Genomic DNA, 60,948 nt, shown 5'->3' with positions numbered 1-60,948 from the left:
TTGGCGATGCCCTTGGTCCCTACCTGCTCCGTTTCTGTGGCATGTCTGGCAGCTCTTAGTCTTTAAATGGGATAGCAGGTTGCTATGAGAGGCTGTGGTGCCGGGCAATGACTAGGGGTGTGTGGACTTTCCAACTCAACATCTCTTGCCTTGTTGCCTGAAATTGCAGAGGATTGAGCCTGATGATCCACTCAGCTATGTCTGGATCTGTGCCAGGGTCCTTTTGCCAGTTACAGTTCTAAAGTACAGTGTTGCACTGAACATTTTCATCACATGGCACAGTCCCTATGAAATGCTTTAAAGCAACATTTTTTGGTGACTGTTGATGGACCTACAAACTTGGTTATTTACACACAGTAACTGTATGTGTTTTTTTTCCTTCGAATTGCTTTGCAGACATTTTACTATGGGCCTGTCCACCCTGAAACATACAGCCCTGGCATAAGAAAGGCTCTGGTTGAACAGGTCCAGATGAATAAGAGTCAGTCCTTTCCACCCACTGAGCTGCAGCAGACTCTGGTTAGGAAACAGCTGTGCTGTAAATGGACTGTCTAATATGTTTGAAGTGTAAGTAATTAATTTATTAGACACCTTTGAGACAGGAGGCAAATATTCTCTTCATTTTACAGATGGTGGAATTAAGACAGAGCTCTGGGTTCACAACTGTAGCTGAAATTCAGGTTACACATTATTTTGCATTAAATTCAGACCAATTACTTTTTTGAATTAGAAATCATCCAGAAGAGCACTGCACCTAAAAACTGGAAAAAATCATTTGATTTATTCGTTGTATTTACACATTTGTCTTTAAGCTAAAATTTGAACTTTTTGGAATGTTTGTGTGCAATCAACTCTAGTTTTAGCCCTTCGCACCTTTTTGCTATTTAGCAAGTATTTTAATAAAAGTAATTTTTTCCCTTAGCCCAGTAAGTGTATCAGTGTTAAATGTTCAACTATCTATACAAAGTGCCTAGAAAAGCATTCAGCTCAGTAACTGGTCATTTCATATTTCTTTCAAATCTTTCTTAATCAAGTTTTGTAATAAATAAAGACTAATACCAACATGACAATGCTGTTTTTTCAAATTGTTCATTTGCCAGTTTTAACAAGAGAAAAGAAATTAATACTTAATGTGGACATTGTTTTACCCAAAAAAAAAAAAAAAAAAAAAACCAAACCCCCGAAACAAAAATGAACACCCCAAAACAAATTTGACAAAAAGGAGGACACAAAGGAACACACATGGAATGATGAAAAGGAACAATGATATTGCACAACTTCAGGTCTCTCTTCCCAGATTTTGAGCCATGTGATTAGGTATGTATGAATTCAGAAAAAAATTGGGTCCAGATAAATGTGTAGCAATGCGAGTGAATCTAGAACTGTAGACTGCTTTCAATTCCTTCTGCCTGCTACTAAGAGTTCTCTTAAGAAAGCAGGTTGCTGTCAGCCGCAGGAATAATAAATAAATCAACATGTTGATTCTACATTTTGCTGACCAAACCCTTCAAAAATTATCCGTAACATGCACAATTCTTCTATATTATGAATACACTAAGCCTTCAAAGTATTTGAGTCTTTAAACACAACTTGTATCAAGTACTGAAACTACAGATGACAAACAATAGAAAATGTACATTCCCTGATTTGTTGTGGTTACCTTGGGATTGCATCTCATTTTGCAAGACGAGGACTTCTCAATGTATCAGCATTGCGTTGAACGTATAAAAGTCACTGTAGGGTACATTAAGCGGAAAAAAAAAACCCAAGAAAAAAAAAAAACATGCTAAGTGGATAAAAGGTCTTTACAGCTACAATCTTTGCTAGACCATCTCTTAACAAGCACATACTGTTTGCTACAGAAATTAGCTAATTGTGTCATTCTGGCTATAGCAGTACTGTTTTACCCCCCTCAACTGCTAGCATGACAGTCTGTGTTTATATAAACTTCACATTTACGTGCAGAACAAAATAAGTTTTTCTCATACCTGATTTCTTATCTGTTTGGTGGACTGATGTGTCAGCCAGCAGGGCTTAACAGATACATTTAATACAGGAGACTGAGATACAGTATGTTTATTCTTAACTTCTGATAACCTAAGAACTACAAGAACGAGAGATGCAGTATCCGTTTGCTATGATCCAAGACAACCATTTTTAGGTAGAAAGCGGTAGAGTAAGTGATCAACACTAACACTACATCAGTTCCAAATATTTTTTTCAGTCATGGTAGTTTAACTATTTATTGTCCATCTGGCCCACTTTTAACCTGATCAAGTTAAAGGTGACATATTAAAGTTTAAGGACTGTTGTTTCATCAAAACCGAAGCAAGTTATAAAAAACATGAAACCATAATTTCACTGTAGGACTTGTCTCATATCTTCATATTCTGCATCACTTGTAGAAAAGGGATAATGCATCTCAGTTTGCTTACAAGCTAGGAGATCACTTTGAAGTCTGCATATTCCTAACTGCAAACAAAATATAGCACTTTTAACAGGTTATAAATAAACTGGTTTTCAAGCATAGAGCCAGCCCAACAATAACAATACACTATTAAAAAGACCTAAGGCAATGAATTCCATCTCCAATGGAAAAAAAAAAAAAAAAAAAAGAAAAAGAACTGTGCAAACAAGCTTAAAACTATTTCTTTGTGCCAGTGTTATAAAATGTAGATTTCAATAAAGCCTTGACCCAAATGCCAGGACTTGTGAAAAGAATCAGAACAAAACTGGTTACTTTATTTAGGAAAAAAAATACTCTTATCTTGCTGCTAATAAAATTGGATACACGCAGTTTAAACATTTACAGTTGCTGTAACACTTTACACAATTCCTATATATGGGTGTAAGAACAGACATTAAAAGACAATGGTGGGTCAAGGCTTTACATTAAAAATAACAACCTACTTTTCTATAGTCTCTAAAATACTATGCTTTTTCCAATATTTGCAGCCATTCAGGAATATTCTTTTATTTATTTATTAGGAAATGTATACTTTGTGCATGATCTTAATTCCTAATTCCTGGCTCTTTGGGCTGAATGACAAAAGGATCAAACCCATTAAAGTGGATGGTCTCCTTGACGGTTCAGTGGAGAAACCCTGGCTCAGTTAGTCTCATATGATGAAAGCAGTGCTGCATCCACTGGCTCCATGCAGGATGGACAGGTAAAGGATCTCATCAACCAGTCGTCTATACAGTCCAGGTGGTAAATGTGCATGCACGGCAGAAATCGGATAGGGTCCCCATAAACAAAGTCCATCATACAAATGACACACCTGGGGGGCGAAAAAATAATAAAAATATTTAAGCTGCTGTTACCACCCTGGAAATGAAAACTAGTGTAATATCTACTCCTGGATATGTTTGAGTCAAACCAACCTTCAGCACTTACAGCTGAGAACTCCTCACAGTATCTGCATCAGTGCTGGCTCCACCAAGCACTAGCTTTTTTGGGGGCTTCCTCCCTGTTACGTGCCCATGGTTACCATGTTAGCAAGGGCAGGAAGCCTTCTGTAGGCGTGGTGGGGGCAGCTCAGCAGACTGCTTAAAATTAGAAATGGTAAAAGGGAGCCATAAAGGCGAGGAAGTAACATGGAATTATTTCCCCGTGAAAAGAGGATAAAGAGGAAAAAACCTATCAGGGCATGAATTACATGAGTCGGGAAAGTAAGTTTCACCTGTAACAGAAAACAAGTGAGGATAAAGGAAAGAGCCTTCTGCATGGTCTTTTTTTTTTTTTTTTCAGAAAGCTACGTTAAATTACAGTCCCTGAAAATACAGGAAAAACAGGAGGACAAGATCAGGTTTCCCAGGGCAATATCATAAACCAATGCAACAGCCACATCAGTTCAGTTAGGTTTCTGTAACTTACTCTCTGATCTTCTTCTCGGAGCCGTCTCTTCCAGGATCATAGACTCCTTTAGGTAGATGCTGAATAAGGCCTATCCTCTGCGCTATTCTGATTTGCTCCTCTTCTGTCAGCTGTGTTGCTAGCCGAGTCTGGCTAGGAGTCGGGTGATAAACAGGAACAGGGACCTGCTCCTAAAATTAAAATATTTCAGTTAAAAAACCCACAGAGGCTTTCCTAGCATTTCGTAGCACAGTACAGGCAACGTATTTAATTTTTCCTCTCTTGGACCTACAAGTGTTAGTAGGATCTCCCACTCCTACTTTGCAATTTTGGGGCTATAATTATATTGAGAATGGGATAAAGAATTGAGGCCAGAATCTTGAGCAAGGAGCTGCTTGTGGTTTCCTCTGCAAAAGCTTTTTATCTCCAGGAATCGTTCACACATGAAATACACGCACAACAAACTCCACGTGACAGCAGGCAAATAAACCTTGCAGGCACCTGGTGAACTGCTAAGACACTGAACTGAACAATGTAATGGCTGAGGAAGAGCCCCCAGTGTTGGCAATAAAAAGCAGATTTTTTTTTACATTTAGGAAGAATTATTTGCAAAGATGAGGACAGCGCCTATTCTTAAGGGTTTTAGAGAGGAAGGTTTTACTGGTTCTGTAAGAACCAGAATTTATGTGAACTGTTCTGGGCCACACAAGCTCCAATCCAGAACTATAGATTTAATTCTTGCGTGTTCAAAAAATGTCACTTGGACAATAAAAAGAATAGCTTAAGTGTGTAATCCAAGTTTTACATTTGTTCTCATCATCAGTATGATTTTACACGTTCTCCCAAGCTGGACTTCAACTGCTGTATGTTTAAAGTACATATTTCCCAAACAAAAAATAGGCAACACATAGGGATTATGCAGTCCTTCCTCTGCCATGTTCTCAGAAGCTTCTTCTGAATATTAACAAACTTTAGATCAGATATTTTCACTAACATTTATATTAACATGGTACTTATCTTACTTGCTCTTAAAGCACTTTCTTGGACATAAATACGAATTTTGAACAGGAGATAGTATTAGGACAGTATTGGCCAGTAGCCATAAATCTACTGTTAACAGGGAGATGATTTCTTGCAATAGGCCTATTTTAATGGTACTTCTTAAACAGCAGAAGAAAATTCAACTTATAGATGTGTTCTGAAAATAAACCTGGTGCATCAGAGACACAATAGCATCGATTCATCTGTTTTGAAAAATGCAAAAGTTGATGTTTCAGAGGACACTGCTGCAGAACAAGCAGACTGCAGGAGTGTGTGCAGCTGCACCGCAGAAGCGCTGATGCAGCACACATCACCTCCGGCAAAGTTCCCATTGCCAAACTGCCCCTCTCTCATCACCGACATGGGGAATATCTGGGTTTTCACCATCTGTGACAGAGCAACCACCTTCGGAAATGTGTGTGTCCTTACAGAGCATGGACCGCTGCGGGCATCTCCAGGTACTCCTAGCAGCAGGAACACAGCTGCGTTCCCCTCTCCTGTTCCCTCTTTGCCTTTTGGCCTGCTCTGGCAATGGTCTAGTGCGGTGTTCAACTGACACCAACACCTGGCCAAGGCCCAGTTACGGGGTTTAACGCATGTAACACTGTGCTTGTAAAACCTGATAAAGTGATTCCTCTTTCACTGCTAGGAAGCACGGCAAGCAGAAAGACAGGACTCCCGGGAGGCTGGGGGAAAGCAGCCCGAGGGGGCACGCAGCCTCTTGCTGGCCAGTGCCAGGAATACCCAGCAGCAGGAGTCCTTGCTTACGAGAAATGCTAATCAAAAATACAAGTCTGCCTGGCAAGTCGTCTTTTAACACAGTGCCTACCACTTGCAATTCAGCTGTGGGGTGAAATTCAGTGTCTTAATTTAGCTACACTAGGTCTTCCCCCTCTGATTTCCTAGCAGAACTCAGAGGAATTATGAGAAGGTTCACAAGACACAATGCCAGTGGTTCTGCAAGTTTGGTTAATTTCCTGAGTACACTAAACTGTATTTCACAGAATCACAGATTTCTTCTAGATCAGCTGCCTTTTAATGGTTTAACTTGTGTAAAGTATTCTCTTATCATTGTTCAGGTAGGGAAAAGCACCAGCTGAAGCCAGAGATGACCTGTCAGATATAACAGTATTCATGAAGTGGCCCTGCAACCTGCGGTGCCAGCAAAATAAAGCATTTTTCCCCTCCCAAATGCCACAGACCCTCTGCACTGAACACATCAGCTCAAGGCAGAGCCCAGTCCCAGTTTTATGTCTCAAAAACTTAACACCACAAACTATCAGTAACTTTTTTTTTCCCCCAAGGCTTTGCTATACTACTTTGGACAGATTATTAAAATCAATAGCAGAAGACATGACTGCTAGCTCCTTTATTTGTTACTAAGGCGTACAAAACACTTAGCGTTTCGAGAGAGATGCACCCTCCTGCCTGTCTTAGAAAAAAAAAAAAGGAACAGCGTAACTAACTGCATGCACGGCACAGGCTGGTGCTAATGACTGCAGAATGAGGGGAGGCCACTACATTTCATACAACCCCCCTTGGCAAAACCATGACTGCAAGTGGTAATGCAGAAATAAGAGGAAAGGCAAAACAGGAGGAAAACAGATCCAAGAAACCCAAAATGTCTGCAAGTAGCACTGACAACTGACAGTGAATGCCTATAGCAGGAGAACAGCAAACTGATCATCTCAGCAGAAATTACACAGTAAAAGGAAACTATAGTTAAGTAAGAATGTGTTGTGAGTTAAAACTATCATATTTGGACAACTCTGAAATGAGAAATCAGTCACGCTATCCAACCCATGACTGCTTCAGTTAAGTTTTGGACAGTGAATTAACACAACTTTTAAGCCTGTAATAGGCCAAACAAGAACGAAACCTCATTCCCTTGTTCTAGCCTTTTACAGGCGCTTGCTGCTAGCGACCACCAAAGGACTACGTACTTGGGGAACCCATTTCTGCATTATTGCAGTACCCCTCTCCCGTGGGTGTCATCTTCCCCACAGAGACTTGAAGAGGGGCCTGATGGACCCCCAGGCCTCCTTCCCATGCCAAATACACAAATGCTTTCCCCAACCGCCAGCGCTACGGAAACACTCCTCCTTTTGGCATCCTGTCTCAGGTTCCCTCCCTGCAGAGCCACCACCCTGTGCTACATGTCTGACATACCCAATTGAGGCAGGAATTTATAGTTGCCAGCTGTGGGCTTCTACAATTTCACATACTAGACAAGAAGCTCTTGTCAGATGAGTAACTCCGGGTGAAAATGGTGCTGTCTTTCACCGTGATGTCTTCATACTTGTGAATATTAAAAAAAATGGGGTTGGTGTGGCTGCCAAGCTGTTGTGAAAAATGCAGAAATTGTACTACTGTAAATAAAAAAAAGAGTGTTCGCTCAATATCCATGATCCGGTGCACCACCTCAACACACTGTCTGGTGGCACTTTAATCTCGCCTCCTGATTACTATTAAAAGCCTGCCCAAACAGAGGTAGCAGTCCACTGGATACAAACATACCAGTAAAATGGAAGAACATAGCCACACACATTGCAGAGAGTCAAATTATAGAGTACACCAACAATGACCTTTTCAAACCAGTTGTCTCCCCTCCAACAGATAAAAAGAAAAGGTGTGTTTATACCTGTATGATTCTAAAAATACTTTAAACTATTTATTCATGAGAATATGACAGTCCAGATTTCTCTGACTCAGTTCAGTGAAGTGACATTCAGTATCCCCAGACAGGTCAAAGTAGGAGATGGAGCAGACTGCACGCACTGCTCCCTCAACTAGACCCTGGCCACCACCCATCAGTCGAGCTGGGCTCCCTCAGCCCCCAGTAGCCCCACTGGCACGTGCCCAGGCCGGCCCCGCATGCAGCCACATCACTGGCAGCTGCATCCTCTGGTTTCTCCACTACCAAATCTCTGAAGCATTTTTGGAAGTTAAGCTCATCCGACAATAATTTCAAGACGCCTGTAAGGACAGAGTGCAGCCCTGCCTGCGTGGGTTTATCACCCCTTTGCAAATCTTTCACAGTTTATAATGGCTACTTTTATTAACCCATGTTAAGGCAAGGTCCTGCTCACTCCAGCGTTCAAGGGTAATGATGTGAGGATTTGAGACTTCAGTCAACTTACATTTGTAGCTAGAGGCCCGCTGGCATGTATATATATAAAAAAAGATTGTATTACCCAAGTAATTATTATTTTACTCCAAAGACAAGCATGAATTTATTGCTCTGGTGTCTCACTTTTCCCTTATCTACCATGGAAAATGTTTTTGCAGACAAAATTACGAAATACGAACTTCTAGCCAAAGTCCAGGTTATTTATCATCTGATAAAGATGTCAGGCGTTTCCAACTAAGATGCAATTTCATGTTAACTCTATTCCTCCATGCAAAAAATCTAAAAAAGGCCAAAACAAATAATCAAAACCATGTATTAGTGTCAGGCAATTAAATAAAAATCACTTTCTGGCACTGAATTTGCTTTAATCATTTTTTTCCCATATGAATTTAGTAATGATGAAACATCTCAGATGGCCACAGTCCTGGAGATACACAACTTTGTTCTTGTTCACAAAGCAGGTGGTGTCAGCATAAGTTTCCCTGGGTTTCTGTGCACAGAAATCATTTGTTCCTAATGTTTATTCAGCCCTTAAATAACAGCATTAATTTAGACTCGAGGACTACAGCATGTTTTGTGTCTCCATCTCACCCTGCCTCCTCCTCCTTTGGGGGGGGAAAAAATATCATAGAGGGCATCTGGAGGTCTGCATTTTTCACTTCCAATGAAAATAAATGTTTTCACACATGGCTTAAAAGGACCAGATACTATGTTTCTGCACGCAGATTCCCAAGCATGCTTTGGGTTCTCGCCTAGAAAAAGGTTTCATCAAGCACGATTTTTAGTTTGACTTTTTCTCATCAATGCCACTTACCTTGGTTACTTATGCTACTGTAAATCTGCTTTTCTCTTGTTTCACAGCATTTTCATCTTGGTTTTGCAAGTGCAATGAATTTGTAATACTCTGAAAACAGGTCAGTGGTAGATCAGAAACTCTTAATCCCTGGATAAAGATTATTTTAAGATCCCTCTACACCACATATCAGCAGTATGTTATCAGGGCTTTTGTTTGTTTGTTGTTTTTAATAATTGCACCAACATGCACAAATTATCCTTTCAGAAAGGTCAAAGGTGAGATGAATAATTCATTACATCTAATAGTTCCAGAGGTTAAAGCTTCCTTCACTGCTGTCCCTGAGATCCTGTCTACAGCCACCTGCTTTCCACTATTGACTGCTTTGCTCGGTTTCCATCTCTACATTTTCTTCCTCATCCAATCCAGTGCTCTCCGTGTGTCTCACCCTGGGATATCTATTTGCACTTTAACACTAGAGATCAACAGCATATCTGTTAATTCAGTCTGACAAAAAAGACAAACGTCTTCCTAGCTATGTTTATCCTAAATCTTTTTTACATTTTTTTAAATACCAGTAGGTACAGTGCTTATGCTCCTTGCGGTTGCTGCTTAATTAATTAATGCAAATATAACAGTTCAATTTGAATTTCCCCAGCCATTCCCACAGCTCTTTTTTTTTTTTTTTTTAAATCCCTTCAATATGCAAATGTCTTTCTTGAAACGTGTTGTCTGAAAGCAGCTGCACTGGTTCACATCCAGCTGCATCAGGGCCACATACGCTTCACTGCTCACCAGCCCTCAAACACTGATCTGAGAAGTGGCCTGGCCTTTCTGCAGCAACATCGCTGCTTATTACACTGCTCATCGTCACTATACAAATCTTTCAGCCTTACTGCTTCCCAGTTTTCTCACCTCTAAGGTGAGATGCTTAGCAAGAAGCCTAAATAAGTAGTCTAGACAAGAACAACTTCAGTTTATAGATGTAAAGTCAGGAGTTGAGTTGACTTCTTCTTTTTTTCAAAATCCCCACTCAATTTTATGGAATTTTCTCGCTACTTTGTTACTCCTAAGGAACTCGCTGGGATGACGGTCCAGGGGCCTCTTCTGTAAATGCCCATCTGATCTGTGTGAAAAGACTCAAAACCCCATCCATACGTGAATATGCATTTTGAAGTAACATCCTCCCCCAAGACATATTACTGTAAAAACATTTACCATTATGATGTGCATTATATGACAACTACAGCTTACTTTAATAATCCGCCTGCCAACTATAAACCCCTTTTTCTGCCATACAGAAGAGAACAGTTCATTTATAAAGCTGAATACCAGTTGCTATAAAATACCATGTAATGAAATCGTTACCCGATCTTTTAGATTCCTGTTTCCAGGTAGCAAGTCACTACAGATAACTGCAATAGCTGAACACTTACGCTAAAAAGTTCTTTTGAAAGAAAAATCCCCTCCTCTCACCTCTCCCACTTGGAGGGGACACCCAGGACAGACAACCAGATCAGACACACACACGTGCGCAAGAGGAACTGTTCTGGCACAGGCTGGAATCTAAAGCACAGGATTGTCTAGCAGACCGCACTCACTTAAACAGTAATGCAGTCAGAAAAGAGAATAAACGTTGAATTAGCACTGTATTAACCAAAACTGTAACTGATCCTTTACCAAATTTTCAAACATGCCAAAGACTGGTTCCCTTTGTTTATGTGAGAAGCATGAAGATCCAAGCAGTTATCTCCCAACAAATAATAATACATTTCAAAACAGATTCATCGCACTGCTCTACTAAATACACGCTCTCCTTTAAAATACGGTTCAGAGTCCTTGCATTTCGCAGGATTCCCACATTCCTCCCTAATGAGACTAATCACACAATTTAAATTTTGAAGGTATACTTGATTCATCTGGAGCTTTAAGGTAAATAAATGTATACTTCATTTTTAATATTTATTAAGGGATTTTTCTATTAACACTGCTTGCTGGAGAGAGCTTACTTTAACTGTTTGTGACCATTTTAAACAAAACTTTACTTTAACTTTCCTTTGTTTGATATATTCCTTGCTAAGTTTGACAGCGCTGAAGGACATTAAGAAACCACCCCACAACATAAAAAAATTTCACATCTCAGGTTTTCCTTTAAAGTTTTATTAGTATCACAATTATCATTTAAATAAACGTGTGCACTAGCATCTTACTGGTCCATAGCGACTGGGAGAGCAACGCTCCAAAACCCAGCAAGGGCCCCTCTGCCCCTGGGATGTGTTCACGTTCGTACACCCCTCCCACCAGGGTGCTCTTAAGGGAAGATCAGTAAGAATTCTAGCGTTGTAGGAATTGGGCATTGTAGATATAGTCAGTAATTAATACAACAACAGACTAAGGAAACAGTCTGCAACAGAGGAGAGGAACCTGCAGAATCTGCACGGCGTTTCTCCAGCTGCTAACACCAATTAAGAAGCAACATCCGTTTTGAGTCATGTATCATTTCAGAGGGAGGTGGGTTTTGGTGAAAGCCATGGTGGTTCTGCAGTGATGGCACAGCCTCGTTTAAGCTATTACTAAAACTGTAAAATTGTCCTTTGCATTTTTCACAATTATTTCATTGAAATTACTGAAAAATAAATGTATCTGAAGAGTTGGAAAAGATAAGCAACCATGAAAGAAAGCGAGTCCTGGCTGCCAACTCTTAAAATACCACCTGTCCCCTGAGCTCAGTTTTGCTACCAAAACCAGGGCTGGGGCAGAGAAAGAAGAGGTACAAACTAGATGCATGCTGCTTGCTGCTTTCCTAGACAGTGACAAGGGCTATTAAAGAAAGGGACTTCGTTTTCAAGTGACCTGTACTGTCACACAAAACCAAAAAGGCTACCTACTGCCAAGACATACAGTTGGCGGTGCCCTTCTCAGCTTGGCCAGTGCAAACCCAGCCTTACCTGGCAGATGGAAATCATCTGCTGCTCTGTAGAGTGACCTGCTCTGAAATTTGATTAACCATCAATGCAAACCTAAATACGAAAGATTACCAAGGAGTTGTAGGGGAAAAGCAGTAATTAAAAAGCAGTAATTAATCCCTGCAAGCACAATCTCCTGATACAACCAGACAGTTTTTACATTTCCAGGCTGCACAGCAGGTTTCTCTGGCTCAAGAGCCATATCCTTGGGTACGGTTCCACTAACTGAATTCTTGTTCACCAGCTTCATGTCGGTTTTAGCTGTCCTTCTTACTTTCTCCAGTGATCCCATCAAACATCAGGCTGTGAATTTCTTCAGGAAAGCAGGTAACATACACACCAACACATCCCAGACCATCAAATTGCTCACCAGAGAACTGTCTCCATCTCTCCAGACAGCCCCACTGACAGCTCCACTTACAGAATCAGGCCACAACTTCTCAGAGGTAACAAAGTCCTCTTATTACAGCTCCTAGAATGTTTATTTTAATAGGGATTTTTTTATATAGGGAGGGAAAAAGATTCGTAAACAATTTACAAAAATCCATGCTTTTCTGTCAAGTTGCTGCAGTGAGCAAAGCCAGGAACAGTTGGCCCTAAACATTAAATTAAGGACACTCAGGCACAAAATGCAGCCTCCTGAGACCTGTACACCTCAAGGACTACAAAGCCAAGCAGCTAGGTAAGGAGAAAATCTAGCAGAAAGGGCCAGCAGTCATTTCTCCAGCTGGTGGAACAGCACGTGCATGCGGATCATCCTACCCCCTAAGCAAACCACAACATCTGCATTATTGGTACATGTTCTCTCCTACTTACACCAAGTGTTTATCTTTGCAGAAACCCCTTCTTATGCCTGGCAAGTGCAGACAGTTATTACAGTGCTATGGCTATGTTAAACACAGCACTTACGGTTCAAGCAAGACGGTTGCTGGAGAAATTACGAGCAGATTTAACAACAAATAAAACCCTGAAGTTTTGGGAAGAAGAAAATGGTCCTGTAGTGGAAGAGGTTGAAAACAAATAAATCTCTCAGACTGTCTCCTCTGCTGAAAGGTACAGACTGAACCTACTGTGTCCCAATCACTTACTGCTGTGGAACTGCTGGCTAGCAGGAAGCAAAAATAAAAAAGAACACCCCAAACAAACAAATCCAGTTAACATGTTTTTCGGAGCTTGCATTCAAGCGTGAGAGATGGGGGAAGCACTCTGGAGCTACGATGGAAAAGCTGACAGAACGCTAACAGTCCATGCAGAAATAGGAGAACCGTTCACACTTCCTTCATACACATATTTACTTTCTGGAAAGGGTAACTTGCTTATAGTATAAATCAAAGGGATAACAGCTAGAAATGCTAGTATTGATCATCCTGGGTAGCATGTAAAGTCCAGCCTGGACTCTCGCTATGCCAGGTCCTGTACACAGTGCAGCAAACAGGTTTGCTCACAACCTGCCCCGCTCGTCCCGTGATCTCAGACACGTGTGGTTTGTCCCAGACACCGTCCCCAATGCACACCCACCCAAACCACTTACTCAGAGGCTTTGAGTCACCTCAAGGTAGAGCAGACAAAAAAAGCTTAAGCTCACATGCACTCCTGCTTCCTCAGACACGAGCTTGGCCCAAATCTACCATCCCATAACCCCCAAAGCATTGCATCGCTCGGCCAAGTTCATGCAAGTCCCTTACACGAAGGGCTCGATATGGATTACTGGACAGGCAGGCACCCTAGGAAGAGTGGAGGCATACAGGTGACTTCAGGTGGACAATGCAATACACTAAGTCACAGTGTGCATTATTACACTTTGAACTAGCTACTGAGTCCCCAGACTCAGCGTAGCTGAGCTAAGCACACGCAGCCCCTGCTTACCTCCTGGTGCCGTTTCGGGGAGCTTGGGGATTGGGGCGCAGCTGACTCAAACTGCTCTAAAACAGTGCTGGCTCTGCAACACGGGTCCTGCCACACCTCCCTTGCACTGGCTGTAGTCGCTGGCTGTGAGGACACTGATCCGACTGACTCTTCACCTCATGAAAAGCAAACAAGCCATTACCATCGACTGTGCGATCGCTATAACCACTGAAAAAGTTGGGAACAGGGAGCCAAGAGGAAAATGGAGGAGTGCCACTGTCAGGGACTTAAGCCAATTGTGAAATCCTGACTCCAAACACTTAAAAAATAGCGAGAGTGCTAAAATTTATCTTTTGGCAAGAATTAGGTCAGCTTGAAGGCAATTCTAAGAACAAAACAGCCCTTCCGAGTACTTCAGGAACAAGGTAGCAAAATCACAGAGATAGGCCCTAACTAGCCAAGAGGAAAGGCTGGGGACAAAAAACCAAAACAGGGAGTAAACATGAAAATGCACATAAAGACACAAGCAATCCATCAGGGGAAGACTGCTGAAGTATAAATACAGGCAGTACTTCGTGTGTAAATAGATGTGTGTATGTGTATTTGAATGTGCTAGTTTGAACTAATAACACAATAACACATAGCAGAGAAATATTATGCACAACTAGGATGGATTTTAGAAAAAGTATATAGTAAGTCAGCTATCAAAGGATCAGTGAAATCAAGTGACGAATGATCTCATCTCTAGGCTCATAGTGCATGGTTTATCTGGGCATTATCATTCAATGACACAGCAGGTATCCTCCTTGGGCAAAGAGGGCTATCCCAAACGCAATTTAACAGCCTTGCCTAAAGCAAGTTTCAACACACATCCAAAACCATCCTATCAAATGCAAGTCCTCATACACCAAGGTCCTAAACCAGAACTTAAATAGACACAACAGCCCCAGCTGGAATGAGAACATCACCCCTGTGTCTTCTGGGAGGTGTCAATTTAGCCCCAGATAAGAGGTAACAGAGATAATGAAAACAAACAGGCAGATCAACAGCAGCTATCTCAGATCATCTACCCCCCCTCCTACCCTACACCACAACACAAAATACTTCTCGGTAGCCACCCAGTTGTAAGCAAGCACCAAAAAGGAGGTTTGAAAAGGGACATAGTAGTTCTTTTCACAGGGATACAGTCTGTTACCCATCCAAAATACACAGAAGAGGCCCCATAGGAGAGGGCTTCTGCAAACATTGACAGGGACCTTCCCCTTGACCAGGGAGCAGGTAAAGAATGGCTGATGAGGCAGAGCACTGCAGCCAAGCTGCGCCAGGCCTGGAAGGTGGGCTAGCAACAGGCTCCCCCCAGCAAGGTAAGCCAAGTAGAAACCTGATGGAGAATTTTCTATCAGGCCTTGCAGCAAACAGGGACTCAGCAGAATGGGACTCTCACACAGTGCAAACCTCTGCCAAACCACAGAGAAAGGAGAGAAAACAGATTGCTCTACTAAGGATAAACGACTTGGGAGAGAAAAGTGGTAACAGTCCACGTCCCATTGCAGAAGAGCTTCAAGAAGCAGACAGGGCTGATGCTGAGCTGGATCCGTGTAACCACAAAGCAAAAAAACCTGAAGCAGAGACTGCTGGCGTGAAGCATCTGCTTTGAGACCGTGTCAGTGAAGCAGCCCAAGACAGCAGGGTTTGTTTCAAAACTTGGGAATCTGTGTTATACTTCACTTGATCGTAACTTTGTACTCAATTTGAAATATTTTAATTGCCTTTTTAACGAAGCATCTTCAATTACGAATGCTTGCTCAAGCAGGAAGCTGCCACACCTTGGCAGTTTGATGGTACACCCAGATCCACAGGCCTTTTTATTTTCTTAATGGCATCTGAATTTCTATCACAGAGTGGATGTCCCTGAGATCCCAGTATGTGACTTGAAGCCTCAGCCTAGGCAGTGCAGAGGGGACTGGGCTATGCAGAGGCGGCCAGGAGGCTTTCTGAGGCCAATTAAAGGATATAATCAATGCTGTGTTTTGCAACAGCTTAACCACAGCTTTTTTTAAACATGTTCTGCATTAGCCTGCTAGAAAGCCACAGACAGACGAAGCCTCACGTACCTGAAGGATATGCAATATACCTGCCATATATTAGGGCACCTCAAACGCAGTACGAGTCTCTGTGTGCAGCTATCCCAGGTGTCACCGGCGGTGGTGTGCCGGCTTGGCGAGGACGTCCCCACCGTCAACCCAGCCAACAGCTCCTCCCTTCCGCCAGATCCCAGGCAACCGATGGGGGGATTTCTGGGACTTCCTCCACATTTTGAAGCTGAAGCTGGAAATGGTGTTTGAATCGGGGGGTACTGACAGCACCCTGAACTGTCGGGCTGTACGCAAAAGATTTTGGCACAGTCCAGCGTGCCTCATTGTGTGGACGCAGTCATCTCTCCCAGGCACACGCTCACTGCCATCTCCCACTTCGGTGAGAATGAACACACACAAAAAATGCAATTCGGCTATTTGTTTAGCATCATTTGTTAATAACATTAATTATTTCAACTCCGAGTTAATGAGCGGCAGCAGTAAACAGCCAAAGGCACCAATTGAGGCTATCGGCTCATCTCAGCCGGTCATTTATTAATCTTAAAGGAATGTCTCAGGCATTAAACGATTATTACTAAATCTGTTGGTTTGTTGTTTTTTTTTAAAGCAGTGCTCTATCTAAAAACAAGGAACAACTGCATGAATATTAAGGCCCACTAAATCTTGACGAAGCTCCACTTTTTGATGCAGTATTAGCAGTGAACACAAGGGCAATGTTTCTATTTTTTCCAGCGAAGTCTTGTCCTCGCAAGCAGTGACTCTGCGTTTTTAGCTCACAGGGCACAAATCCAAGTGTGATCTCATGCAACTGTCAAACCTCTTCTAACAGAAAAAAGGCCTGTGCCAAGAACAGGTAGAAAAATCATAAATAGCTCTCTCAGGAGTTGGTTGTACAAGCAAAATATTTCCAGATTTTGTTTTTCCTACTTATTTTAAGGTTTTCAATGCACAGAGACAGTTCAATGAGCATCTGGTCCTTTCTTTGTCACCAGAAAACACATGTTCATTTTACCACTATGTATGAAACATACAGCCAGTTGCTGGTGCAACCAGCACAAGCCACATACATTTGGCTTCACAGATGAATAAGGTACAGTGTCTGTCACTAACTGTATAAGCAACCACCTGCCTAATAAATATTTTTAGTTTGTGTTTTGTTTTGTTGTTGTTTTTTTTTTTTAATACTCTTCTTTGGAGCTTGCCTGTGCTGGTTTTACACCAAAACTACTTGTGTTAGTTTCAGCACAGGTACTTTCAGAGTAGGTGATTTGAAGGGGAAACCGAAGCAGGTCCAAGGCTCTGCAAGGATGAGGGGCGGGCAAGGGGAGCGCAGAGCCCAGCCCAGTCTCTGCAGCTGCCACGGCTCCCGTCTCACCCTGTTTAGCCCCAACGGGATGGAGGAAAACCTCTATTATATAGTCAGGCCATTCCCCTGCTTATCCCTGCTCTCATGGAAGGTGGCAAGAGCTTTGTTTGCATTGAAGTTGGCTTTCTGAAGGAAAACTTGAGGTTTCCACACTGGATTCATCCTGCTGACTGCAAGATCTACAAGTGTCCCCACTACTACCCCAGTAGCACACTTACTAAGAATTTTTAAGGGAGCCATAAGGGTTTTTCACTTCAATGTCAGGGACGAGGTAGTTTGTTTTAGCACATACCCGTGCAGCCACCGCGGTGACAGAGCCTGGCAGGAGCGGGCCCACTACCTGCCACCTCGTCACCACCGCACTACCAAGGACACGGCACTTGAGCGCCTACTTAAGTACTTGCCTGAATTAAGGCTCGGGCTGCTACAAAATCTCAGAAGAACAGAAAACTGTTTGAGAGGAAGGACATGAACACAGAGAGGTCATTTTTCTGAATATGGACTGACTGGTTGGAAGACAAAGGCCCATTTCACCCCAACGCACCCGTATGAGAGCAGCTGCGAAGGCTGGAGATCTCCAGCCTTAGCTCATCCATACGCAATGAGGGATCTTTCACGTTGTGTGAAGTACACCAGAAACCCTGAACGCCTAATATAGGCATAGATAAGATGCAGTTTTAGGGCTGGAGTTCAGAAGATCCCATGGAAATACAAAGGTTACCTGCGCAAATTTAAAAGCACTAATTTCCCAAGAACGTTACCTGTGACTTTCAAACACTATGGTTTAGACGCATGGGTACAAGGAAACTGCTCAGGCCCTGCACAGAAGTGTAACTCTGCTATAGGTGAGGTACGTACTACTGCCCTCAGCGGCAGAACTGAAAACCTAATGTCATTAACATGATGTTACCGACACTCTTTCAGGCTTTATGAAGATATAAAGAAATACTTCTGCTTATCGTATTCTCCTGCGTTAATGTTTAGGGTGGAATAACAGCAACAACAACCTCCTGCTACAGCCCACGTGATGACTAAAATAAGTTTTGCCAGTTTACACAAACACAGACAAACTGCAGTCATGATAGAACACCCTGATGGAGTAACACTGAGCTACAGGCAGAAAGCTTTGAGACAGTAAAGCTGGAGGCCTTCAGTGGATCAGACAGTAGAAACGGAGATAAATCAATCATTTTGGGAGATGGGCAGCCCTAGATGCTTCCTTGGGGGCAAAAAAAGGCCTGGGCATGGCTTTCCTCCATGAACTTTGGCAAAAACGAGTCCAATACTTGTCAAACGAAATCTGCTGAGAGCCATACAGGAAGTATCCTATGGAGCAATTTCAGACTGGCAGATCAGGTTGAAGAAAATTTCTTTGCTCCACTGAAGCTTTGTACAGAAATTAGCCTTGAAATAACTTACAGAACTGGTCCTGATATCACTTCATGCAACGCTGCATTCCTGGTGAGGTCTTCAGCATGTTATGGAATGGTTTACTCCAATGAGAGAGGATAACAGCTAGCAGCGCGTGAAAAGGCACTTGTCCCTTGGACTTCTGCGCTGCATGTTCTGCAGATTTAACGGAAATACTGTCTATGACTTCCATTATCAGTCACCACGACAAAATTTACTGCAAGATGCTGAGCAGTCAGCCAGGGATCCCTCAGTCACTTAAAATATGCCCTGATTTTTTTTTTTTATTATTTTTTTTTAATTTCACTGACTATGGATGACACAGACCAAGTTGCTTGGATATCATATCCACGAACAAACAAAATAAAAATAGACGTGTTAGCCTAGAAAAACAAAGGCTGAAAGGGATATAGGACTGATCTTTAAATAAATCAGGAGAGTAAACATCAGAAAAACAACTAAAGATCTGTTTGGTAAAAGAATAACAGGTGCAAGTTTGCCATAAATAATCTAGAAATGTGAAATAGCTTCTTGAGCCTTAGTTCTCGGTTGATCAAAAGAGGGTCCCTGTAGGAGTAGCAAGGGCAGAACTTAACCAGCGTCTTGTAAAAATCATACATTATCTGCAGAAAATAACTTCACTGAGCATGTGCATAACTATCCATATAGCCCCTTGTTCACAGATACCAGGAAAGAGTCCAATTCACACGCTTGTTAACATGCAATTTCCAATACTGTACCAAACACGGCTGTCATCCAAATTAATATAATCTATGACGCAGTATAACAACTAGCAATAATGCTTGTCACATTTAACTCAAGGCTAATTTAAATAAAGTATGGAAGATAACACTCATTAAATCTGAGCCTTGTTTTGTTGAAGCTATTATAAATGTCTGCAGACACTGTCACGTCCACCTGGAAGTTTAAGACACTAACAAAACAAAAGCTTTAAAAGTGAGTAAAGAAATTTTTTTAAAAAATCATTTTCCATCAGCAATTCTGTTTTGATCTCTGCTAGGTTGTCGATAGCCAGATGGAAAACACCTGTGGCAGAAGCACAAAGGTCCTTGGTCGAACCCTGTTTCCTGCAGCACAATCTACAGGTAGAAGCAGGAGTGAAGGCAGGGCTGAAAAAAAGACCTTTATAAAGCTTATTCTGCTGACTGTATGTTAGCTGGAAGTTTTAGCACATTCCGAAATCTCCAGCTTTACAAACCCACTTGTGTTGCTTGAGTAGCACCGGGCAGCTGCACCACTGGTGAGGGTATGGCCTGTGGCAAGCAAAACATAATGTCATCAGCAAACAAGTATACCTGGGATTATTGCACTCTACGTTGATATACAGGCACTTTATTGCGGGAACATGGTAACCATTCTGCATCTAGAATTTAAAAAAACATGTATCTTCAGTTTGATGATGAGTTACTTCAGTCTTTTTAAGGGAGAAAGGGCAATGGCTATTGGTCTAATTCAAATAGTCACATTCTGTCCAGCTGAAATGCCTTACTGTATTCAAACTGAAACCTGGCCAGCATATTTTGTGAAATAAACCAAGCAAACGTTAGTGGCAGCAAGCAGTCTCATTCAGAAAACGCTTTCTACAGCTTTGCAATGCCCCATTGCCCCGACAAAGTGCTGGGCTGTTTGCTTACCGGTGACCAACAAGGAAGGGTATCCCTCACTGCCCCAGCAGCCCCATCTCCTGTGGCTTTTGGGCTTTTGTTGTAGGTCTCCAAGCCAAAAATTAAGCCTTACCCGACCTAGTTCATGAGATACCATTTTTACAGCTTTTTTGTATTTACTGTTCGTGTTCAGCATTACTGGTTCTGAATTCAGAAAACTAAACAGAAAGGTACCAAGCAAGAGGGTTCGAGCTATGTAAGAGCATGGCATTACCATAGAAATGACAAGAGTTGGTAATGCTGCATAAGCAGACTCATGAAGAAGCAGCAAGATTTGCTTCTGAAGTTTATTTCTTGAAATAGGGTTTTGTCCCTCAGTTTGCTTTAAATAAGACTGGCTTCAATAGGAACTAATGGCCTCTCCCGAGAGCCACCAAACTAGAATAAGGAGTCACAACATATAAAACAGGACAGCCAAATTGAGGTGGTCGGCTTAGTTTCTGCTCTTGCATACTTATGTAACTTCTTAATTCTAAACGTTTTAGACAACATGGAGGTTGTTTTATTAAAAGCCACATACACTGGCAGTCCTCACATATGCACAAAGGTAATCAAACCCCTAACAGCAGTGACAAAGCTTGCCAAGTTATGTTCAGACTTTGGAAACCATCCACAGAGTCATAACTGGAAGGCTTGTGTGAGGAAAGAGGCAGAGCAGCACCCCACAATGCAGATGAATGATGTTACTGTAGTCAGTTGTGTCCCAAGGGATATCACAGTCTGCTGTGCCACATGAACAGGCTGTGAAAGTCTTCACCCGTTCCTGTAGTTACCAAATATACTCATGAACTGTTAGGTTAATATTAACAAAGCATCTTTAAAGCAGAAAATAGTGAGGAAAAGCATCCAAGCATCTTTAATGGTGGTTGTGGTAGAGAGAATTATATTCTTTTATTATGTTTTGTTTGTTGTTTTGTGGTTTATTTTTTTTTAAACCAGGAAGATCACATTTAAGAAAAATGAAATTAAGGCTTTGCCTACATCAGAGATTTGTCCTGAAGCAGCAAAATCCCTCCAACTGAAAGCACCGCCCCACTGAAGTTAGAAATGGCACCTTTAGACTGTATTTCATGTACAGACCATTCCCAAATGCACTCGCTGACTGAACCAGTATCAGATAATCATTCTGTTCAGGCTCTGGTATGCAGTTAAGTCCAGGTATATCCTTAACTGCAACACAGAGAAGCTAAAACTCCTGTAATACCTGGTGGTAATAGCACACATCTAATACCTGACACCTCTAGACCTTTCCAGAGATGTCACAAAGTAAAATGCAATATATAGATGGCAAAGAGTGCAGATAAATCCAATCTCCACCAGGATATCAGTTCGGTTCACTAAGCTGACAGGAGGAAAATAAGAGCAAGAGAACCCATTTCAGACATTTGAAGGGTATGAGCTGACTCACTGAGGTATCAGATAAGCACCAGAGCCACCACGAAGAGACTGTGGAGCACATAGCTGTAAGTGGAAAACATGAGGGAAAAGCAAAGCAATCCATTTTGGCAGCAGAGGATGGTTAGATCAGACCTCCTTGCGCCAGAAACATGGATGCGCACAATGCGGATCACCGGGCATGCCACATTTTCGCCCGATTTCATCTCATGGTCAGCTGAACAGAGAGATAGCCCCCCAGCCCCTCCTTTGGCCTTGACTGCATTCACTCCCCAGGAGTGTCTGTCAAAGCCATTATTTGTAAGTGCTGGAGCAGAATCCTGCCTCAAATCAAGTTAAAACAAACCCTGATGGCAGTTCCCCCACGTGCCGGAGGTGTACACACCCCAACACACGGGCACCGATGGTTTCTACTGGCAGCCGTCCTCGTTGTGGTGAAGGCCCCCAGAGAGGAGTATGTGGTGTCGTTAGACAGCAGCACTGCCTTCAGTGACACGGAAAGTACCCTTCTCTCCCCAGAAAGGCTGCAGAAGCCCAAATAGCTCAAGCTGCTGACACACTGACTCAGATAAGCTCCCCTGTATTTAAAAAAACGCCTTATGCTGACAAAGGGATGGACAAATTTCTCTCAGCCTACAGTACTCTTCACTGTTTGACTCAGTTCCCTAAGGTGGAAACATTTGCCTGATCCCTCAACACCAACAGCCTGCTTGGTAGCATCTGTTATGTAGCTGTTACTACCATTTTGCCAGTTTTTGCTTTCCCATAAAAAAGCTGCCGCGCCAGCAGTGCTGCTTGGAGGAATCTCCGTCTTGCGTGATCCGACCAGAGTGAAGAACACACTGACCCCAGGATACCACGTTCAGAGTCCACTGCAGAAACTCCTGACGGCACGAAGGCATGATCCAAGTCACTCCTTAACCAAGAGGTAATTGGCCGTTATTCAGCCACAGCACATTGAGGAGACACAGAGACATGAAGTTCTGTGTGCTGCAGCTGGGAGTTTGGAAGTCTGGCCTTCACCACACTGGAATCCAGACAGCGTCATGTCCATAAGATCTATTTACTAGATACCAAAAAAAGGGTATGGATAAAACACCCTCCTTTCCTACCTCAGCCTAAAACTGTATCTCTTTTCTCCTCAGTTTATCAGCTCAGAGTAAGTGACAGCTACAAAAAGACACTTCAGGAGAAGCTATATATAGGATGAAGTGAACTTTTCCCCAGGAAGCTCTAGATCTAGGTCATCTTGCTTTGTCTGGGAGGTGGGAAAAAACAGGTTACTCATTGAACAAGAACACAGTTTATAGAGGAAACCAAAGATTACTTAGAGTATGAAATTTTGTGTGGATAGTATTTTTTCTTTCCTAAAGGATTTTTAAAAATAAAACTAATTAGTCATTAAACATTGTGTCTCCGAATACCTGACTCTATCTATCATAAATCAAGAAACCTACTATATTTACAAAAGGAATGGGCATTCTTTAGTAAACTTACTTTTAGTAGTTTAGCCACACAGAAAAATAAATACAACAATTTTGTATTTTATTAATATAGTTTCCACTGAATACAGCAGTTAACTGCTTTCTGTTAAGCAACAGTACAGACCAAACCAGTTTAGCACTTTGGTATGTCTGTAGTCGAGCAATGCTTACACCTGTTTGCTCAAAACCTGAGAGCAATCACTTCTCCTTCTGAACTTTAAATAAAATTAATTTATTCGGGTAAAATAAATACTGGTCTTAATCTATACTGCAAAATTATACTATGTCTGAATTACAGATTTTGACAACCATGTTAATAAAATGCTGTGATTAACGTTCAGTGCACAGAACAAACTCTGTATCTGGGTTTAATTACAATGATGAATAAAAGTCAGACACAGGCATCGTCCCAGAGTAGTCATGCATTATACTGTCCCATATATACTGAAATAATGGAATCTGATGCACTTTGATCTCTTAGATAAGTCTCCCACAGCTCTGAAACAGAAAGGGCAAGAGCACCGAGCCTCATCCAATTCTGCAACGTTTGCACACTGAGTCATAAGGGATTTGTATCCCTCACTACCAAGATGCATCTTATGGGAATAAATAAAGTCAGATAAATATTGCTCCATTTCCCTCTGGCTAGAGCTTGCATACAAATCATCAGTAGAGCCATACAGAGTGATAGTGGTGAGGACTATAGGGAAACCTTACAGCCTCTACAAAACTACTGTCCAAGTACATATAGCTATGTTACAGATATATGTCAGGGTTACACTCTAGTCCGACTTTTTTTTTTTTTTTTGAAGCAGTTATACCATGACAGAGATTAGAAACTGGCAGCATCTGGTAAACTTAATGGTTTTAATCATGGCTGCAGGACAGCAGATTCCTTGCTTTTGTCCAAACCAGCACTGAAAGATTTTTTGCTCACCACTGGATATTCATGTGGCTTCATTAAATTTTATTAGTCATAAACCAGGCGTTTTCTTGATGCTTCTAGGACCTCTCTTAACAGTCAAAACTCTAATGGCATATGGGCTAGCTACAATCCCAAGCTCTAGAAAACTCAGAATTGTCAGCCAGCTGAGATTTGTCTTTGACTGAGGATGAGGTTGTCCCTGCATGGGCATTTGGCCTTGGAGTTCAGTGAAGTACGTACAAGGACTGCTTCTGAACTACACCTCTAGAAATATAAATTGCTTCAAGTGGGGAAAAAGCAAAACGAGAGGACACAGAGGTCTCTCCAGTGTCCAAAAAATACCATCAAGGGAAAGATGTTTCAGTATTACAGGGATAATAGCCTGCACATTCATCGCTGCATGCTGGGGCCAAGGGAGAAACTGAATTTCCTGAGTCACAGTTTCTCTCATTCCTCCCACAGTTTCAGTCCTCCCCCAGGCACCTCAGGTCTACATCATCCCTAAACTAAACTAGCAGCTAAAGACAGAGGCAGGATGAGAACACTCAAAAATCAACCCAGCCTTTGATACGATGGTATGCATGCGCGCACGTGTGCGAAGCAGACAGCATGTGTAAGCATTCTGGTGGATCAGCATAAATGCCCAATGCAATAAACCAGCTGGTTGTGATTTGGCTGACGCAACTGCGGTTGAAAGGACGGTCCTTTTATCTCCTCCTCCAGTTGCTGCATGCATCTGCTGTTTGTCCATGTCACTGCGCACCGATCATGGCCCAGCAGCTTTTATGCCACCGGCATTCTGACTTTCTTCTTCACTGATGAGAAACAGAGCGGCCAGCAGATAGATTCCTATGGAGGACTGGTAAATAAAACAACCACTCTCTATAACTGTTTGGTCTCTTGGAAATTGTTTCATTAGTTCAGAGGCAAGTCACAGTTGATTTGCTTTAGTCCATTCCACAGATCATTATCTCTTCAAAACATGAACCTAGTTTATTTTCCCTGGTTCTGAAACCAAAGTCCAGATGTGCGGCCAGCAACAGCTGCTGATCACAGAAACGAACCAGGGGTATATACAGGAAACGTAAGAGCTTCCTAAACACACTGTGGTCCTAGATTTTGGGGAGGGTGGTATTGCTTGTTTGGGTTGGCTTGCCTGAAAGAATGCACAATCTCCCAGCATAATGAAGATTCATCATCCTGATTAGGCAAGATTTCTTATTACCATCTCCATGGCCTCTCCATTCCTGCTAATCGAGCATCTGGAACACAGGCTGCCAAATAAACACTGAACTATCAGATTCCAAAACAGATTTTAGGAGTCTTCCCTACTGCCTTAAACAGATCTTCTGATAAAGCTCCCTCTCTACAGCAGCAGGTTTGTCATAAATTCCTGTAGAGGGTCACTTTATAATGGAAGAATATTATTTTATTAAAACCAAATTATCACAGAACACTTTACAAGTAGGAATTAAATTACTAAGCATGCCTGCCCTAAAGATAAAGTTTCTTACTCCTTTACTTCTCATTTTAGGGTGAGGAAACTAAAGCACAGACCAGTTAAGTGATTTGCTAAAAGTTACAAACTAAACAGAAGACTGAACTAAGAATGATGAATGCTTATGCTAGGGCTGCTAGAGTGATTTCTTGGTAGATTTGGGTGGTTTTTATTTAGATTTGGGGGTGGTTTGTTGTTTTTTTTTTTTGTTGAAGTCCACATTGCAGGTTTACCCAGCAAGAAGCTACACATCGACTCTAGCTCTGCTGGGACAGGTTGCTGCTGCAGCTGCCCACCAAGAGGCTGGCAGAACTACAAGAAAGATGGTAACTTCTACAAAAACACATCCTACCTTCAGAAAGCAAGATACATCTTCACTTCTGAGACCTTCACAATGCCAGGGCAAATTTTTCTTGTGGTCTAAATCAAGACTGAAGCTTGCTTTGCCTTTTAGAGTTAGAGAATGGTGACTCTTCAGCTTTTTCCCCTGGAGAGATTTTATTCTAACTCAGCCATGACATCCCTAAAAACCTTCTCATTTTTTAATTCTTTGGTCTCTTAGGAACTGTTTCATTAGCTCATAGAAAAGTCATGGCTGATTTGCTTTAGTCTATGCCACAGACCATTACCTCTTCAAAATATAAATACGTTTCTCTTTTTGTGTCTATGGGGAGGCAATAACAAGGACAAGCAGAAAGATCGGAAGACACAAGTCTGTCACAAGCAAGTGGTGTTATTTTTAGTTTCTTGACCTTACATTCTGCAACCAGTTTGACTACAACCATTACCAGCGTCTGCGGAAGTGTTCATTAAACCGAGCTTCTTTCCCTTGTTTAAGTGATGAACAGGGACAGACCTTGTATAACATCTTAATCCAACTTAAGACATTTCTTGCAGAAATCCATGTAAACCAGCAAGCAATAGTCCATCAAATATGATTATAAACATATCCTGTTCTTCTCAAAATTCCTCTTGGAAAACCTGCCCAAAATGGCTAGGAACAGATCTTTACCGATTGCCAGCTCAGCAACACTGAGTCTAGAAACTAGCTCTGATTTTCATAATAGAAAGATGATAACAGAGAACTTGAGCATCAGCATACGCTTCCCATTTCCTCTAGCCATGTCTAACACATAATTATAACCAATTGGAGTTAAAAAAAATCTATTTTAAGCAGGCAAAGAATTACAATATTCAGCCAATATTCATTAAAATATTCATTAAAGCCAGTTTATGAATGGGGATTTTCAAGATTAAAGTTACCTAACTCTGTGATACCACCTGGTATCCTTTATTTTCAGGTTTGCCTGCCCTCCTCTCTTCTCCCCCTGCCCTCCCAGCTTTTTTCACTAGTAAAATAGAAGATGGCACCAGCCAGCCAGCCTGGCAGGCTATGCTGAAACCAGTATGCATTAAGACAGGAAATACAAGTGCATAGTTTTTTCTGACTGTTGTCTAGAAAGGAAGTTAGACTTCGCACCCTCAGGAAAAACTTTCCATCTAGCCCTGATAACCAGCAACAAAATTCTCTAGACTACTTGCTAAGATCTTCAGACATGGAAGGAGTCAAGGCATGTCGTTCACTAACCAAATAACCTTAGATGCTATTACAATGACTTTCACGATAAATACAATTCATTACTATCTGGATAAATTAACTGTATATCCCTACACAGGGATACCATATATCCCTATTGCTTTGCACATACAAGTTGTTTACCAGAACTGCACCATAAGACATGGAGGGCTTACAGATTTTCCGAATGCAGCCATCTACATTGTATTGCAACAATTTATCAGGAGTGACTTTAGCACTCCTGTTTAGCACCCCTCACTACAAGAAGGGCATTGAGGTGCTGGAGTGTGTCCAGAGAAGGGCGATGAAGCTGGTGAGGGGTCTGGAGCACAAGTCTGATGAGGAGCGGCTGAGGGAACTGGGGATGTTCAGTGTGGAGAAGAGGAGGCTGAGGGGAGACCTCATCACTCTCTACAACTACCTGAAAGGAGGTTGCAGAGAGGTGGGTGTTGGTCTCTTCTCCCAAGTGACAAGTGACAGGACAAGAGGAAGTGGCCTCAAGTTGTGCCAGGGGAGGTCCAGGCTGGATATTAGGAAAAATTTCTTTACGGAGAGAGTGGTGAAGCATCGAACAGGCTGCCCAGGGAGGTGGTGGAGTCACCATCCCTGGAGGTGTTCAAAAAACATGTAGACATGGCACTGTGGTACATGGTTTAATGGGCATGGTGGTGTTGGTTGATGGTTGGACTTGATGATCTTACAGGTCTTTTTCAACCTTAGTGATTCTGTGATCACTTGTTCATTGCTGAGAACCAGTTATATAAGGTAGCTTAAGTGATCATACTCTTGAAAAGAAGTAAACACAAAACATCGCTGGCTTACTCTACCATTTCTCATCCACGCAGCAAACTCTCAACTTCAGCTCCTCCATCACTCTCTCTCTCCTGACTGAAGCTGATCTCCACCTTGGGCACTGCTGCCACAGGGTACTAGCCAGCAACACACCAACAGAGAGACACCCTCGTCTGAGCCCCTTTGAAGTTTCCACTAGTCCGAGGAATTGTGGATTGGAGCGGTATTTCAGTTCACACCCACAAATGCAACTGTAATTCATACACGTCATCAGTGAGATGTGGAGGACAAGCAAGAGAAAAGGGCAAGACCTGCACATGCAGTTTTTAAATATATTCCTTTCTCTTACATGAAAGTAAACTTACTAGTTGGTTTGCTTTTTTTCACGGCTAGCTTTCCATATGTAATGTTTTCCCATCGCATCTTTCCTCCTCTTATGCTGTTCCAACCTATACCGACAGTTCTAGCTTTGCACAACCACTCAATGTCAAATTATAACATGTTATACTACCGTAGTCTTCCTTCTTGTACAATACATGCAGAGACGATAAATAATCTCATTTGCAGCCCAAGAGAATTTTAAATGGATGTTTCTATAAATGAGTGCAACTCCTATATCAGAATCAATTTGGTTTGCAACTTTTAATAATATTAATTACCACACCTTTAGGAAGACAGCATCAGAACACCAATATATATTATATTACTTAAGTCATAAAATAAGTCATTATGAGAATATAATAAAAGCTTTGTTGCTCTGTTGAACAGAATACATCCAACACATGCATCCACAGGGGCAAGTTTCACACCGAAATGCAGTAGAATACTTCAATAAAGTTTTCTGACTGTTCAAACTGGGAACTTCTTCAGCTTCTTGGATAAGCAACACTCCAGGGCTGCATCTACTGCCAGGCTAAGGGGATCCTGGAGGGTGTCTTACCAGGGGACCTAGGGCACTGTCATCACAGGCTGCTGTGCCACCTCCCTGAACTTGAGACGGCCAGAACGAAGCATGACAAGACAGATGGACGGGGATGAGGGTACAATGCGTACAAGTGATGCTCAGTTAACACAGCAGGCCCAAGGAGGCCATTACAGCAACCGCAATTTAAGAGAAGCCATGAGACATCCTAAACTGCACTTTCAAAACCTGCTATCCCCAACAGCTTTTGGAAGATTATGGTAGCATGACATTAGGTTAAGCTTATATTTGTGATCTCTCATCTCATTTTGTGCCTACAGCCTAATCAAAGGAGTATCCAGGTCAAAAGGTTTTAAATTAATCCCTCCAAATAAGAAAACAAAAAACCAAAAAAACCCCACACCACAAAACAAAACGCTATCCACTAGATCCACTGAAATATTTTATCCGGGCCTCCAACACAACACAGAGTGGTACTGACTACCGGAGTGTGCTTTGGATCTCTTCAGATAAAGGGGGGAAATATTTTATTAGTCTATCTGCCACATCAACATTTCATATGTGCTTTTATGAGTTCAGTACCAATACCAAGAACCTGCATTTACTTCTCATGCTTTTAGCTCATTAATTTAGCAAGTAGTATATATCTTTTTTTTAGAAGAGTGCAGCATATTTTGTCCACAGCAGTACTTTTTAGAAACTTAAGAGAGAAAAGATGTCAAGTATCCTGTACTTTACTGCATAACATTCCAAAGTTTAATAAACTAGCAAATTATTTCCTGCACCTATTAAGGAACTATTTAAGAACAGAAATAGGAGACAAGCATTAAGAAAAGTGGCACATCTGTTCTGAAAAATAAAGTCTTTGAGAAGAACTACTAGAAGTAAGAGAAACTGGAAGAAACAGTGAACTTGTATGGAAAAACAGCAGAAGGCATATTGCCAACAGATGGTGAAGAAGTCATACACAGAAAAGGAAAACAAACTTGAAACCATACTCAATTTTGGGGACTTGAAAAAAAACAAAACCAAAGCTAACTCTCTCCTAATCACAGATTCACTGGTTAAAAATGGAGTTGCATGTGCTTAGCATGTGCTTAGAAAAACAGTTTTAATTTCTGGGTTCTAAAGTGGAGACATCCAAAATTAGCGTCTGTCTATGACAATGTCGGTCCACTCTCGAAATCACTTCTTTTTCCCCCCTATACACAAACACACTCCTTTTTTGGTGTTTTTTAATTATTTCCCATGTTAGCCGTTCAGCTTGATGCACTGGAAAATGGCTGATATTTTAATGGACCACGTCCTCATTAACTCTGATACCTGTTTAAAAAGATGGTTCCTCTCTGAAGCCTTTCTGCTGTAGCTTATAACACGTACTGCCACAGAAACTGAGAGCAGAGACAGGTATAAGCGGAGCCTCTGAATGGAAGTTTTATTTCCCACTACTCCATGTGTCCGCACTGCCAATTCAATTCTCAATCTCACTTTTGGAAGCAGGAATTTTACACAGCTGGTTCAATAGCACTCACTGATAAAAGAAATTTGACATGCAATACTGAAATGATCATTGCGGGTGCATTTTGCAGTTAGAAATAAATAGCTAAATAAAAATTATGGCTTAACAAGATTCCCATATGGATGCCCATGGCACAATCCTGCCAGAACATGAAAAACTATTTTAAACGTCAAAATAATACAGAAATTAGTTACAAGAGACATAGAAGTTGTTTTCTACAATGGCGTATCTTCACCCAAGCAGCTTCCTTCTCCTAGTTCGCATACCTTGCAAGATCTATTCAGGAAGTTGACACATCATTGTTACAAACCCAAAAGAAGCAAACATACCAGATTTTATTCTCTTCTAAAATATGTCTGCTTTACGGCTGAAATTTCAGTAGTTAGATTTTAAATTTTTCATCTCCTAGTTTCTTGCACACACTGCTAGTTGCCACAAGCTAGTTTTCAAACTCATTTTATCCTCTTCCTTGCTTTCCTTCTTCAGGTCTATATATTCTCATATACACTCTAATTCTGGTTAAGATGCTGTGAAAGAAATAATTATCACACACAAGGACAAAACTCCCAAATTCCCATTTGTAACACTGAATCCAAGCTGCCACCTGAAAGTTAAAATGAGACAGTGACCTATTGCTAGCACAACAGCAATAACGGAGCATAAAGAATTTTCACCTTTGGAGTCTGTCTTGCGCATCTTCTAAACCCAAAAAATTCAAAATTATAAATCCCCTCAACCTCAAAGTGCATGAAATGCTGCACAATATTGTGGGTAAGGCCCTTTTTTTTAAAAAAAAAAAAAAAAAAAAATCACAAACCGATGTGGTTCAAAATCTGTGGAAAGAGTAGCTTTGAATTTAGACTATACGAGATGCAAAATGCTACCTTAAGGTGAAGCTTTAGGAATTGCTAGGATCAGTGGAGGGGCTTTCAGGACAGCCAGCGACATTCAAGACAGCCAAGTGCCTATGGGCGCATCACTCAATGCTACACAGCTCTATTCAAACGAGGCAAGTTTTGCTATGAATATACTTACTCAATAATAGACACCTGTAGGTTCATTTATTTTACTGTCTAGTGTGTTCTCAGTCAACCATCCACACTTATGAGCAAGAAGTTCTTAATCAAGAAAAACAATTAAAAAAAAAAAAAAAAGAACAGCGACGGAGGACGAGTGCTTATCTACCACTGAAATCCACACGAGAAGGCCTGCATAAGGCGTATACTCGATTTGTGACTCTTACAAGAGCAAACAAGTTGTTTTCAAAGGGAAAAAAGAAATCCACAAGTCTTCCTAGAATCACAGATGTAAATGCAACAAATAGCATGAACAGTCAAACTTTGTATGTTTATTTGACAAAAATAAGACGCATTCCTGAACCACATGGACAATTCAGTCTTAATTTAGAACAACACGACCTTTAAAAAAACTTATCTGCCACCAAGCACTTTATTTATTGGACTTCAGCAGACGTAGTTTAAAAGTGAGAAAAAAAATTCACCGCATCAAGAGATTTATTCTAATATTTAGCTTTTGCACCCAAACAAACCAAACGGGCACACACTGCCAAGCAACACCAGTGCTGCTTCACTGCAGCAGCAAGGGCTGCTACGTACGGGGCTTCTCTTCAACACTTACGGGGCTTCCTATGAGGGCTGCAATTCTTGAACTTGTAAAGCATTTGTAGATTACGTGTCTGCCCGGTGAAATACTTCCTGCAATTTTGTTAATTATATGTCAAGGTCTGCAACTACTAAGTGACTCCCACCCTAGAAAACAGAGAACTCTCAAGTCCCCCTCCAGAATGTGTGTCTAAACTGTTATTTCTATAGCTTTCTCTGGAACATATCCTACTGTCTCAGATAGGAAAATACTTTTAAAACTTGAGTAAGATGTGCAGTTATACCACCGGAATTTCCCCCCCCACACATTTTTTAGTGCTGTACAACCGTTTACTGTAGATGGCTTGTTTAGGGCAATATACATTTCTGTGTATGGGGATGGAGATGACAAGGAGCAGACAAGTGCAACCCCAAGTTCAGCTTCCCCTCTCCAGGGCCGCCCCTCCGAGAGCGGCCAAGAGCAGGGCTTTCACATGAACGGCATCACCGCTCTACCTCAACGTTACCCTCCGCTGCGAGGAAAGCCGTGAAGAAAACACCCGGCCTTCGCCCCCCCGGATTCGTCACCAAGATGTAACTCAACACATTCTCTCAGAGACAGAAAGAAAACGGACAATGGGAAACACTTCCCCGCTGGTGCCCCGCACGGCCGAGGGAAACAGGAGCCACTGCGCTGCGAGAGTTACTTACTGGGGATCAGACGCCGCTAAAAATACGGGAGCGGAGCCGGGGCGATGGTGGACGCGCCCGGACAAAGCCCGGGCAGTGCACGCGCCCGCGGTCCCCATCCCGGAGCGTCACCCGCGCAGCGCAACGCCAGACGGTGATGTCACCGCGGGCAGGCAACAAAGGACGCGGCACCGGCCGGACGGCCAGCGCCTGCCCTCCTCCTCCTCCTCCTCCGCCGGGACCCCGCGGCCGCCCCCCGCCCGGCGGCGGGACCGACCCCCCCGCCCCCAGCCGGGCCCGGCCCGCCCGACGCTCCCCGCCGGCGGCCGCCGCCGGAACCTCGCGCCCGTCTGCCGAGAGGCCCGAGCTGCGAGACTGCAAGAGACAAAGCGGCTTCCCCCCCCGGTACGCGTGAGCGGAAAGGGAGAGGTTCGGGCAGCCGCCCAGCGCAGGAGCGGCGGGGGGGGGGCGGGGGGGGAGTCGGCGGCGGCCCCCAGCCCGGCCCTCAGGGCGAGCGGCCTGGCGGCTGCCCCGCGCCGCGGCCCCGCGCCCCTCTCCTCACCCCCTTCCCCAGGGCCCCGCCGCCTCCCGCTGCCCGTCCCCCTCCAGCCTCCGCTCCCCGCCGCGGCGCTCCCCGCCCCCTCCCCTACCTGATATGGCGGCGGCGGCTCCTGATCCGGCTCAGCCCCGTCCCCGTAGCTGGCTCTGTCCGACTGGGACTCGTGGAGCAGCGAGATGTCATCCGAGGTGGGGGACTTGAGGCAGTTCCCCATCTTCCCCCCGGGGAGCGGGGCTCCCCCTCCGCCGCCCCCTCCTCAGGCACGGACCGCCAGCCCCCGCCGCCGGCGGCTCCGCGCCCTCAGCCTCCCCGCCGCAGCGCGCAGCCCGCAGCCGCCCCGCCGGGGAGGCTCATGCCAGCCCCGGCCCTAAGCGGCTTAACAGCAGCCCGGCCGCCTCCCGCTCCGCTCCGCAGCCGCCCCGACCCCCGAGCCGGGGGGGCGGCAGGACTGGCCTCCCACCCCCCGGGGGGGCGGCGTGGGGCAGCGGGCTCCGGTGGGGTCCGCCCGCCCCGCGGCAGCCCGGCGCTGTTCTGCTTCCCGGTCACCAGCTTCCTGCGCACTGGGCTTTGTCGCACAGGCCGCCCTGGCTCCTCCTCTCACTCCTCCCCGCCGGGCCAGGTTAGCAGCAGCAAGGCCCCGCTCCGCCGCGCTCGGCTGCGGCCCCGGGGCGGGAGGAGCCCTGCCCGCCCCCGGCGGGGCGAAGCGAAGCGAAGCGGGGGGGGCGTCCGCCCGGCTGCCGCCGCCTGGCGGGGCGGTGGGCTCCTCCCGGCCCCCAAAATGGTGGGTGCCGCTTTGCTCCACCCCCGGGAGCGCTTTGTTTTTGTTTGTTTTCCGGGCATGGCGGCGCGGCTGGGGCGGAAAGGCCGCCCCGGACCGGCGGAGGGGCGGGCGGTGGGGCCCGGCCGGCGGCACCGGGGCGCCGGCCCCTCCGGCGCGGCTGCAGGGAGCCCCCGCACCACCCCACCCCGGGCGGTGGTGGTTTGTGTGAGGCCGAGGATCCTTCCCCGGCGTGTGGTTCACCCCCGGGTTGTTTCTTAGGGAGGAAAGGGGTTCCTCTGGTGCTTACCGCGGGCATTACTTGGGAGGTTTGTAGTTGTAGGGGCAGGGCATTGAACCCCAACGTGAAGCAAAAAAACCAACAGGCACTTCTTGTATCACTTTTATGTTTCTGAGGGTAGCCCTTCAGGCTTTTTATGTGATCAGCAGATACTAAGACAAACCATGTATTCAGCTCCTTTTTTTTTCTTCATAAAAAATTTACTCATGCTTGGATATAAGTATAGATAAGTGTAGATAAATGCAAATTTCAAGAGAGTGAATGTCCCTCTTTCACTGCGTTGGCATGCTAGCACAGACCCACACACAGGGGAACGACACTCCCTTTTTTTCCTTTGCAGGATGATCCTTCAAATGTTCTTTCCAGCTTTGTCATCTGGGATGGTTCCTCAAAATCCCTTCCTGGCTTTCAGGTTCAGACCATGGAAAATATTTAAAAATCCATTTTTCTTGCAGTATTTTTTAAAGTGAAGCACATTTGGTGCAGATGAGAACAGCTAGAAAGTGCAGTTTGCAATGCAAGTACAGCATGGCCGGTGTTTATCACAGGCTTCTCTGCTGATACATGTTAGTCCTGGTTTGCACTAGAGTTTCCATCTTAGGTCAAAGTATCTACAAATGAGTTGTCCACAGCGACGTATTTGGCTCTAGAATCTTCAGTTAAGCATTTGAGAGGTCCTGTGGTGGACCTCAGCCTGGGAACAGACTTTTTGCCGATTATCCATGAGAGTTCTTTCTTGACGATTTCATTTTACTACTGTTTAGGAATTCCGTTTTGCTGCTTATCAATGGATAACCTAAACAGCCCCAGTGTAAAATCTGTAGCAATAGAAAAGTTATTACTGGCATTTATGGGGTTCAAACACAGTTTTAGGCTTCTCTAAGAAACTGAGAATAAAAATGGTGCACAAATTGTGAGCATCACTCATGATGGAGAGGCATTGCAATAGGCTGCTGTGAATAATAATGACTGCTGTACATGACTTGGTCATTTGGGTGTTTATCCTATGAGTATGTTGACTTGGTATAATAGGAGAATTAGACAATCGTTGGAGAGGATCCAGCGAACCGCTGCCTCGCCCAGTCATGATTTCAAGGTTAAGGCAATGTCAGAGCTGTCTGCTGTGAGAACCTGGTGGTGAGACTCCAGCTCTGTTACTGGTATTTTCAGTTGTGCAGTGGCAACATCAGGAACAAGATTACCGGCAACCAGAAAGACTTCCTTATTCAGCTGTCATTTCATGGTTTATTCTCTCTGTGGAGCTTCAGCCTATGTCGTTGGTGTAGCTCAGTGTAGACCACAGGCATGTGCCACAGTGTGCTTTGCAGGCCTGATCCTGTACAGTGTGGAAATCCTGTGGGAGCATGTGATGCCTCCGTGCTGGCTGGCACGCCAAGATTTCCTTTCTTTGGAAACCAGTGTGCAAACGTGGGTCTCTGGTCTCATCCTGGTATGTAGTCAGGACACAGCCGGGACATACTCTGGGGTCCCACAGTATAGGCGTTGCATTTATTTACCTCGAGGCAGATCTCCAAAAGCAATAACTGCTAAGCCCAGTTAAAACTTTCCCATGAGTAGGTACAGGATGCTCCAAATCTGGGCTCTGTTTAAAAGATGGAGACTTGTCAAATGCTGGAAGAGATCTGCTTTTCATGGTGGACTCACAGAGACCAAAGAGGAAGCAGCAGTTCACATTTGGCTTTACAACATGACAGACTCTGCACCCATGAGAGTTCTGAATGAGGAAGACCTATTACCGGTCATTACTAGGTTCTTCGAAGTAGTGATGGTTTAAGCCACTTGTTTTCTGGACCATTCACTCCTGTTATGCCAGGTAGGTCGTTAATAATGGCTTTGCACCACCAGATCAAAAGTTGTACAACGGTCCAGGAGATGGAGAATGGAAAAATTCTTGTGTTCGCAAATGCACAAATGTTGTCTTTTAATATCCCTGCGTATGCTGTGGTGTGACTGTGAGGCTACTCCTTTTGCTGCCACATTTTTTGCAGCTTGGGGACAAGAAAGCAGCTGAAGAGCTTTGCAAGGTAGAGGTTGGTTGTCCTTCTGGCTCAATAACCGTTTGATGGGAGTCTTTTGTCCAGAGAACACGAGCTGTTTTTACCATTTCTTAGTACTAAGTTGCAGAAAATTGAACAGAGCTGGCAGGCTTCACTGTGCCTGCTTTCTGTAGGTAATGTTTGTAAGTGTAGAGGCTGCTTAGAAAGATCTGCTTTTGTGGAAATAGACACGCAGATGATCCTTGCACATGCAGAATGATAGAGGTGACTATGGACCAAACAGTGTAGACCAAAACAGGCGCCTTGTTTATGAGCTGTTCATGCTGTAGGAGATCTTTGTTCTATACAGATTTGGAGGCTCACAAGTAGGTTTTATATGGTCCCTTTTTTCTGAGAGGATGTGATTTACAGTACAGTTTCTCTCTTCCAGCGGAACCGTAGGACAGTTTAACCCATTACTTCAGTTCTCTCTGGTTTTTACTTCCCCCACGTAGTTTGGGGAACAGGTAATTAGCAGACTGGATTTTCTAGAGCCATAAAATGATCTTATAGATGGAAGAAAGAGCCATGTAGTGGTTTAGGGCTGCATAAATACTATTAGTAGAAAACAATACAGAACTGGCAACCTAAGTCCATGTAACTTTTTCTTACTTGTAAACATTTAAACAGTTGGTTATAATCTGTTGTCGGAATGGAAATGGGGTAGTCTGAAATTTGCCGGGTGTACAGGATTAATGTCCTAGTAAGTCTCGATAACGACAATGTCATACACAGGTCTGTTCTGACCATATTTTGGCAGCTAGTGTCTTCTAAGTGAAATGTATTTTTAAAAACAAAATGGAAATTCATGAAAAAAATTTTTAAAGGATGCAAACAATTGAATGTTTGTGTTTTATTTTGGAGGTTTTTGATATGAGGGGAGACAAGTTACATAATGCTGTATTCTTAAGGCTCGTATGAGCTAGCCAGAGATGATGATTTTATGATGAGCTATCTTACCGAAAAATCTCTTTCTTTTTGAGTTAAAAATCTAAAAACCACTGAGGACGTGAAAAGTGTTTCTTGTGAATAGTTTCTCTGCAAAATTGACAGCATAAATTGCCTAATTTATAGATAAAAGACTCTGGTGACTTCATTACGTGATCCATGGTCATGTTATTGTTGGACAACATTTTGGGTATGTTTAATGTGTCATGCTCAACAGAAGTTTTTGAAAGACCTTTTCTGTCCTCAGCATGGAAAACTTTTTTCACTTCCTTTTCTTCCATCAGGCTTATTTTCCAGCACTTATCATCTCTTATTATGTCTTATCTTTCTTCTGGATAAGATTGTTTTCTCAATTCATATACAGGAGCCCAGTTAACTTCTGAGTGCAATCTTTCCATGCCATGCTACCCCTAGGTTCAGAGGGAGCACTGTTTGCTCAGGTAACATTGGTGAATAGGATGCATTACAATTTTAAGCCCTTTTTCTGGAAAAAAAGGCCTTGTCTACCTCTGGAGAATGGAAGTAAATTACAGTCTTCTATTATGTATGTGAATCTGATTATGGGAATGACTGAGTTAATTTATCTGGTTATAAAGAACATAGCATCTTCTAAAATGGACGTGATTATTTTTAGTTCTGTTGATTTTAGCTGAACTGTAGACATTTCTCAGTATATATTACAATTGTATATTGTTTTCTGAGAGTGAATGCAGCACTAGAAAGCAATTATGGAACTAATATATTTCCCTGAAATGCACTTTGTGATGCAGCATTTTGCTCATGTTTCTAAAAATGACTTAAACTTCTGCTTAAATTATCCTGGAATCACAAATACCACTTATATCAATTTATCCCAAAGATACCATCTTGTTAAGGTTATGTTTTCCATTATTGGCATAAATAAGTTGCCTGCCATAGTAACTGTTTTCCCCGGATCCAAAATGTTTTACCACCAAGGAGTGTAATGCCTACCTACTCCATGCACTGGGGCACCTATACTGTATGTTACGAAGAATAAAAAGGACATGTATTTTGGCATTAAAAAAAACCAAACAACAAAGCAGACAGTCATCATACAAAAGTAACCTCTTCAAACAAACCCTCTGTCACCCAGCTTCATGGTGAATTTTGTGTAGGAGTCAATTTTCCTTTTTCTCAGTGTACCACATATTACCACAGTCTCAACTTCAAGAATGATCAGAGACCTAGAAAACATGATCTAACAGGAGACACTGAAAGAATTGGGGTTGTTTAGCCTAAAGAAAAGGAAAGTGTTGAGAAAAGTGGTAATGATCTTCAAACATGTAAAAAGTTTCTCTGCAGAGAGAAGGAATACGTTTTTCTTCATGTTCAGTAGGTCTAGGGTAAGAGGTGATGGACTTTGAGACTTAAGGTAGACGTTAGGAAATTATTTCAAATTGCAGAAGTAGTTTAGCACTGGAAATTATTACCTGGGAATCTCACTTACTGAAGGCTTTGAAAGGCGGATTAGGTCAAACGTCTCAGGAATGGTTTTAGTTGTGGTAGATTATATACAGATAACCCCAAAAGGTTCCAGACTCGTTTATATAGTTTCGTTTCTCTCAGGTGATTTACAACAGATCCATTACTGCTGTGTTATTTTAATTCTCACTCTTCCTTATATCCTTAGAAAATGCCAGTAAGAAAACATGGCAGTAGGTAAAAAATTTGGTAAGTAGAATGGGTGGTGAAGTTCCCAATAGCAGAATATTAAGGAATCACAGTTACTGCAGGATAACTGTTGTGTTTGAGCAGTAGTGTGACTTGCTGACACATCCCCCTGACAGGCTTTAGGACGCTTGAGTACTGAGCTGGCGTTCCACAAGTAGGAGATATTCAATACACAGAAATCTATGTTTTAACTTATCTTTTAAATTTTAATGTAATTTTAATAAATTTTAATTTCATTTTAAATTTTAATTGACGTGTTGGTCTTTCTTCATTTTTTGCTGTGTATAAGTGCTTCCTGAATTTGCAAGGAGCGAGCTCTGTCCAGAGTTCACCAGTGGCCAGTGTGTTAGTCATCAGGTACCATCCCTGCGGGTTCAGGGATATTCTGCTCAGGATGTGGGGAAAAGACAGATATTTGGAGTAGCAGGTCCAGAAGCCAAAATTACCTCAACTAATGAGGAGTATGAAGTTGAACGTGATACTGTTTCATCTGAATTTGACTTTTATCTTGGAGACTTTTGGTTCCTCACAAAGCCTTCAGTTCACTGCAACAGTAAGGTTGTATCCAAAATGCTTGTTCCTCTTTGAAACAGAATCGGGGCATTTATCATTTGTCCAAGTTGAATATGCTTTCTGCTGCACAACTTAAAACACCTCTTGTTCACCTTCTCCTAAGTCTTCCAGTTTCTCTCATTTTCACCATTTTTCCTGTAGCCTAAAATCTCTGTTTTCTTCCTGTAGGTAGCTATAGGTCTTCTGCAATAACAGAGTGATAAAATGGCGCATGGAAGGATTCATGAGAACCTATGGAGTGTGACCCTCTGACATACAACTCTGTCCCAGTCCAAGATCACCTATGTCTTTGTCATTCCTTAACAGAAAACTGTTAAACTGTTTTTGGATACTGAATGACGTCTGTAGGTAATGTGTTCTAATCCCTTGCAATTTAAAAATTTTTCCTAATATCTAAGATTACTACAAGTCAAACTCTTTATTATGTGTCCTGTCTGCATTGTTGCAGTGGTTTTAGATATCTGAAGACTGTTACCGTGCTGCTTTGTTTCAGTCTTTCCTTATGGATCATGATTTGTAACTCTCCCATTCATTTCCCTGTCCTGCAGACTCTTTCTTTGGTCCACTTTTTCAGTAAGCGTGGCATCCAAAGCTGGACGGAGTACCCCAGTTAAAACCTCAGTGTTGAGTAAAGAGAATATTATTTAGTACACGCAAAAATGCCATTTATCAAACTTAGTGTGCTTCCTTTTTCACAATACAACATCATTGACTTCAGTTTGTAGCTCACTGTCACTCCCTATCCTTCTCCAGGTAATTCCTGCCTACTCAGACTTTCTTACTTTATGCTTCTCCAGATGATTATTCTGAAGGGTACTATTTTGCATTTCCTGTTGAAACTCTGGTCTGTGACAGCTTAGCTGGCTGAATTGCAGAAGACAATTTACTGGAGACTGAACAGAAGGAACGTGAGGAGGAACCACTGAAGATTTTGTACAAAAAGTATTAGGTGGTTGTGAACAACTGCCTCTGGCACTGGGGGAGAGTTAGTCTTTGAGAAATTAACTTTACTATCTGGCCAGAAGTGTTTCTTCTTCTTACAATTCAGTTTTACTTTTTGAATAGTCCGTGTGTGTGCACCCTCCTCTTGGAGGGAGAGCAGGCTGGAAATTTGTACCAGTAATTGCTTTTGCAAGCACGAACACATCTGTGGTCTGACAGAATACTGTGCTTTCTGCAAAAATTTCTAGAAAACAACTACATCATGCAGAAAACAGGACTGATCATAAATTAAGTCTTCCTGATTTCTCTAGTGCTACAAGAAGGGATACAAGAAGGTAGTTGTACAGTCCCAGTTAGTCTGTCCTGGTTTTGGTTTTGTGGAGATTCCTGTAAGACATGAAAGTCTCAATTGTTAAAGCTTACTTATCTGACAAAAGAGGAGGGAGGGTTTTTTTTTTTTGCAGAACAAATCACATACTGTTTAAACAAACACTTCCCACACACTGAAACTAGACAGCTAAAGGTACTGTCTATTACTTTTTTTAAAAAAATGTTTCAAATTTTTTTGTGTCTAAGAATAAATTATTTTTTTCATTTATTTTGAAGTGCATGCCTACAGTTAGTTTTTGTAACAGCAAACTTTTCCCTCTTTCAGTTAAGTTTATAGAAATTACAGACTCTGTGGAGCTACTTTCTCTAACTTTTTTTTGGAGGTGTTACCATCTTAACAGGAACATCCTAACAGTGGACTTGCAGACTGCTTTAGAAATTCATATATTGGGCTACATATTGACTTAGGAAATGTCTCAAAACAACATGCACTTCACTTGGTGTTTTGGACTGCGTACTTTTTCACAAAAGCTCGTGTAGAAGTGGACGACCTTACAGACTCTCTGCCAGACACAGGGTGATTGTAATGGCCCATATCACCTCTGAGTCATAACCTATACTCCAGCACAATGCAAGGGTTAAGGACAAGGTAAAATCACTTTCTGCTGTTTTTTCCGGGGGGATTATTGTTTTTATGTGAGAAATGGGGAGTGGGGTTCCTTTTGTGAGGACTGTTCCTGTGCCAGAAATTGAAAGCATGGGCCAAAAGTGTTCCTGTTGACTGTGATGCCACTCACAGCTTTTGCATCAGAATCTTAAATGTGGATACAAAGATCTCCGTTGTAGAAGCCCCATCTTGTGGACAGCCAATCAATGACGACTTCAGCACAACCGAGATTTGAAATACTTAGAAAATCTGAAGATATTTTGGTAGTCTTTGCAATAACCTGGCGAGTCTTCATATTGCTGGACAATATGGAAACTTCATTCATGTGTAGAAATCAGCATATGCTTTTTGAAGACTATTTCCACAGGTAAGAAATAGTGAATTACAGAGAGGTTATACATAGGGATGGAAACAAGGATGTTGTCCTCAGAACTCTGTTTTAAGTCTGAATCAGCTAAAACACTAACAAGCCTGAATCCTGCCTTGAATTCCCAGAATAGTTTCCTGTAGCATTTGTATAGTATAAATGAGTCTTTGGGTGGCAAAATAATATAAGGGCAGAAGGACATGCTTTGAAAAAAATTAAGAGAAAAAGAATAGCAAAGTATGCCTGAAAACTGAATCTGGAAACTTTGGGAACATCTTTAAGGAGATACTTGGTTTCAGCACAAAGTAATGGAAAAGGGCAAGCAACTCCAGATTCAATGTACTTGGTAGGAAGAGTATTAGGAAGGTAAAAAGAGCGTGAAAACAAGCCCGTGAGAAAAGCTATTTTCAAATTTCAGTATGACATTAGTAGAATATATTATATATATTCTATTATATAGAATAATATATGCATATAATTAGAATATCTTTTGTTACTCTGAAGTAATTGGGTTACTATATGATAGTTTTCTATTTCTTCTATATGAAGAAATTAGGAAACTATATGATAATTTTCCATTTAATAATAAAGGCTATAATAAAGTAGCCAGAAAGTGTAGTGACATCTAGGGAAAGTTTGCAGAAGTGCCTCCATGCTGTAGCTCCGTTTTTTTACTTCTTAGCTTGGCATTTGACAGTTATACTCCATGCAAAAAGAATAATGTCTTGAGCAACATAACCTCTTGAGAAACAAACATAATGAATATGAGAATATCATCTTTATTTTAAGGTTTTAGAATGATCCCAGTAGGAGTTTTGAGTGGCGATAGTCGAAAAGAGCTGCTCTTCACTGAATTTGCAAGTTAAATTTGTGTAAATTTGAAGCAGGAGTGTGCTTAAATTCAATCTACTATTCAAAAGACATCCTACATCTCTAACTGAAAATGTAACCACTTTTTTTTTTCTGTGAAGTTAGTGTACCCAGGGAAGGTTTGGTCAGAGTGGCTTGCTTGGAAGGGATGAGAAGAATAAAGAGGAATATGGCATGTGAATAGGGTGTCCTACGAGACCCTTTGTTGGGAGGAGAACAGAGGTTGCTATTCCTATACATGGATGTCTGACTAAGCATGATGATTAAAAAAGAGACAGAAGTTTATGATCTGGACATCACAAAGCAAGGAAATAATTTCCTAGTTCATATCAAAAGGAGTTTGGATGAAATCTTCACTTTAAAGACATCTCAGGTACAATATGTTTTAATACTTAAAATTACCTGTAAAAGTAAGTGTACATCTGCCGCTTTACAATTTAGTTTAAAATAACTGTTTAATTCATATTGAATCTAAATTAAAGACTTAGTTTTTCATCCTTCAGTAGTCTGAGAATTTCTTAAACACAATTCATTCGTAACATAAATAGATCTAAATAAGTCGCCATTCCTAATAGATTAACAGATAAAACTATAAATGTACATTACCAATGTATTATTAGAAGCTCCGCAGAAATGCCTGTGATTTAAAAATACGTTTGTGGAGTTTCTGACTGACTCCTTTTGTTTCTCATAGCAATCCAAAGCCTCTTTTGAGATAGAATTCTATGTTTTTGGTGAAGGGCATCTTTAAGGAATTGTTTGAGCCAGGGCAAAACCTTTAAGAAAAATGCATATTCTCAATTTTGACCTCAGTCTGCTTCTTAAGGAAGGGAGTATTAAGACTTTAGCAACATACAGGACTCAAATTTTTACCTGAGAGCAAATTCTGCTGGAACCAGCATGTGAAATAAAAATAAAACCCTTTCTTAGTGTGAAATGAAGCCATGAAAGGAGCTTCATGGCTCCTTTCCATGGAAGGTGTTTCTTCCTCAAGAGACAGGGGACAGCAGATGCTAGTTCATTCCTCAAGGGAAGAGCATATGAAGTAGGAACAGCTACTTATAATTCCCTGCACTTAAATAATGAAACATGAGCAATTCAACAAGAGGAGTACAGACAGATACTGGTATGGTGTGAAATCTAGAGAAGAAGCTGTAGCCTAGGAAAAGAAAATGAATATATAAAGCTTGTAATAAAAGGGGTTTGGAAAGCAAGAATTTATTCTGGAGGTGTCCAAGAGGGAATAATGATTGCTCAGAATCCCTGCTCCACCAAGTGAATTAATTGTGGTACAGAGAAAGGATAACCCATGGTATAAAGGACAGACTATTTCCTTATTCTGGGCAGAAGGTTCTAGAAAAAACTAGTGTTGGTAAAAGCAGAAGTCTCCAGAGGAGTATAAGACAAGGGCAAGCATTCAGTGATAATTTTATTATTAAATTGTATTAGAAATTATAATTGCTTGTATATGCCCATATAAGAAGGAAGGAAACAGTTGACATCAAGACACTGGAAGAGTAACCTGTTGTACATTCCCCTGCTAATATATAAGATCTAATGTTCAGTTACAGTGTATCATAAACAGAAAGTTAATTGCTGAAAGTTGCAGGCTAATATAAATCTGTTGCACTAGCAGATTTTATCAAGAAAATACAGCATGAGTGGAAACTCAAAGTTTAAGTGTAAACTTGCAGTAATCCACTGGCAGAAGAGTTGTGTAGGTGTATAACATTGATTTGAAAGGGAATGAAGAGGTGTGACTTGTGAATTGCTACTTTTTAAAGATAAAAAATTAGTGCACATATAGGTCATGTTAAAAAGAACGTCAATCTTCATCCTCATCTCTTTATTATGCACATTTTTGTAAATGTTTTCTTTGGTTGCCTCTAGCCTTTCTACTGTTTCAAATCTTTGCATATTAAATTTTTATTGCTATAAAAATGTTAAGAGATCTAATAATAGTGATAAATCAAGTGATTTAGCATTAAAAAAGATAGAAGGATTTTCAATGGCCATTTAAAAACAGGCTTGATGCATTATGTTACTACAAAATTAAATATATGCAGTTGAACACTGAGCACTTGTGTTCTTAATATATGAAAGTGTTCTCTTAAATCTGTCTCCATAATGACATTTGAATTCCAACTTTGGTATGTAATTTTAGCATAGTACTTTATGTTTGATTTTCAGCAGTGTAGGTTTTTGCAGCTAGATGGCTTATGCTTCGAGCAGATTCTTCTTTTTAATCAAAAGGAGGAAAGCTTTTGCTCTACATCTGTATACCAGAGCCAATCCTTCATACCAAGGTTCATGTTTTAATGACCAGACAGTGTTTTGTCTTGGCAATTCTGCAAGGATACAGTGCTGTAGAAACTATTAAAGAACAATATTGATGTTACTGGAGTATTTTACCAGAATAGTTATTTAAAGTCTGTAGTTCATTACTTACATTTTCATGTCTGTGGTATCAGCCTGTTCCGCTACTCTGCACCTGTACTGTCTCTGCCTTGTGTCCTTTCCTCTTCCAGCCCTGTCCCTTTCTCCGGAGCTGCGGTGGTGCCACGTTGCTGTTACCCCACTGCCACTTGCATTAGTCACCACCATAGGATCCATTTCCCCAGAGAGAGACCCTTGTCTGTCTGCATAAGCAGATCAGCGAGGTAGGGAGAAGGAAAAACCCCTGCCATCACCAAAGACAACTTGAAACTCTTCAAGCCTTGTCCAAGAGGTTCAATATATCTACAGTTCCTTATGGTAGGACACTTCTTCTGTTATTAATGTCATGAACATTTTAAAATTACTTCAGCCATTAATTACTATCACAACTTTTAATTCTGTGTTTCTGTTTCAGGTTTTCCCCAGTTCAGTCAGAACCAAACGTTAATGCCCGTTGGCTAATTTCCAGTGCATGCCTTCACAGAACAACTGTTGCCTTTAACTGGTGGAGAGATCAAGGCTTGAACTGACAAAAGACATCTGTATTTTGGAAAACAAATTAATGTTTATGTTTTAATTTATAAGTTCCTGGCTCTTTTATGGTTCCTGTTTTTCAAGTAATGTCTCTTTGGATCCCTAGCTGATGGAGAGTCAAAATGGAAAAGGCCCATGAGAGAATTATCGCAATACAACATCTGGTCTGCATTGGAAAAAGCTGAGAGAGACATTCAACATCTCTGAGACTGAGAGGCAGCTATGAGGCACTTTGAAAGTCAGTCTATGAAAAATGGTGCAGGTTGTGGCCACCTGGGCCAATCTAGTGTTGTTTTGGGAAGAGCTACTCTGCTTCCTAGCATCTGAATTTTGATTTCACTTCAGCACGGGTATGTGAGGGCTGGGAGTGGTATTAAAGGTGTTTGCTTTTCATAATGTTAATCTGAATCCCAGCATTGTCCTAATTATATTGTGGTTCTTTTCCAGTCTCCCAGGTTTTTTTTTGAGCATGTTAGCTGAAGAGTCAAAAGGCTTTCCCAGGGCTTTTGGCATAGCTTTACAGGAAAAAGGATGGAAAGGACTTTGTGTATTTTTGGAAGAATATTTTGCATCCTGCTTTAAACTATTCCAGAAGGTAAATCGACATTAGCTAGACTGCATATTGGCTTATGTACTGGTATGTCACTAATGGCAAGGAATTTTGCTTTGCCTGATTGTTCCTGTTTTCTGCGGTCACAGACTGTGAGAAATGCAAAGAAATCACAGGCCAACCCGGGCGGTAAGGGTACCACTGGATTCAGAGGGAACAAACTCCTTTCACCACATGAAACTTCAGTCCTTTAAGTCATCATAGCTCATGCAGATCAGAAACAATTTGACATATATAACAAGAAACACTGCAAATTGTTTGCCAGACAGAGACATATACTGCAGATGGAAGAACTGACGAAAATTGTTTATAGACGAGGAAATAAATGTAGATTTTTCAAGAACAAGGTTGCTCTCTTCCTTGCCAAGACAAACAAATCTGATAGAACATCTCATTGCTTTAGGCTGCCTGAGGACCCACTGGAAAGTCTATGGACCTTTCTCCACAGAAAATTTGTGTGTTGTCAATACGTAAGTGTATTGTCCACAGTTGCACTGTGGCAGCTGCAGAGGAAGTGGAAGGTTCTCAGGAATACATGAGGGAGAGCTGGATTTTTGGCTCCTGAAACAATATAAAGTGCTTTTGGAAACTGTGGAAATTTATGAGCTGGATGTTACTGCTACAAAAGGTTATCTGTGAGTTAATGGAAATTAATCTGCTATCTTTAGATCTCAGCACTAACAACATGATGAAATGAGAATTCCTGTTCTTTAGAATTGCAGTTTTCCAAGATGCCTTCATTCCTACAAAGATACCTGGATTTGCACTGTTAGTGGTTTTCAGTGTTACCTTTAGAAATCTGTGCACAGATGTTTTTACAAGGCAGTATATAGTCATCCCAAACAACTGTTTTTAATGGTCCAGTTATTTAGGAAAAGCATGTAACAAGAGCATAAATACAATCCCTGATAATGACATAAAACATGTATTAGCAGAATAATGTAGTTTGTATTTCCCTGATATATAGCAGGCCCTGGAAATATAAAACTAATCATGTCCTTAAAATACTGTTATATCTATAAACATATATATTGGAAAAGAGGGCCAGCAGCATCCTGGGCTGCATTAAGAAAAGCATTGCCAGGAGGTCAAAGGAGGTGATTATTCTCCTTTACTCAGCACTGGTGAGACTTCAGTGGGAGTACTGTGCCCAGTTATGGGGTCCCCACAACAGGAGGAGATGGGACATACTGGAGCGAGTGCAGGAAAGGGCCATGAAGATGATTAAGAGACTGGAACATCTGTCATATGGTTGCCCAAAGAGGTTGTGGAGTTGGCAGCCTTGAAGATACTCAAAACCCAACGGGGCAAGCTCCTGAGCAGCCTGCTCTGGGTGATTATACTTTGAGCTGGGGGTTGGACTGGATGATTTCCAAAGGTGCTTCCAACCTCAGCGATGCTGTGAATATCTGAAGCAGTTTGCTTATGTCTTGTCAGCATTTTAGCTGGAACTTGACTGTGTAGGAATCCTAAAGAAAGCAAAGGCCGTGACCTTAGAAATACATCCAGATGGCTGAGGCCCAGAAAAGGCATAATGGGAACTGCGAAGTATTTTGAATGTCTCATCAGAGTGATATTTGACTTAAAAATACAAATATAGAAGTGACTTGGGTCTTACTATCAATGACACTGAATGCCCATAATGATCTCTCACTTCAGCTGGACTGCAGATGGTAACAACCTCTCTCTATCTGAACATCTATTTTAGTTTAATCTTGCTCTGGAAAATCTTAACATATGCTTTACTCTAGAAATTTACTCTAGAAATTCTTTTGTTGGTTTGTTACATGCTTTCTTTCCTTACTAGTACTGATATTAACAAATTGCAATGTGTTTTGACATATTATTTCAGTAATAGGCACATACTATGTCTCAAGGAGTTGAGAATATCATCATCTGAGCAAGGTAAAATCAAAGTATATAATTACATTGCATATTCTATGGCACTTAGTTTGTAACTATTCTTACAGCACCTTCAGAATAAGAAGAAAGATGAAATTCAAAAATGGCTTTCATATTTTAATAGACACAAGACTTATGTGGAAAGTCAAAGATAATGTATTTTTATAGATCAGCTGAATAATGATAGAAAGATTTACCTGTGGATTTTCATCATGAAAATACCAAGGAATTAACTTGCAGTGTTGAGAATTCCCGGATCCTCCTTCTTTTGAAAACTCTTTGTCTTTCATATTGCCTCTAAGAAAAAGGGCAGGCACTCTGGAAAACAAGAAATTGAGGAACGTTGCACAAGGAATCAGGAAATAAATAGATTATAAAGCATTTGATTTGATTTTTTTGCACTTCAGCTTAAGAAACAGGTTATTTACTTATTGTTTCATTATTATCAATATATGGAGTCACATTGGGTCTGGCAGACCAAGAGATAAATCTATAAATAACACCTGTGGTAATAATTAGAAGACATCAAATTTTGCTATGGATGAACTCATCCTGAATCCGCAAAATTAAGTCTTCAGACACAAATAACATATGCAGGTCAAATACACTTACTCATAAGTTTCCATCTTCTGCCACCACTTTTCCCTGACTTAATGCTTTTACAGCATATCTCCTCTGATTGCAATAGTCTCTGCGTGGGATGGGTTTTTTGCTGGGGAGAGTATTACTTTAAATTGACACCTCTAGCAGCAGTTCCTACTTCTACTGTTTTCCTTTTATAAATTTATAGCCTATTATATCTATCCAAGCCTGGCATAGCTCCAAGTCACCCATTTCTCAGTAACACAGGAAATTAAATCTAGTGTCCAATAAGCATACAGGCTTATGCAACCTTCATTCGCTGAAAAAAGTATTAAATAACTTAATAATATTACCTTGTCTTGTGATAGGTAGAGAGCTGTGCACCTTGTTTTTCTGTAGACCAAATAGGTTCTGCATTTGTACTAGAGGAGGCTGGGTTTATCCATCCCTTTCTGCAAGCTTTCTGAACGTCACCTCAATATTCTTGTTGAAGGACGCCCTGAAACTTTCATGTCTAGGGTTTGGTGCCCTTCTCCACTTCTCCCTGTGGTAGGAACCGACGCAAGGGCTGTGTACCCCGTAGTCTTACCCCGGGGGTGCTGGCTGCTTTCTCACTCATTCTCTCCTTCCCAGGATTTTCTCCAGCCTGACCAGATTTCTACCTGTTCCATCCCATTTTCTGTTAATACCCACTGTGATTCTATGTCGGTGGGTACGGCATTTAAAAATGCAGAAATCTGACTTTAAGCTGTACAGATTAGCACCATAATTTCAGGGGCTTGTCTCGGTTTAATAAGTGGATTTATACTGATTAATTTTAAACTGTTACAGCCCTCTGAAACTGTTTCTGTCTAGCTTCTGTAATACATAAAGTGACATAAGGTCACCAATGCTGCGGAAATTGGTTTTGCAGATGATATGCTAATTCAGCAAGAAATCAGTTCTTGCAGAAAACCGAAGAAAATTATTTTAGTATACTGCCATGCTACTTCGTTGACTTTCAGGAAAGAGATAATTAAAACATTCGAGGGAGTTCAAGTCTCTGGAGAAAATACCATTATGGAAATATAAGGTTATTTTTATCACACAGCTTATTAGCTTCTTTTCTAAAAGTGAATCAACTGAATGTGGTCACACAAAATAACATTTTCACCTGCTCAAGAAGATGAGAAATAAGATCTTTTTATAAACTGAGTTCAATATAAGAATAGACTTGGCACAGTCTCTTCTGTGTCCCTCACCCCAGGTTTACGGTAACCACTGCTGCAATTTTCTGGATGAAAACTTCCATCCAAATACATCCATGGCCATTAATAAGGCTGCACTAGTGCAGCTGATTGCAGTGGGAAACAGAATTACATTGATGCTGCCTAAGGAGAAGGAGAGTCTCTGCACTCAGTATGAATAAGGGGTAGCAAATGCCTTATTTTTTCAGAAACAAATAATTAAGTTAAACTGAAAATAATTTTAATGGTCAATCTCTAAGAATAATCACTAAGAATTTAGATGCCCTGTATTTTTTCCAAACAGTGCACTTACTTATACTAGGGAATTACTGAGCACAAAAAGTAAAATAACTGTAATATTTACTGTATGAAGATACTAAAGGAAAACAATTTTACCATCATAAACTGCTTCATGCGGGGGGGAACATTGTCACCAAGGATGAGGAAAAGGCCGAGGTACTTAATGCCTTCTTTGCCTCAGTCTTTAATAGCCAGACCAGGTATCCTCAGGGTGTTCAGCTCCCTGAGCTGGAAGACAGAGATGGAGAGCAAAATAAACTCCCAGGAGGAAGCAGTTAACGACCTGCTATGCCACCTGGACACTCACAAGTCTATGGGGCCTGATGGCATCCACCCAAGAGTACTGAGGGAGCTGGCGGAGGAGCTTGCCAAGCTGCTCTCCATCATTTATCAACAGTCCTGGTTAATGGGGGAGGTCCCAGACGACTGGAGGCTTGCCAACGTGATGCCCATCTACAGGAAGGGCCGGAAGGAGGATCCGGGAAACTACAGGCCTGTCAGCCTGACCTCGGTGCCAGGGAAGATTATGGAGAGGTTCATCTTGAGGGCGCTCACAGGGCACGTGCAGGACAACCAAGGGATCAGGCCAAGCCAGCACGGGTTCATGAAAGGCAGGTCCTGCTTGACCAACCTGATCTCCTTCTATGACCAGGTGACCCAACTAGTGGATGAGGGAAAAGCTGTCGATGTTGTCTACCTGGACTTTAGTAAAGCCTTCGACACTGTCTCCCACAGTATTCTCCTGGAGAAACTGGTGGCTCGTGGCTTAGACAGATGTACTCTTTGCTGGGTAAAAAACTGGCTGGATGGGCGAGCCCAGAGAGTTGTGGTGAATGGAGTCAAATCCAGTTGGCAACTGGTCACAAGTGGAGTCCCCCAGGGCTCAGTTTTGGGGCTGGTCTTATTTAATACATATATTGATGATCTGGATGAAGGGATCGAGTGCACCCTCAGTAAGTTTGCAGACGGCACCAAGCTGGGCGGGAGTGTTGAGCTGCTCGAGGGTAGGAAGGTTCTGCAGAGGGATCTGGACAGGCTGGATCGGTGGGCCCAGGCCAATTGTATGAGGTTCAACAAGGCCAAGTGCCGGGTCCTGCACTTGGGTCACAACAACCGCATGCAGTGCTACAGGTTTGGGGAAGAGTGGCTGGAAAGCTGCCCTGCAGAAAAGGACCTGGGGGTGTTGGTTGACAGCCGGCTGAAGATGAGCCAGCAGTGTGCCCAGGTGGCCAAGAAGGCCAACGGCATCCTGGCCTGTATCAGAAATAGTGTGGCCAGCAGGAGCAGGGAGGGGATCGTGCCCCTGTACTCGGCGCTGGTGAGGCCGCACCTCGAATCCTGTGTTCAGTTTTGGGCCCCTCACTACAAGAAGGACATTGAGGTGCTGGAGAGTGTCCAGAGAAGGGCAATGAAGCTGGTGAGGGGTCTGGAGCACAAGTCTGATGAGGGGTGGCTGAGGGAGCTGAGGTTGTTCAGTCTGGAGAAGAGGAGGCTGAGGGGAGACCTCATCGCTCTCTACAACTACCTGAAAGGGGGTTGCAGAGAGGTGGGTGTTGGTCTCTTCTCCCAAGTGACTAGCAACAGGACAAGAGGAAATGGCCTCAAGTTGCGCCAGGGGAGGTTCAGGCTGGATATTAGGAAAAATTTCTTTTACGAGAGAGCAGTGAAGCATTGGAAGAGGCTGCCCAGGGAGGTGGTGGAGTCACCCTCACTGGAGGTGTTCAAGAACTTGTGGACGTGGCATTGCGGGACATGGTTTAATGGGCATGGTGGGTGGCTGGGTTGATGGTTGGACTTGATGATCTTACAGGTCTTTTCCAACTTTAATGGTTCTGTGATTCTGTGATCTTTTTGAGATGAAGAATAAAGAAAATTTTGTTTATTGAAGAATAAACAAAATTGAGTTTCTAAGTAACAGTTCGAAAAATATCTGTATTGTAAAAACTGTATTGTCATTGTCATGTTTTAAAAGATATTTTAATTTTATGAGATATTAAAGGAAAAAAATGACATTTTACTCTATGTTCTTTCATAAAACAGGTACAATACTGCTATTCCCAAAGTAAAGACATGAGTTCCAACAAGAGTAGTGTCTGTTCTAGAGTGAAGGATAAATCGTTCAAAATATCTAGATAAACAAAGTTAAAAAGCTTAATGTGAAAGTAACGTTATTGTATGTAACAGCATCCACTGTGTTCACACTATTCTGCTTCAGATGGCTCAGGAACACAAACAGGTATGACATCATATCATTTTACATCATTAATGGAAGTGTTTCCTTTAAAAAGTACATTGTTATTTTCTGCTCAAACTTTCTTTCATTAATTCCAAAGTTCTTTTCGCCCAACCATCTCTGTGTATGTTTAGCTGTGTTAGGTGAAGATGGTTTTCCAGTGTTTTCTAATATAGACTTTATACCAAACAATATATTTAATTGCATTACATGAGATTTTAATAAACTAACTTTCTAAAAATCTGTATTGATGTATATTCTGATCTTTCCTGATAATCTGTTTCAGGGTGACGTTATTATGGAATGGACCACCTTGGACGTTGCTTTAGCTATTTTAACTCCATTCGTGTCATTCACTCCGGTCTTCATTTTTCAGCTGGTAACTTCTCCAACAATGAACATTATTATAAAAAGTGGTTATTTAACAAAGAGTAAATTTGACTCTGAACTTCATTGTCATCTAGGTTTCTTTCTTGGTGCAATACCTGTAAATCGGATTATTTTCAGCTAACAGAGTCTTTAGAGGCCGTGCCAATGCCTTAGCTGTACTCCTCATCCCTCTTCTTCCAAGACTATGCAGCAGTGGGTGGCAGCAATGATTATTTACCTCCTTTACTAAAGATACATAACTGTAAGAATAGAGAAGGATGTAGTTTGTGGAATCCACATGAGTAACGTGTCACAAAAACCAAGTAAGCCACAGCTCCTGGGTGAGATCTTCAAACTCCAATGGAGATGAGTTTGCCTCTCTGGCTGACAGCACCCAGTATGTCATTTAGCTAGTCTGAGATTTTCTGTGCTTGGTTTCCTCCCAGAGTGGTTTGGTTTTCTCAAATGCTAGACCACTTCTTCTAAGAGTTACCTTAGATGTCAAGCAAGCATCTCCATAAAAGTTTGTTAACTACCTGTATTTATTAATTTCATTCAATTTAGTGAATTCTGATGTTTGCTGTAACACTCTATTTCAGTTAGAAATGACATGAGGGCAGTGAGCAGTTGTTGGAGCGGCTTCTGAGGCTGACAGCCAAAAACTTGATTTCCTGATTATTCCTATCAGTGTAATGATTAATTGGGAAGATTTTGTGAATGCACAAAAATCCAGAAGAGGTAAGAAGAAAGAAACTTGTGCAAACTGCATTTAAAAAGAGATACTGTCTAACAAAGAAAAAAATAATCAACTGAGCTACTTAAAAGAAGTTTTCTCAGCTGAAGGCTGCTTGCTTTAATAGCTACGTATTTGTCAAAGAGTTAAACTAGAAGCAGAAATGGTCTGGTGAGTGAACTTCCATATACTACTAAGGAGAGTTTGGGGAGGGACTGTGGTATGGTCAGTATTAGTCGAAGGGCCTGCAGTGTTTGGGCTGCAGAGGTCCGTATTTGAAGAAGAGACATGAAATGAGGGGTCTGTGCCCCGATACTATGCCAGAGACACAGGAGCTGTTCATCCCCAGCAGGGTTTATGCATGGGAGGTCCCCAGGCAGAGTTCAGCACAGTCCATTCACAATCCAAGAGCGAAGGAACTTGGTCCAAGTCTTCGTCTTCTCCCCCACCTTCACTTTATGCTAGTGTAAATAACAAGTTGTATGCAGTTACTTTTTGAGGAGATAGAAATAAAAAATGCAATTCAATGTTTAACATTATGCTTCCCAAGCTTACTCAGATAGGTACACACAGGATGGATATATGCTGCACACAACTTGGAGATCTTCTGTTTGAAATTCTGGCTCCTCTGTGCTTTACTGATTTGCCCGTTTAGCAGATAGAGTACTCATAACAGTAACACCCTGTTATCTCAGCTGTGAAAGGTTGTTCCTGGGAATCTAGTCGCAAACAGAGTGGAATTTAAATTTGTTTTTTGTTTTGTTTTGTTTTTTTCAGCAAGCATTTAAAAGATCCACCAGTTCATCTCTGACAGAGATTATTTTTCTTGTGTCTTAGCTTGGATGCTAATCTCACTGTTGAGTTTACATTTATGGAGTAGGACCTAAGGTTTTCTCCACGTGTTCAGTATTACGGTTCTCATTTTGCAAGTCTTGTTGCTTGGGATACTTGCACAAATCGTGTGTGTTTGCCCAGCAACAAGAGAACTGGGGTTCAGATGCTGCTGGTTAATCAAGCAAGAAGGAACAAAAATAGTTTTGAAGGCTACCACTCTTCTTGGCTGATGCTCAGAAGAGCTGGTAAAAACTGCAAAGACAACTGAGTACACCGATGACAACATTTTATTCCATAAGTGGATTTTTAGGAGTCAGGTTTTCAATTTAGTTATTTTACTCTGCTTTAACAAATCATGTGTGAATATCGTTGTTGTTTTTCCAAAATGCCTGCTCTGTTATAGTTGCTTTTGCTGCCACTAGTCAACTTTTAATTCCATGTAGTAATGTCCACAAGGTGGTGCCACAGCTAAAAAGTTAGCAATAAATAAGACAAATAAAATTTGATAATTCTACCTGCTTTTTCTAACTGATTAAAGTATCTGCTTCATTAAAGAATTAATAATTCTTTTGTAAGCATAATATCATCTGGATTTCTAATGACATTACAGGTTTGCAAGCTTTTTTTTAAATCACTTATGTAAGCAGAGCTGGGTCTGTCTGCTGTCTGAGCGGGAGCAACACCCACAAACCTGTGACAGTCCACAATCGTGGCCAAAAATAAGGAAGGCAGCTCAGGGTTAAGTAGTCGGGCTGATGAAGTGTGAAGAACTGGATCTGTAGAGACTAAGACCAGCAGGATCTGAATGGCTACCCTCTTTTATAGCAGACTTGCATGTCCCAGAAGAGCTGAAGTGCAGAGGGGCTTGGTCATTCCTCTCAGCACGAGTGTGTTCAGTTCTTCAGCTACCCTTGGCTGCGTGGCCATGGTTGCTTCTTGCACCCTTGCCCTGCTCCTCTCAATGACCTCTGCAATGCAGGTATGCGTGCTAACACAATAAATATTCTCTATGAGCTTCTGCAATGGATAGATTAAGTTTGAGTCATTTATTCATTACATTATTTTGTACCAAAAGCAGCAAGAGAAAGGGGTAATTTAAAATACCTTTCAAGCAAGCATTGCATTGATTGTCGCTTCCTGCTAGAATCTCTTCTTGGTACGGTAGACCTGTATCAGAAAAAGAAAAATGACAGGTTTTGCATAATATATTTTCTCTAAATTGCTATGTTATTGTTTTAAAACATAATAAAATTCTGGTGGCTTGTAAGAGACTCAGTGGAAATTATATATACCCATGAAAGGTGGTCTGTCTCCCAGCTGTAAAGCAGAATGAGAGTTAGAGGCTTATTGAGTCCAATTCTAAAAGTTGTCAAATAACACAACTGCCACCTCTTTTTTTTTTTAAAGGATCATATTTTTAAATTATATTTTGAAGTGGTTTACAGTATTTTAAAACTTTGTATTGTTTTTAACATCTGTTTGGAAAAGTCAGAATCAGAGAACTAACCAAAAGTACAAAGTCACTGAACAAGTCAACTAGATTGAATTTCTGGGTCAGTCCAGTTAGTTGGACTAACTGAATCACAACAGTGACGTTTGGTCAGAGTATTCCTGTAAGATTGTTCTGAGTGTATGGCTGCAATGTGTGTTGCGATGAAAATTACATATTTCTATTTTAGTTTGGACTTTGCTTTTTCTCTGACTTCCTAAAATTACTTTCAAAACTGTGTATTTTTCAGATATTTCACATAGAGAAGAAATGATGCTCTATTCTAAAGGGAATGACAGAGCATCTGAGATCATACATTTAAGTCTCCACTGTATGTAAAACCCAGGTATGCATTATTTTAGTAATTTAACAACGGACTTGAAATCCTGACTATTTGCCCTTGCAATGTTTGCAATGATCTTGCGTTCTTGTTGGAAATCCCATAAGTATTTTTAAACCATCAGAACTGCTTTTCCTCTAAGTCTAGTTTTCTGCTTTCCCATTTAGGCAATCATGAACAAAACATGCTTTACCTCTGTATCTATATGTAAATCTATATTTAGATACCATTAAATATTAGAAGGAGGTAACTTCCAGTATTTTAAGTTAGGAGTCATTCTGAGCACGGCTCAGAAATCATCCTGCAGATGCACAGCGTTAACCGGAAACAATTTAGAATGGCAGTGGTATCCTGCAGGATGTGTGCAACTTGTTCGGCTATGTGTTGATTTACACAGGAGTACATTATGGATTATACATTCTGGTAATTGTGGTATTGTTATTGCTAGGCTATATCTAAGCACAGGAAATACATATAAGCCCATTTGAAGTGATAACATCCACTCCTGTTTAAAAAGCAATATTTTATTCTAGTTGAAAAACTCATACATAATACGACATTTGCAAGAGAAAACAGACAATTGCCTAACTAGTACTTAGAAAGACTATTAGGAAAAAAGCTGATTCATTATGGGAGGCCCATAACCAGCATTTACAAATAAATCCATATAAACTTTTATTCTTCATCACTTTTAAAATGTTTTTTTCAGTGTGGTCTCTAATCCAAGATCAGGAAGGAGACAGTACATTTCCATCTGAAAACACAAGAAAGATCAAAATAAATCCTCGGTCACCAAAACCACAGTACTAGGTTTCTATCAAGGAGAATGAGTAATACCATTCTAGCTATGTAGAATGCTGTGAGTGGGTAATAATTCAATCTAACTGATAGGGCAGATCATATATTCTACAAGAAAATTATCCTGTCTAAAATCTTGCCCTATTTATTCAGCTCAGAGAAAGCCTACCCACCATACCCATTTACCTTAAGTCCCTCTATGCATGCTTGTCTACATACTAGGATTCAGGAACAGGCCTGTTCTCTATCCAATATCCCCAGCCCCATCTTGCAATTCAGGAACAGATTGGCTCCAACCTTGACTTGAAAAGAGGCATCCGTTCCTGCTGCTGCTCCCGGGATGTGGGATTTGGGTTCATGCGCAGCTCTGCAGCTGGAGATAGTGTACATTGAAGCCCCCCTCAGAGCCTCTCTCACCATTTCTCTTCAACAGCTTCAGACCTATCTATGCACTTGGGAAAATTACTGATCAAGTCACGGGTCTCCCAAGTTCCCTCCTGGAAGGGGGTATGGATCTATCTAGAAGAGGGAGGGAATATCCATCAGATTTTGTATGTCAACCTCTTCTCCCCAGGCAAGACTAACTGACAAAACATAGTTAACATATTATGTGTGCTATGTCTATTTTTTACTTTGTTTCACCAGGGAAAATATATTAAAATTAGTATAAAGTTTCCCTCTTGTTCCTCTCAACAATAGAAAATTACCAGGGAAGAGAAAATAAGACAAAGATTTAACTTGATGGAATAATTAGAAGAAAGCATATGATGTTCTCTCAAAACGCCTTCCAGCTAAACATGGTGGGGGTTTAATGTTATGAAACATTCTTGCCTGTACTAATACATGAGAAAAGTAACAGTAGAACTGTGAAACAAGTTAATAAATCCAAAAAAATATAAACCCCTGGGCCATAGCTAAATCTATATCCATACTGCAGCATGATGTCAATTGTATTGCGGGATATAATCGGAATTAGAGTTGATGCTATTTGATGCTTTTCCTGTTCATAATCCTGGAGCTTGTAATACTGTTGCAGATCAATAATATCATTCTATACTGTGTAAATTGATTTGTTGAAATGGTAGTTATGAGTGAGGTTCTAAACAGACACTGCAGCGTATAATAAAGGATTGACCTACTAACGGATCTAATGGTGACATGATAAACGCATACACAAAATAGCCCAAAACCTAATGATTTGCTTCACTATTTCATTAAAAGCTTTTTATTGTTTCTATCTATATGATTTAACATTAAGAATACATTTGTCTTTATGAATTTATAAATGCTACTGATCTGAAATTTTTGTGCTGACAGTCAAACTAACACTAAACAGAACTTTAGTTTTGTCAGATCTCATATTAGCAAAATTTTGAAATAATAAGGTAACTGATGCCTCTAAGTTAATATTAATATGCCTTTGCTTGGGGGGGATGCTTATTGTAACATTCTTTTGGAAATGTCACCTGCTTAGGTAAGCTCTGATTTGCAAGAGAATATGAGGATATGTTTACTTTTAAATATGATCTTCAGTATTTTACTAAACAGGATTCTCTATTTTAAACTTGTAGTCCCTAGTTTAAACTTGCAATATCCTGTTTAACAAAGGAGCAGCTTCAATAGTACTTAGAGTACTTAATGTTATGCAAGTTTTCAAAGTTTGTTGCTGGGATCAGGGCTTTAAAAGCAAAGGTCAGGTAAAGATCCCTTCTTGGAACACACTAGGATATGAGCCCCTATGTTTATTTTTTCTTCGTAAGTCTACTTATTAAATAGACCAACAATAACTTTACCTTTAATATAATTAAATATATTTGTATTTGTGTAAGTCATGGGACAGGAACAAATACACATATGCTGTTGAACAGCACACCTAACACGGCTGCCGTGTGTGTGAGTCTTTCTGCAGTACATTCAGATGTTGGCTTTCATTAAGCAGTAAGAGATGTTGCCTGCAAAAATATCTCACACCTTCAAAAGGAGATTCTAATGTCTGTCTATTTCATATGGAAAATATATTTCGTCACTCTTTCACGTGACATAAAAATCATTGTGACCTTCCTTAATCATGACTGTAAGGATCAGTTACAATGGAAGTGAAAATACCAGACTCTGCATGCCATATGATTTGTAATTAGCTCAAGATACCCAGAGGAAGTTCTGTAAGTTACTTTAGTCTCTTCATTTTGCCTTGTCTCAAATGTGTCTGATTTTGTTTCAGTTTATAAGAGCAACTTGTCACTGAATTTTTATTGGAAATTTATATGTTTCAACTGAAGTGCTCTAACGAGTCCTCATCATTAAAATCCCGTGAGTTCTGTCGCTTGCAGGGAACCATGCGGAGCCCCGGAGCCCTTGTGACTGCTGGATAACTCAGAAGCTTCCTCATCTTGCTTGAGCAGTATGGCATAACTCTGAAACACCTGAGATATCTTTAGGGCTTAAATATTTGGTTTAAATATCTAAAAGATAAGAGTTTCTTAAGCATTGGAAGACACAGAGTTTAAAGACCAGATTGAGCCATGCCTCTTGCATTTACTTTAATAAAGCTGTCAGGGTGCTGACCAGCTAGCCTGCCAGGTACACTCCTCCACGTTTTGGGTAAGTAATCATTTGAGCCTGGGATCTACTGTACAAGTTCTGTCTGAACCCATTTGCAGTTATTTTAGGTGACACAATAAAGTGGTCAGCATAAACTGAGAAAACTTTTGTCTAGCAGTTTGTCAGCGTGCCAGAAGACATTCCGTGCCAGAAGACGTTGCTTGGGATTCAGAGTCTGAAGTTTAATTTCAATTAATTGCCAGGATGCTAGGGTTCGTTTTAATCCAGAACACTGTCAGCTAACATCAATGAAGTCAATATGATATTTCTTCCTACATAGAAGCCCATCTAGATATAATCCAGTTTGCTCTCCTGTCTCTGAATTTGGTCTGCAAGGACAACTGGAACGGAGGCTGCATCTGGCCTGGGATTCCCTTGCACTTGATCATGTGTCAGCAGCCTAATCTAATTAGGCAAGTCTATTTTTCCACAAAATAGTTATTATAGACAACAATATGATGAACTGAAAACTCAAAGTTGTTCAATTATATCTAGTTTCAGAAAGGAGCTGTATTGAGCAGATAGTGAGGCAATGCAGCCCAGTGGGCAGAGTGCTGGACGGGGATTGAGAAATCTGGGTTCTTTTCCAAACTCTCCTGATTTTTAAATGACCTTGAGCTGCCGCTTCTCTGTGCTTCAGTTTCACTGTCTGTATGAGGAGGAGGATAATCCTCCATAATGATTTTAGATTTACTGAAGAAAGGATCTGTATCAACACTAGGCATTTCTTGCACTAGCCTGAGCTAGATGCAGCTGTGGTTAAAGATGGCCAGGATTTGGTCAATACCTCATGTATTCCAGAAATTCTGGGGAACTTTGGTTGTTAGACTCCTTGCTTTCTATTGTCTCTCAAAACATATTTCCATGCAAAAGGTCTTTCTTATCTTTCAGACCATTACAAAATATCTCCAGAACATTTCATATTAGTTAGTTGCCACATTAATACTCACAGTTCTTACCAACATTACTGGGAATTGTGATTGCCAAGTGCCTCTCAAGATCGTATAAATGGTAATATAGACAATGTATTTTTGACCAAAAAAAGTGTTTTGCAATGTTATACTTAACATATCTGGGGAAAAATCATGTCAGTTTATGTTATATTTCAATTGGACTTTCAGCCTGAGTTTAAAACACTGATTGAAACTCAATTTTTTTTAAATTGTATCTTGATTTTATACATTTTGTATTGATATACAACTACTAGCTCTGTGCACAAAAAGAACAGTCTACTTGCAAAACTGTTGAATGCTTTGACCTCAAGGGCATAGAAACTGTTGACTCATTGTTTTTACTGCATATAATATT

General features: G+C 41.4%; 1 protein-coding gene and 1 long non-coding RNA gene across 2 annotated transcripts in view; both read right to left on the bottom strand.

Annotated features, from left to right (window-relative positions):
- Nucleotides 1–2,058: 2,058 nt before the first annotated feature.
- RNF11 (ring finger protein 11) lies at nucleotides 2,059–33,403 on the bottom strand. The gene is made up of 3 exons (XM_059821923.1): nucleotides 33,241–33,403; nucleotides 3,878–4,047; nucleotides 2,059–3,281 (listed from the first exon to the last, which is right to left on the bottom strand). Exons 1-3 carry the CDS (start codon nucleotides 33,361–33,363, stop codon nucleotides 3,110–3,112), a joined length of 465 nt encoding a protein of 154 aa, XP_059677906.1. The 5' UTR covers nucleotides 33,364–33,403; the 3' UTR covers nucleotides 2,059–3,109.
- Nucleotides 33,404–52,210: 18,807 nt separating this feature from the next.
- The window catches only part of LOC132317613 (uncharacterized), a 20,348-nt gene continuing 11,610 nt past the window's right edge, over nucleotides 52,211–60,948 (bottom strand). The window contains exons 2-3 of the long non-coding RNA XR_009484123.1: nucleotides 55,517–55,579; nucleotides 52,211–54,039 (exon numbers count right to left, since the gene is read on the bottom strand). This is a non-coding gene — a long non-coding RNA (uncharacterized LOC132317613). The remainder of the gene's footprint in view (nucleotides 54,040–55,516; nucleotides 55,580–60,948) is intronic.

Source organism: Gavia stellata, chromosome 10, assembly GCF_030936135.1.
Source record: "Gavia stellata isolate bGavSte3 chromosome 10, bGavSte3.hap2, whole genome shotgun sequence".
NCBI classification, from domain to species: Eukaryota; Metazoa; Chordata; class Aves; order Gaviiformes; family Gaviidae; genus Gavia; species Gavia stellata.
This window is presented reverse-complemented; position numbering and strand designations above follow the sequence as displayed.

What these genes read in the sequence shown, in the direction of transcription:
- RNF11 (XM_059821923.1), bottom strand. Translation starts at nt 33,363, where the DNA reads ATGGGGAACTGCCTCAAGTCCCCCACCTCGGATGACATCTCGCTGCTC. An exon ending in AGCCGCCGCCGCCATATCAG is followed by an intron (nt 4,048 to 33,240) that starts GTAGGGGAGGGG and finishes TTTTAATTTTAG; the next exon opens with GAGCAGGTCCCTGTTCCTGT. An exon ending in TCCGAGAAGAAGATCAGAGA is followed by an intron (nt 3,282 to 3,877) that starts GTAAGTTACAGA and finishes TTCGCCCCCCAG; the next exon opens with GTGTGTCATTTGTATGATGG.